Source organism: Aegilops tauschii, chromosome 6 (assembly GCF_002575655.3).
Source record: "Aegilops tauschii subsp. strangulata cultivar AL8/78 chromosome 6, Aet v6.0, whole genome shotgun sequence".
Classification (NCBI taxonomy): Eukaryota; Viridiplantae; Streptophyta; class Magnoliopsida; order Poales; family Poaceae; genus Aegilops; species Aegilops tauschii.
This window is the reverse complement of record NC_053040.3, coordinates 12,657,090-12,729,178: the sequence shown is the minus strand read 5'-3', so window position 1 is coordinate 12,729,178 and position 72,089 is coordinate 12,657,090. Positions and strand designations below refer to the sequence as shown.

Genomic DNA, 72,089 nt, shown 5'->3' with positions numbered 1-72,089 from the left:
CATTCAACTCCTTGGCCAAATCCTCCGGCCAACTGGACTGCCTTGTCTGTTGATGGCTCTTACTCATCTCAGGATGGCAGTGCGGGTGTTGGTATGATTTTGCGGCGTGACGACGGATCGATAATTTTTGCTGCCTACCGTGTTATTTTTAATTGTAACGAGGCGTTGGAGGCGGAGATTCATGCACTTATGCAGGGGATGGCCCTAGTGTTACAACATACAGAGCGACAAGTAATGGTGCAATCTGATTCTTCCGAAGCACTATCAATCCTCTCAAGTGATAGCTTGTCTCGTTCGGCTTATGGACACCTAGTAGCAGAAATCAAGTTAATGATGAATGAAAGGGAGTTTGTTCCACAGAAAATTAGTAGAGCTCAAAACAAGGTAGCAGATTGTATGATAAACTATAGCCGTACCGAGTCATGTACTGCGGTGTGGATGTGCAGATGTCCTTCATGTTGTGAGGACTTATTGCCTCTCAGTTGTAACCCTATAAGTTTGGAGTGAAACTCCCGTATGATTTCGCAAAAAAAAAAAAAAATTCAAACACCTCGTAGTAATTACTGAGAAACACGAAAAGCTGAAGGAATACAATTCCACAGCACGAACGCGTATGAGTGAAGTGCACTTCCCTCGAGCACCTGTGTAATCGTCACTCCGCCGAAATCACATTTGCTCGTTTGGTAGGGAGGCGGCAATGGCGGAGCCTGCTGGGCGGCGGCCTCGTGCTCTCGGATTGCGGCGGTGGACTGACTGTGGCGGTTCTGGGTGCGGCAGGCGCATCTGCGATGGTCCGGTCGCGGCGGAGCACGGCGGCTCGCTCGCTTGGGTTTCCTGCGGCGCAGATCTCCTTAAGCGTGCCGCCCTCCGCGCTGCGCCGACGCCTCTGTGTGGAGGCCAACATGGTCGCTGTCTCCCACGAGCTCCCCACCAATCTCGGCAGTGAAGGTACATCCTGATTTATTTGTGCATTACCGTTAGCAGAGTGGATAGGCACATGATCATTTCTGTCCACATTTTTCCGACTTGAGCCATGAATTAGTATCATGGACCGAAGATTAAAATCACACTGAAAGTCAACATGAGCTAAACTAATCTCAAAGTCAGATCACAAAATTGGATCTGAAACTGGAATTACAATACTCAAAGCCAACATGAGCTGGGATTGCCCATGTCACTACCGGACTCTGGGCCGTCGGCATAGGCCATTTCCCGTCGGCATACATCTATGCCTACGGCTGCCGTCGGCATAGCCCCGTCGACATAGATCACGTCAGCGTAGTCTTGTCAGACCGTCGGCATAGGTGCCTATGCCGACGGCTTTCCTCTGGCCGTCGGCATAGTTTAGCCGTCGGCAGTGATTTTCACCTGACGGCAACGGATGGCGCCGTCAAAAGAGCTGACGAATCTCGGGCCGCCGCGTGGCAGAGGTATCCCGACGGCAAAACCGTCGGCATAGGTGAAAAGCTATGCCGACGGCTTCCTCTGCCACGTGGCCGCCTCTGGTGAGTCCTGGCAGCAGGGATATGCCTACGGCAAAGCCGTCGGCATAGATTTTCACCTATGCCGACGACTTTGCCGTAGGCATATCTTTGCCACGTCGCAGGCCCTGGGAAGCCCTGCGCATATCTATGCCTACGGCTCTGTGCTGTTTTTTTTTTATTTTTCCTGTTTTCTCTGTTTCAATTCATTTTGACAGCATTTCAAACCAGAAAAAATAGAATTATGCAGAAATATGACAGTTCATCATCTAAACATACTCAAGTTTATCATCATCATTTAAACATACTCAAGTTCATCATCTAAAGATCATCATCGGCGAAAGTTCATGAACATAAGTAGTGCAAGAAATGAAACATCATCATGGTCATCTAAAGAAACTAACAAGTAGGAACATGAAAGGTATGGCACGTCGTTTCCTTTGCGCTTGAGTTTTGGTGATCTTTTGATGAAGGTAGATGTGGTAGTACTGCGAGACGGCAACCCAGCGCACCTCGTACTGCAACTGACGAGCTTTCTTCTTCGCAGCCGCAAGCAAGACCACGTCGGCCCTGGCCTTGTGCTCGTCAAGAACTCTATAGAGTTGCTGGAATCATGCATAAACCAGAAGAAAACAAGGCATGAGTTGAGTGATTCAATGATAAACTATGAACGGAACTGAAGACAAGTGATTCAGAAGAGAACTTACCCAAAATTTGGTGATCACGGCCTTAGCGGCCGTCCGTACTCCGCGTGGCTGGAAGCCTCGTAGTGGGCCCAGCTCGTGGCCAAAACCCGCAGCTGCGGGTCCCTGTCTGGCCGCGGGCAGAATAGGCCCGGCCAAAACTCCTTCAACAGGACAGTGATAAGGCCGTTCGGTTTGCGGCCCTTTCCGTGAAGGATCCAGTTCCTGCAAAAGAATCAAAGGATTGCCATATGTACAATAAGAAAATGTTGTCATGTGTTGAAAATATGATTGAGAGGCACTTACTCTGCCCCCGCGGGTTCAATGAGCCACTTGTGCGCCTCGATAGAAGGTGGTGTAGATACTCCGGCAGTACCACGCAGCCACCCCTGCGGAGCACCCGGTGGCAAGTCACCCCAAAACTCAGGGTCAACCTCCCCTCCACCACCCTCCTCGCCCTCCTCCTCACCCTCCTCCTCCTCGCCCTCCTCCTCCTCGTCATCAGGAACATACTCCTCCTCCTCAGACTCAGAAGGTGTGTCAGTATAGGAGGGCATCGAAGAAGACCCTCCTATTTCGGACACGGCCCGGAGTTTTTTGCCCCGGCTACCTCTCCCCCCACCTCCTCCTCCTCTAGGGGCTCTCCCCCCACCCCTCCTCCTCTAGGGTCTTATCCCCCGCCCCTCCACCTCCCTGTGAGGTGTCATCCTCGCGTAGTCGGGAGGGAACCTTGTGGGCTCGCCCACTCCGAGTAAGTCCTTTGAATTTACTGAGGAAACTGGCGCCGCTGGACTTGCCCATGATTAGCAAACCTGCATTGAGAAGAGAATAAACAATTAGTAAGGATATCAAATAAACAAGCACATAGGAAAGACATTAATAACAGAAGAGCACATTAAGCATCACTAGTACAAAACAGGGCTTTCGTCACAGGGCAATATTCACATTAGTCCCGATTCAGTCACGAACCGGGACTAATTAATGTGAGCATTGGTCCCGGTTCGTGCGGCTAAGGCATTAGTCCCCGTTCACCTGGGCCCTTTAGTCCCGGTTGGTGCCACGAACCGGGACTAAAGGGTGCGATGCCCATTAGTCCCGGTTGGTGGCACCAACCGGGACTAAAGGTTACCTTTAGTCCCGGTTGGTGCCACCAACCGGTACTAATGGGCTTTGAGGCATTAGTACCGGTTCATGGCACGAACCGGTACTAAAGGGACCATTTTCAAACTCTACCCCCCCGGACCGCCTTTTCAGTTTTAGAAAAAACAAAAGAAAATGATGGAAATGTCAAAAAAATAAAATAAAATAAGTTTCCCATGTGATATATGGTCTAGTTGTTGGGAACATTAACAAATATGAATTTCGACTTTATTTGCAAAATCTCTCTGGAATTTCTTAAAATGGGCATAACTTTTGCATACGAACTCGGATGAAAAAGTTTTTTATATGAAAAATGATCTACTCGAAAAGTTATGGGGCTTTTAAAATCAGGAGAGGCAAAAAAATTCAAAACATTTCAAATTGTGGTCAAACTGTGGTCAAACAATGGGCAAACTAATTATTCCAGAATATTAGTGTTACTAAATAATTATTTCAGTTTTTTTGAATTTTGGTCAAATCTGGTCAAACTATGGTCAAACTGTGGTCAAACTGTGGTCGAACAATGGTCAAACTAATTATTCCAGAAATTTTAGTGTTACTAAATAATTATTGTTTTTTAAAACAATAGTTTCAAACTCAAACAGTGAAATGTGTCACTTCATGCTCAAGCTAAATTCCTGAGGGTTAATAGAATTGACATCTTACTATTGTCAAGTGCAGACTTGGAAACGAGGGAGAATAGAACCCGGAAGTTAAGCGTGCTCAGGCTGGAGTAGTGAGAGGATGGGTGACCGTCCGGGAAGTTAGATGATTTGGAATGATGAGGGGTGATTAGAGATTAGAGGATAAATTGAGCAGTGATGAGGGGTGGTGATTAGAGATTAGAGGTTAAAATAATTTATAAGTTTGAAAATAAAAAAAATAAAAAAATTCGCAAAAAATTTTCAAAAAAAAAATCATCAAATTACCTTTAGTCCCGGTTGGTAACACCAACCGGGACTAAAGGTGGAGCTCCACGTGGCCGCGGCCTTTAGTCCCGGTTCGTGTAAGAACCGGGACTAAAGGAGGGAGGCATTAGTAACGACCCTTTAGTCCCGGTTCAAAAACCGGGACTAAAGGCCCTTACCAACCGGGACAAAAGCCCCCTTTTCTACTAGTGCATACAGGAAATAACATTAATAACAGAAGAGCACATTAAGCATACTATATGAATCATCACTATTGTAATCTATTTGTTGACCGGTCTCATCATCACTATCACGCATATCTTCTTCGTTGTCTGACGGAGGTGGAGGCTCTTCCTCATCGTCAGCGTCTTCATTTAACTTTTCAAGCATTATTATGTCTCTTTGATTCACAACTGCCTCACCATCAATCCATGTGTCGTCGTCGTTTGGGTCCAGGTCAACATAACCCAAGTCATCATCCTCCTTGTTTCGGACCACGTCATCATGTTGCTCTTGAAAGAAAACTCCCTCGTATGTCATGGGGTTTATGTTGTAGTAATCATACTCGTTCGGGTCCGGTAGCTTACCATGTGGCGACACCTTGAACACAACCTCCCAACCCTTTAGATACTCTTTCTGGCATGGGTAAGGCAGATAATATACTTGTGTGGCCTGGGTAGCGGCGATAAAGAGATCAGCTCCGGCATACACGGTTGATGGTTTAACTTCAACTAAACCAACAGAAGGCGTATGTCTCAGACCCTTTTTGGGGTCGAACCATCAGCATTTGAACACAGTGAGACTTAGGTGTTCGCGGCCACGTTTGAATGTAAGCTCGTATATTTTTCCTACCCTTCGTAGTAATCTACTTTGTTATCTCCTTCGGTGAAGACTCCGGTATTTATAGTTTTGGGATCAGGCCGACTGTTCTGGTGCTCCTCTGTATCGAAGCGATACCCATTCACATCATACTTTTCGCATGTCATGACGGAGGGTCAAAACCCATGGAAACCCATCTCAATTCTTCATCCATTGATTCGTTCGGATCATTTCCCTACAAGTTTAATTGAAATTATAGGGTGCATGAGTTTAATTGGTATTGCAGGGTGTAATAGGTAATAGGGAAGTGTGGAAATTTACTTTCTCCATGAACCACGCAACAAATTTTTTCCTTCCATCAGCACCCTTTCGGAGAAGAGCGAGTTCCTCCTCTTCAGTAGGAGGCAGCATTCCCGTCCACTCTTCATCAACGAATCGACTACAATAAGAAAAGCGGTATAAGAACTAGGCAAAGTGAATATAATGAATTGACTAAAAGAAGGGTGCAAAGGTATTACCTCATCCACTCATCCTCAACTTCCTTCATGTTGTGCAAGATATAGAACATGACATCCTCCCGCTCATCTCGTGGCATGGTATAAGGTGTCGAGCATCCAACCTTCCACCTTGCTCGATGAATAGAGGCAGCTTGGGTTTATACTTGGGTTCTTCTGTATTGTATCGCAACACCTTATTGTGCAGCGTGGGAACATGGTCCTGATAGTAGGCTGTGCTAAGGTCTGCCACCTCCTCTAGGATAACTGCCTCAGCTATGGAAGCTTCAATCTTAGCTTTGTTTCCACATTTCTGTCTTAGATGATTGTTTTGTCTCTCAGGGCTGTACTGCCAACGATTCTGCACAGGGCCCCCCAACAATACCTCGTTCGCGAGGTGCAAAATGAGATGTGTCATCGGAGTAAAGAAGCCTGGTGGGAAGATCTTCTCTAGCTTGCATATCAACTCCGGCGCCTTCTTATGCATTTCTTTTATCATCTCAGGACATACTTCTTTAGCACAAAGCATGCGGAAGAAATGGCTTAACTCCGCAAGCACACGCCAGACACGCTCGGGAATATAGCCCCGAACCATCACCGGCATAATCCGCTCAATCCATACATGATAGTCATGACTCTTGAGCCCGGTCACTCTGCCCGTTGAAAGATTGACCCCCTTACTTATATTCGACGCATAACCATCAGTGAACTTCGCGACGTGTTTCAGCCACTTGAATGCCTCCATCTTATGATCCTTTTTAAGTACGAAGTCAGCATCTGGCTTGAACCAAGATTTTTGACTGCTTGTGGGAGGCTGCATGTGTAGACGTGGTCTATTACAAATATTCTGTTGATCAACTCTAGCATTAACATAATCCTTTGTCTTATCAGGAATGTTGAGGATCGTGCGATAAAGGGACTCTGCAACATTCTTTTCGGTGCGCATCACGTCAATGTTGTATGGAAGTTTGAGGTCCTCAAAATAGGGAAGCTGCGTGAAGGGGGTAATGTGAGTCCAGTTGTGCGTCTCACCATATCCTTCAAAAAAAAATTCCCTTTACCTTTTCCTTTGCCCTCGCCCTTGTCTTCGCATGTGGCTTTGCCTTTGCCTTTGCCTTTGTCTTTCCCTTCGCCGGCAGGCTTAAGAGTTTTCAGCTGAGCAAGCACATCCGCACCAGAAAACGTTGGAATCTCGTTTACTTCATGGACAACTTTGCCTTTTGTGAAGTTCTTCTTGTGTTCCCTATCAGGATGGTCTGGAGGGAGGAACTGTCGATGCAGGTCAAAGGCAACATACTTGCCACCCTTCTTCAGCCAAATGAAAATCAAGGCCTGCATGCACACTGGGCAAGGCATCTTCCCACTTGTACACCATCCGCAGAACAGGGCATAGCTGGGAACGTCATGCATGCAATACTGTAGCCAAACTTTCATCAAGAAATTTCTCTGCAGATGCCGGTCATATGTCAACCTCGGGAAGTACCAAGAATGGTGCAAATCATCCACCAACGGCTGCATAAACGCACTCAAATTCTGCCCCAGATAACCAGGCCCCGGTATTATAAGCGACATGAACATGGTCTTGCGTTACATTATGGCGCCGGGAGGGAGATTGAGCGGAATAAAAAATACGGGCTAGCCCCTGTATGGATTAGACGACATACCATATGGATTGAACCCATCACCTGATATAGCAATTCTAACATTCCCAGCCTCGGCTGCTTCCTCCGGGTACTCTATATCGAATGACTTCCATGCTTCACCTTCTGATGGATGTACAATTTTTTTGGATTGTACCTTTTCCCTTCCTTGTGCCACTTCATCATTTTGGCAGACTCCTCGGTGATGAAAAGGTGCTCCAGTCTTTTTATAAAATCAAGATACCGAAGAACCTTCACAGGGATTTTTAGCTACTGCTTCTGACCATGCTCATCGACCACCTCAATATACCGAGAGGACCGCACTTCCTACAGTAGTTGTCATCCGCATACTCATGCCTAAACAAAAGGCAATTCTTTGGATAAACATGTATTTTCTCATAGTCCATGGAGAGCGCCTTCATGATTTTCTTCATAGCGCACATGGTTTTCGGTAGTTCATGGCCCTCAGGCAGGCTGTTAGCCCATACCCCCAGAAATGCTTCGAAGCAACCTCGGCTACAGCCGTACTCAGCCTTGACTGCCATCAGTTGCGAGATGGCATCCAGCACAGACAGCTTGGCACCCTCATAAAGAGGTTTCTTTGACGAGGCCAAGATATCCAGCAAGGCCTTTGCGGTTTCCTCCGGCTCCTCCGGTTCATTCGCTGAATGTGACGGAGGTGTCGGCTATGCAGAAAAGACATCATCTAGCATGTCTCTAACCCCATCGTCCTCATAACCAACGACGCGTTGTCGTATCACCTCCTCTCTACCACGGTCCCGCTGGGCAAAGTTTATCGGCATATTAAAGTTGGGCATAAATCCATGCGTGCGAAGGTGCTTAGTCATCTCACTCTTATTTCTGCGGATACGTCTCTTACATTTGGCACATGGGCATTCTGGCACCATCCTCATTGGACTATGAAATATCTCTTGCAAAAACATTTCAGTTTTCTAGACCCACTCTGTTGTTACTTGACTCCGACGGAAAAACGCACTATACATCCACTGATTATCTGCCATCTCTGCTTTATTGGAAGCCACACAACAAAATTAAGGATTCATTTACATTACTCACAGCAATATTTTATTTTTTACAGTGTTGACGAGAAACGACATTTAATCCACCTACATCTCTAATAGGTCAACATGGGTCCTAATCCCACCCGAGAATGTGTAGATTGAGTACGTTGTCCATGCTCTACCCCATTCCGAGACAAAATTTCGGCAGCACCTCCCCGCTGTTCTCCAAATACACGTCTCGGCAAAATGCCGACAGAATGTGCATCTGGAGAACAACAGGGAGGCGCCGCCGAAATCCTGTCTCGGAATGGGGTAGAGCATGAACAACGTACCCAATCTACACATCCTCGGGCTGTCCGTGGAAAGCGCTGCACAATCCGAAAGAGCTGCAGTGATAAATATGCAATTGAATGCATATTTATCGATGCAACCCTTTCGGACGGGAGACACCTAAGTTACGCAACTTGATGTGAAAATGAAATCTGATGACATGGAAAAACAGCGGGTAGGAGGTGAGGGTGGATTCGTAGCTCACCCTCTGCTGTAGAGGTAGTATTCGAACAGGCGCAGGATCACGGACCAAAAACCCAGACGACGAAGGCTCTAGAGAGATGAAATACCACAAAGCCTGTAAATTTTACCGAGTCAAAAAATTCGAGGGCATCACATCACATAAAGCATTGACACTTCAAACTATGAAAAAAATCATATTGCTAATGACATCTAGTCAAGGTTTTAGATCATCATGATACTTCAAATCCTAATTTTCATCAAGTGTCAAATTTTGTTCTTCAACTTTTTTTAGCAAGATCATCATGATAAAATAACTACTCATCAGATACCAATTTTGTCAACATCACAAAATGAAACTATAGCTATTTGACAACATCTCAAATATACCAATTTTGTTCTTCAAATTTTTTAGCGCATCTCACATAGCTATTTGACCACATCACTAACTTGACCAAAGACAAAACTAACCAATATACATCAATCCATCCATTCATCCATATTTCAATACACATGCATCTATCACATAACAAGCAGTAAAAAAATGCAAAAAAATGAAAAAAAAAGCTCACCGGCGGACGACATTGGCGCCGGTGCAGCGGGTGAGCGCGGGGCGGCGATGGAGGGGCTGGTGAGGCAGGGGCGGCCGGGGACGTGAGGGCCGGGGCCGGCCGGAGAAGCAGAGGCGCCCGGCACGTGGGCCGGCAGGAGCCGCGGCCGGCGCGCGGTCGGGGGGTGGCCGGGGCGGCGGTGGGATCGGGGGGAGGCCGGGGCGGCGGCGCGGTCGGGGGAAGCCGGGGCGACGACGGGTGGAGACGGCGGCGGGGGGCGGCAGGGGTTGGGGTGGAGTGCGGCGGCGGCAGGGGGCGGGGCAGAGTGCGGCACCGGCGAGGGGGCGGGGTGGTGTGGGCGGCGGCAGGGGGCAGGGCCGAATGCGGTGGCGGCGGCGCGGGTCGGGCTGGGGGCGCGGGATCGGGGTCGGGGAGAGATGACAGGAATGAGTGGAGGGGGCGCCCGACAGATGGATAAGGTGAACTATGCCGACGGCTAAGCCGTCGGCATAGGTGAAGACGCCACATGGCACCTATGCCGACGGCTTAGCCGTTGGCATATATTATTATTATTATTTTTATATTTTTTTATTAGCAACAAATTTTAATTTTTAAAATAAATCTACTACTATTTTATTAAAATCCAGTAGTCTAACCCAGCACAAGACCCTACCCAAGGCTGCCGACACGACCGTTTCCCCCCTCCGGTGTGGTCCACGGCCATCGGGGGCTAGCTATTCCTTCACGACTCATAATTTTATCGCGCTCCGAGTCTTCAATAATATTCATGCTGCACCGTTACCGCAGACGTCCGTGAGCAACATCCGGGGCAAACCCACTGCAAAAACCCCTCCGTTTAGACCCGACGCGTCCGTTTCCCCCTCCAGGTGCCAGTGGCGGCACCGTCCGTGAGGGGGGCCACACCCCGGAGACGCATGCCGCCTCTTTAGACATGCCACAACACCACCCGGCATGTATGAGGGCCCGGTACGACGCTCCGGTGGCATTGCTACCCCTCTCCCCCCAGAGCCCCCTTCCCGCCTAACCCCGTAGCGGTTGACCACGAGATCTAGCCCTTTGACTTCCCACGGACAAGCTTTGACCAGTAGACTTCTCCACCCGGTTGTGTCAGGTCAGCCCAGAGGGACACCTGGGAGCAACATCCGGGCCAAACCCACAGCTACATCCCCTCCGTGTAGACCCGACGCGTCCGTTTCCCCCTCCAGGTACCGGCGGCGGCGCCGTCCGTGAGGGGGGCCACACCTCGAAGACGCGTGCCACCTCTTCAGACATGCCACAACACCACCCCGCATGTTTGAGGGCCTGGTACGACGCTCCGGTGGCATTGCTACCCCCCAGAACCCCCGTCCCGCCTAACCCTGGAGCGGTTGACCACGAGATCTAGCCCTTTGACTTTCCACGGACAGACTTTGACCAGAGGACCTCTTCACCCGGTTGTGTCAGGTCAGCCCAGAGGGACACCTGCGAGCAACATCCGGGCCAAACCTACAGCTACATCCCCTCCGTGTAGACCCGACGCGTCCGTTTCCCCCTCCAGGTGCCGGCGGCGGCGCCGTCCATGAGGGGGGCCAGACCCCGGAGAAGCGTGCCGCATCTTAGGACATGCCACAACACCACCCCGCATGTATGAGGGGCCGGTGCGATGCTCCCGTGGCATTGCTACCCCCAGGGACCCCGTCCCGCCTAACTCTGGAGCGGTTGACCACGAGATGTAGCCCTTTGACTTCCCACGGACGGGATTTGACCAGTGGACCTCTCCACCCGATTGTGTCAGGTCAGCCCAGAGAGACACGTGGGAGCAACATCCGGGCCAAACCCACACCTACATCCCCTCCGTGTAGACCCGACACGTCGGTTTCCCCCGTCCAGGTACCGGCGGCGGCGCCGTCCGTGAGGGGGGCCACACCCCGGAGACGCGTGCCGCCTCTTCAGACATGCCACAACACCACCTCGCATGTTTCAGGGCCCGGTACGACGCTCCAGTGGCATTGCTACCCCCCCCAGGGCCCCCATCCCGCCTAACCCTAGAGCGGTTGACCACGAGATCTAGCCCTTTGACTTTCCACGGACGGGCTTTGACCAATGGACCTCTCCACCCGGTTGTGTCAAGTCAGCGCAGAGGGACACTTGGGAGCAACATTCGGGCCAAACCCACAGCTACATCCCCTCCGTGTAGACCCGACGCGTCCGTTTCCCCCTCCAGGTGCCGGCGGCGGCGCCGTCCGTGAGGGAGGCCACACCACGGAGACGCGTGCCGCATCTTCGGACATGCCACAACACCACCCCGCATGTATCAGGGGCCGGTGCGACGCTCCGGTGGCATTGCTACCCCCAGGGACCCCGTCCCGCCTAACCCTGGAGCGGTTGACCACGAGATCTAGCCCTTTGACTTCCCACGGACGGGCTTTGACCAGTGGACCTCTCCACCCGGTTGTGTCAGGTCAGCCCAGCGGGACACCTGGGAGCAACATCCGGGCCAAACCCACAGCTACATCCCCTCCGTGTAGACCCGACGGGTCCATTTCCCCCTCTAGGTGCCACGCCCCGGAGACGCGTGCCGGGAGTTTGCAACCGCCACAACACTTTTAGACCTGTGAGAAGCTGCGTATGCAAGATTGGCGGCATGCAAGCCCCCAGAGGCCGCCGACCAAAGTCGTAGGCATGCGAAGAGCAATCCGCGTAGAGGGAATTATACGTCTCCAACGTATCTATAATTTATGAAGCATTCATGCTATTATATTATCTGTTTTGGATGTTTATGGGCTTTATTATACACTTCTATATTATTTTTCGAACTAACCTATTAACCGGAGGCCAAGCCCAAATTGCTGTTTTCTTGCCTATTTCAGTGTTTCGAAGAAAAGGAATATCAAACGGAGTCCAAACGGAATGAAACCTTCGGGAGAGTTATTTTTGGAACGGAACTAATGTTGGAGACTTGGAGTAGACGTGAGGGAAGCAACCAGGAAGCCACGAGGCAGGGAGGCGCGCCCTACCCCCTGGGCGAGCCCCCACCCTCGTGGGCCCCTCGTGGCTCCCCTGACCGACTTCTTTCACCTATATATATCCATATACCCTAAAAACATCGGGGAACACAATAGATCGGGAGTTCCGCCGCCGCAAACCTCTGTAGCCACCAAAAACCAATCGGGACCCTGTTCTGGCACCCTGCCGGAGGGGGGATCCCTCACCGGTGGCCATCTTCATCATCCCGGCGCTCTCCATGACGAGGAAGGAGTAGTTCACCCTCGGGGCTGAGGGTATCTACCAGTAGCTATGTGTTTGATCTCTCTCTCTCTCTCTCTCTCTCTCTCTCGTGTTCTTGAGGTGGTACGGTCTTGATGTATCACGAGCTTTGCTATTATAGTTGGATCTTATGATGTTTCTCCCCCTCTAATCCCTTTGAAGTTATCTTATCGGATTGAGTCTTTAAGGATTTGAGAACACTTTATGTATGTCTTGCATGTGCTTATCTGTAGTGACAATGGGATATTCACGTGATCTACTTGATGTTTGTTTTGGTGATCAACTTGCGGGTTCAGTGACCTTGTGAACCTATGCATAGGGGTTGGCACACGTTTTTTTCTTGACTCTTCGGTAGAAACTTTGGGGCACTCTTTGAAGTACTTTGTGTTGGTTGAATAGATGAATCTGAGATTGTGTAATGCATATCGTATAATCATACCCACAGATACATGAGGTGACATTGGAGTATCTAGGTGACATTAGGGTTTTGGTTGATTTGTGTCTTAAGGTGTTATTCTAGTACGAACTCTATGATAGATCGAACGGAAAGAATAGCTTCGTGTTATTTTACTACGAACTCTTGAATAGATCGATCAGAAAGGATAACTTTGAGGTGGTTTCGTACCCTACAATAATCTCTTCGTTTGTTCTCTGCTATTAATGACTTTGGAGTAACTCTTTGTTGCATGTTGAGGGATTGTTATATGATCCAGTTATGTTATTATTGTTGAGAGAACTTGCACTAGTGAAAGTATGAACCTTAGGCCTTGTTTCCTAGTATTGCAATACCGTTTACGCTCACTTTTATCATTAGTTACCTTGCTGTTTCTATAATTTCAGATTACAAAAACCTATATCTACCATCCATATTGCACTTGTATCACCATCTCTTCGCCGAACTAGTGCACCTATACAATTTACCTTTGTATTGGGTGTGTTTGGGACAAAAGAGACTCTTTGTTATTTGGTTGCAGGGTTGTTTGAGTGAGACCATCTTCATCCTACACCTCCCACGGATTGATAAACCTTAGGTCATCCACTTGAGGGAAATTTGCTACTATCCTACAAACCTCTGCACTTGGAGGCCCAACAACGTCTACAAGGAGAAGGTTGCGTAGTAGACATCAAGCTCTTTTCTGGCGCCGTCCCCTGGGAGGTGAGTGCTTGAAGGTATTTCTTTAGATCTTGCAATCGAATCTTTTAGTTTCTTGTTTTATCACTAGTTTAATTTATAAAAGAAAACTACAAAAAAATGGAATTGAGTTTGCCTCATACGCTTCATCTTTTTAATATCTTTCGTGAGAATGATGAAAAGGAAAAATGTGCTCAAGTGCTAGAAGAAGAAGTCTATAAAATGTTTGGCACTAAATCTTTGAATGATGAGCATGATTGCAATGTTGTTAGTATGAACTCTTTGAATATCCATAGTACTAATGATGATTGCACTAGTCATGATGAAAATGTCTCTTATAAGCATGTCAATTTTTGTGGAGTGCATAGAGTTTGCAAGTACACACCAAATAGGGAAGATTGATTTTGCAAGAGCCATAAGCACTTAGAAACTAAATGGTTGCAAGAAAGGCTAGATGTGAGTGCTGAAAATTTGAATTTTCTTTACCGTACTTGTGAACTTTGCAATGAACATGGTCATTTAAATCTCCGATGCAAATTGTTTCATGATCGAATCGTGTCCAAAAATTGTGATGACTTGATTTCCCTTGCACATCATAATGAACTGAGTTTGCTTTTCGGTTATGAAGAAATGAAACATGCAACTAAGCATATTCCAGAACATATCCTTGAGAAATTCCTTGATATTGATCTAGAGGAAATTTATATGTATTGTACGGTGAATTGCTTTGAAAATCCTTATATTGCCAATTACATAAAGAAAACAAAGCAAATATAAGATGAAGAGAATACTAATGAAAGGGAAGAGACTTCCCAATATCCTCCTATTATTTCTTATGATGAATCAGGTAACGAGGAGGAGCTTTCTATTCAACCAATCTCATTAATAAGGAGCTCAAAAAAGAGGGTTAAACCCACACATGATGTGAATAAGAAAAAGAAAAGACGGAGAAGCAAAGGTAGAAAGGTATCCCTCCCAAATGATGTTTCTCCTATTACTCATTGTGATGATGATAATTGCTATACTATTGGTGCTATCCACACTATTAATGATGAGAGTGATTATGCTTATGATATGAAAAGGCCCAAGCTTGGGGATGCTATGTTTGATGAGAATGACATGTTTGAGAATATATTTGCTGCAATTAATGTTTGACCTAAGCTTGGGGATGCTACGTTTAATGAAGATGGTATTTTTAGCCTCCCAAGTTTTGATGAGCAAATTTATTATGATGATAGCATGCCTCCTATTTATGATGGTTATATTGATGAAAGTGGGTTTGGAAGAGTGTCAACTTTAGGAAGTAATGAATCCACTATTTTGGAAGAGGTTTCAATTGATTATGATGAGAACAAAGTTGCTACTTATGATGATTATTGTGATGAAACTTATGCTATAAAAAGTAGTGATGATTATATTTATAAAACTTGTCATGATTATGATTACCCTTTTTCTGAACATTACTCTTTTAATGTGGAAACAATTTATAGTATTCGAGTCTCTTATGATACTCCCACTATTCCGAACGAGAAGAATTTTGCTTATGTTGAGATTAATAAAAATTCTATGCAAGTAGATCATGAAAATAATGCTTTAGGTGCTGGTTATATTGTTGAATTCATTCATTATGCTACTAAAAATTATTATGAGGGAGGAACATATGCTTGTAGGAATTGCAATAATATCAAATTTCCTCTCTATGTGTTGAAAATCTTGAAGCTATGCTTGTTTTACCTTCCTATGCTAGTTGATTCTTGTTCCCCTAAGTTGTTTGCTCAAAAAATTCCTATGCATAGGAAGTGGGTTAGACTTAAATGTGTTATTCATATGCTTCATGATGCTCTCATTGTGTTTCAATTCTTATCTTTTAAGTGAGCATCATTGCCATCATCATGCCTAGATAGAAAGGCATTAAAGAAAAGCGCTTGTTGGGAGACGACCCAATATTTACCTTTACTGTTTTTGTGTGTTCACATGATTATGCTACTGCAGTAATCATGTTTTATAGATTTCGTTTCAATAAAGTGCCAAGTAAGACCTTTAGGATAGCTTACGGTGATAGTTGCGTTGATCCTGCTGAAAATCAGAAACTTTTGCACCCAGTAAATTAGTTTTGATAATTCACAGAAATGTGCTTTTGATCAGATTCTTTTTGCTCTGGATTGGTACACAAATTTCTCAGGTTTTCCTAATTTGGTAGAATTTTTGGAGCTACATAAGTATTCGAATGATACAGATTACTACAGACTGTTCTGTTTTTGACAGATTCTGTTTTCTATGTGTTGTTTGCTTATTTTGATGAATCTATGAGTAGTATCGGAGGGTATGAACCATAGAGAAGTTGAAATACAGTAGATATTACACCAATATGAATTTAGAATGATTTCACAACAGTAACTAAGTGGTGGTTTATTTTCTTATACTAACGGAGCTTACGAGTTTTCTCTTGAGTTTTGTGTTGTGAAGTTTTCAAGTTTTGGGTAAAGATTCGATGGACTATGGAATAAGGAGTGGAGAGAGCCTAAGCTTGGGGATGCCCAAGGCACCCCAAGGTAATATTCAAGGATAACCAAGAGCCTAAGCTTGGGGATGCCCCGGATGGCATCCCCTCTTTCATCTTCGTTCATCGGTAACTTTACTTGGAGCTATATTTTTATTCACCACATGATATGTGTTTTGCTTGGAGCGTCATTTTATTTTCTTTTGTTTTTCTTGCTGCTTGAATAAAATACCAAGATCTAAAATTCTTAAATGTTAGAGAATCTTCACATAGCTACATAATTATTTAACTACTCATTGATCTTCACTTATATCTTTTTGGAGTAGTTTTGTCATTTACTCGAGTGCTTCACTTATATCCTACGAGTAAATGGTTGAATGATTTGAATATCATAAATCTGAAATTATATATGTTTCATATGCTTATCCCATGGGGAGTAATGACTCCACATCTAAGAAGTAGAGGTGGTAAATTTATTGAAGGTTAGCAAACATTGTATTGGTCACTTGAACAATTCATGAAAGAATATTGAAGGAAGAGAGATTTCACATATAAATATACTATCTTAGACATCTTCTATGATTTTGAGCCCCATTAATTATTTTCAAACCTGAGCAAATTAGTTGAAATTGGACAAGGAAGACAACATAATGAGTTATGCTTGGGTATATTTGTATAGAAGTTATATTGTTATAGATCCTCCAACATGCGGTGCTTGCTGTTTAGAATCCTTTGCTAGCCAAATATCTATACTAAGCGGGAATACTGCTCGTGCATCCAAATTCCTTGGACCAAGTTTCTTCCATGAGTGTCCACCATATCTACCTATATGCGGTATTTACCTGCCGTTCCAAGTAAATTTTCATGTGCCAAACTCTAAACCTTCAAATAATAATCTGTTTTGTATGTTGAATCGCTCATGTAGCGACTAGTGGTTGTCAGTATCTTCCATGCTAGGTGGGTTATTCTCACAATGAGTGGACTCCGCTCATCATTCACGAGAAAAATGGCTGGTAACTGGCATGCCCAGTCCCATGATCAAAAGATCAAAATCAAATCAAAATAATTGCAAACAAAAGTCCCCCAGGATTGTTATTAGTTGGAGGCACCCGTTGTTTCGGGCAAGCCATGGATTGATGATTGCTGGTGGAGGGGGAGTAAAAACTTTACCATTCTGTTTGGGAACCCCCTATAATGTATCTAGTATGGAAGATATTGGGAACTCTTGGTTGTTATGTTGACAATGAAAGCATACCTCTCAAAATTATTTTCTTCTCTGTTTTAAAAGCTTCGAGCTCTGGCACCTCTGCAAATCCCTGCTTCCCTCTGCGAAGGGCCTATCTTTTAATTTCATGCAAGAGTCCGTAGTATTCCTTCTCATTCCAACCTACTCTTTAGTTGGCAAGCATCATGTGATGGGGAAAGATCAAAGCATATATGGCCATTCAAATATATTTGATCATGAATTATTATTGTTGATAATTATCTATATGATAAGCAAGTTGGGAGGCGAAACGTTAATCCCCTATCTTTCTCTATTTTCGATGGATGCTATTTGTTCTAAAAATATGCTTTGAGTGGTAGCAATCATGGAAGACTATATGATAGTTGAGTATGTGGGATTTGCCAAATCAAAGCTCTTACATAGACCCTTCCTGAAAATAAGATGAATTGCAATTGTTTGATGACTAGAACATAGTTTGCTAGTTTTCAAGAAAGTTTATGGTCTATGCTTTAACATTTGAGTAGCTTGTTACTTGATTGTGAGAAGTTTTATGAGATGAGTTGCTGTTATGACATATAATGATGCTAGAAAAGGTGATTGAAATTATCGTTGATCAAACTTGTGCACCTACTAGCATTCACACTTCGTAAATTATTTCTTTTATCATTTACCTACTCGAGGACGAGCATGAATTAAGCTTGGGGATGCTGATACGTCTCCAACGTATCTATAATTTATGAAGCATTCATGCGATTATATTATCTGTTTTGGATGTTTATGGGCTTTATTATACACTTCTATATTATTTTTGGGACTAACCTATTAACCGGAGGCCCTGCCCAAATCTGTTGTCTTGCCTATTTCAATGTTTCGAAGAAAAGGAATACCAAACGGAGTCCAAACGGAATGAAACCTTCGGGAGAGTTATTTTTGGAACGGAAGCAATCCAGGAGACTTGGAGTAGACGTCAGGGAAGCAACAAGGAAGCCACGAGGCAGGGAGGCGCGCCCTACCCCCCTGGGCGCGGCCCCCACCCTCGTGGGCCCCTCGTGGCTCCCCTGACCGACTTCTTTCGCCTATATATATCCATATACCCTAAAAACATCGGGGAACACAATAGATCGGGAGTTCCGCCGCCGCAAGCCTCTTTAGCCACCAAAAACCAGTCGGGACCCTGTTCCGGCACCCTGCCGGAGGGGGGATCCCTCACCGGTGGACATCTTCATCATCTCGGCGCTCTCCATGACGAGGAAGGAGTAGTTCACTCTCGGGGCTGAGGGTATGTACCAGTATCTATGTGTTTGATCTCTCTCTCTCTCTCTCTCTCTCTCTCTCTCGTGTTCTTGAGGTGGTACAATCTTGATGTATCTCGAGCTTTGCTATTACAGTTGGATCTTATGATGTTTCTCCCCCTATACTCTCTTGTAATGGATTGAGTTTTCCCTTTGAAGTTATCTTATCGAATTGAGTCTTTAAGGATTTGAGAACACTTTATGTTTGTATTGCATGTGCTTATCTGTGGTGACAACGGGATATTCACGTGATCTACTTGATGTATGTTTTGGTGATCAACTTGTGGGTTCAGTGACCTTGTGAACTTATGCATAGGGGTTGGCACACGTTTTCGTCTTGACTCTTCGGTAGAAACTTTGGGGCACTCTTTGAAGTACTTTGTGTTGGTTGAATAGATGAATCTGAGATTGTGTGATGCATATCGTATAATCATACCCACAGATACTTGAGGTGACATTGGAGTATCTAGGTGACATGAGGGTTTTGATTGATTCGTGTCTTAAGGTGTTATTCTAGTACGAACTCTATGATAGATCGAACGGAAAGAATAGCTTCGTGTTATTTTACTACGGCCTCTTGAATAGATCGATCAGAAAGGATAACTTTGAGGTGGTTTCATACCCTACAATAATCTCTTCGTTTGTTCTCCGCTATTAGTGACTTTGGAGTAACTCTTTGTTGCATGTTGAGGGATAGTTATATGATCCAGTTATGTTATTATTGTTGAGAGAACTTGCACTAGTGAAAGTATGAACCTTAGGCCTTGTTTCCTAGCATTGCAATACCGTTTACGCTCACTTTTATCATTAGTTACCTTGATGTTTTTATAATTTCAGATTACAAAAACCTATATCTACCCTCCATATTGCACTTGTATCACCATCTCTTCGCCGAACTAGTGCACCTATACAATTTACCATTGTATTGGGTGTGTTGGGGACACAAGAGACTCTTTGTTATTTGGTTGCAGGGTTGTTTGAGAGAGACCATCTTCATCCTACACCTCCCACGAATTGATAAACCTTAGGTCATCCACTTGAGGGAAATTTGCTACTGTCCTACAAACCTCTGCACTTGGAGGCCCAACAACGGCTACAAGGGGAAGGTTGCGTAGTAGACATCAGGGAAGTGTTCGGATACTACTCCATCACCAAAAATTATGAAAAATTACCATCAGTCCTATAGCACATGTGCCCACGTCGTGTAAAAACTCATGATTTTATCGTGATCCGAGTATTTAATAATTTTCACGCTGCACCGTTACCGTAGAACGTCTACTACTGTGTCATCGCCGTCCGTGAGGGGGCCACACCCCGGAGACGCGTGCCGCCTCTGCAGACATGCTACAACACCACCCCGCATGTATGAGGGCCCGGTACGATGCTCCGGTGGCATTGCTACCCCCCAGGGCCCCCGTCCCGCCTAACCCTGGAGCGGTTGACCACGACATCTAGCCCTTTGACTTCCCACGGACGGGCTTTGACCAGTGAACCTCTCCACCCGGTTGAGTCTGGTCAGCCCAGAGGGACACCTGGGAGTAACATTCGGGCCAAACCCACAGCTACATCCCCTTCGTGTAGACCCGACGCTTCTGCTCCCCCCCTCCAGGTACCGGCGGCGGCACCGTCCGTGAGGGGGGCCACGTCCCGGAGACGCGTGCCGGGCGTTTGCAACTGCCACAACACTTCAGACCTATGAGAAGCCGCGTACGCAAGATTGGCGGCATGCTAGCCCCCGGAGGCCGCCGGCCACAGTCGTAGACATGCGAAGGGCAATCCGCGTAGAGGGAAGTGTTCGGATACTTCTCCATCACCAAAAATTATGAAAAATTACCATCATTCCTATAGCACTGATGTCTACTACACAACCTTCTTCTTGTAGATGTTGTTGGGCCTCCAAGTGCAGAGGTTTGTAGGACAGTAGCAAATTTCCCTCAAGTTGATGACCTAAGGTTTATCAATCCTTGGGAGGCGTAGGATGAAGATGATCTCTCTCAAACAACCCTACAACCAAATAACAAAGAGTCTCTTGTGCCAACACACCCAATACAATGGTAAATTGTATTGGTGCACGAGTTCGGCGAAGAGATGGTGATACAAGTGTAATATGAATGATAGATATATGTATTCTTAATCTGAAAATATCAAAACAACAAGGTAACTAATGATAAAAGTGAGCACAAACGGTATTGCAATGCTAGGAAACAAGGCCTAGGGTTCATACTTTCACTAGTGCAAGTTCTCTCAACAATAATAACATAACTGGATCATATAACTATCCCTCAACATGCAACAAAGAGTCACTCCAAAGTCACTAATAGTGGAGAACAAACGAAGAGATTATGGTAGGGTACGAAACCACCTCAAAGTTATCCTTTCTGATCGATCTATTCAAGAGTCCGTAGTAAAATAACACGAAGTTATTCTTTCCGTTTGATCTATCATAGAGTTCGTACTAGAATAACACCTTAAGACACAAATCAACCAAAACCCTAATGTCACCTAGATACTCCAATGTCACCTCAAGTATCCGTGGGCATGATTATACGATATGCGTCACACAATCTCAGATTCATCTATTCAACCAACACAAAGTACTTCAAAGAGTGCCCCAAAGTTTCTACCGGAGAGTCAAGACAAAAACGTGTGCCGACCCCTATGCATAAGTTCATTGAACCCGCAAGTTGATCACCAAAACATACATCAAGTAGATCACGTGAATATCCCATTGTCACCATAGATAAGCACGACAAGACATACAGCAAGTGTTCTCAAATACTTAAAGACTCAATCCGACAAGGCAACTTCAAGGGGAAAACTCAATTCATCACAAGAGAGTAGAGGGGGAAAACATCATAAGATCCAACTATAATAGCAAAGCTCGCGATGCATCAAGATTGTGCCAAATCAAGAACACGAGAGAGAGATATCAAACACATAGCTATTGGTACATACCCTCAGCCCCGAGGGTGAACTACTCCCTCCTCGTCATGGAGAGCGTCGGGATGATGAAGATGGCCACCGGTGAGGGATCCCCCCTCCGGCAGGGTGCCGGAACAGGGTCCCAATTTGTTTTTGGTGGCTACAGAGGCTTGCGGCGGCGGAAATCCCGATCTATTGTGCTCCCCGAAGCTTTTAAGGTATATGGATATATATAGGCGAAAGAAGTCGGTCAGGGGAGCCACAAGGGGCCCATGAGGGTGGGGGGCGCGCCTCCCTGCCTCGTGGCTTCCTCGTTGCTTCCCTGACGTCTACTCCAAGTCTCCTGGATTGCTTTCGTTCCAAAACTAACTCTCCCGAAGGTTTCATTCCGTTTGGACTCCGTTTGATATTCCTTTTCTGCGAAACACTGAAATAGGCAAAAAACAGCAATATGGGCTGGGCCTCCGGTTAATACGTTAGTCCCAAAAATGATATAAAAGTGTATAGTAAAGCCCATAAACATATCCAAAACGGGTAATATAATAGCATGGAACAATCAAAAATTATAGATACGTTGGAGACGTATCAAGCATCCCCAAGCTTATTTCCTGCTCGTCCTCGAGTAGGTAAATGATAAAAACAGAATTTTTGATGTGGAATGCTACCTAGCATATTTCTCAATGTAATTTTCTTTATTGTGGCATGAATGTTTAGATCCAAATGATTCAAGATAAAAGTTCATATTGACATGAAACAATAATACTTCAAGCATACTAACAAAGCAATCCTGTCTTCTCAAAATAACATGGCTAAAGAAAGCTATCCCTACAAAATCATATAGTCTGGCTATGCTCTATCTTTATCACACAAAATATTTAAATCATGCACAACCCTGATGACAAGCCAAGCAATTGTTTCATACTTTGAGGTTCTCAAACTTTTTCAACTTTCACGCAATACATGAGCGTGAGCCATGGACATAGCACTATATGTGGAATAGAATGGTGGTTGTGGAGAAGACAAAAAAGGAGGAGATAGTCTCACATCAACTAAGCGTATCAACGGGCTATGGAGATGCCCATTAATATATATCAATGTGAGTGAGTAGGGATTTCCATGCAACGGATGCACTAGAGCTATAAGTTTATGAAAGCTTAACAAAAGAAACTAAGTGGGTGTGCATCCAACTTGCTTGCTCATGAAGACCTAGGGCATTTTGAGGAAGCCCATCATTGGGATATACAAGCCCAGTTCTATAATGAAAAATTCCCACTAGTATATGAAAGTGACAACATAGGAGACTCTCTATCATGAAGATCATGGTGCTACTTTGAAGCACAAGTGTGGTAAAAGGATAGTAGCATTGTCCCTTCTCTCTTTTTCTCTCATTTTTTTGGCCTTTCCTTTTTTTATGGCCTTTCTCTTCTTTTTTTATAGCCTTTCTCTTTTTTATGGCCTTTCTCTCTCGCTTTTTTATTTTCGTCCAGAGTCTCATCTCGACTTGTGGGGGAATCATAGTCTCCATCATCCTTTCCTCACTGGGACAATGCTCTAATAATGAAGATCATCACACTTTTATTTACTTACAACTCAAGAATACGACTCAACACTTAGAACAAAATATGACTCTTTGTGGATGCCTCCGGCGGTGTACCGGGATATGCAATGAATCAAGAGCGACATGTATGAAAGAATTATGAAGGTGGCTTTGCCACGAATACGATGTCAACTACACACTACTAGGGAAAACCTTATACACAGAATCTTAGCAGCAGCGCGGCTCAAAAATAAGCACTACTGCTAATTAACAGTAGCGTTGGTAAGCAAAACTCGCTACTGATACATATTTAGCAGTAGCGCGCGCAGCATAACCCGCGCTGCTACAAATATCGACCGACAGTACCCACCAACCTACACCCGCTACTGCTAACGCAGTAGTAGTAGCGCGCTTTTTACTCAGGTCGCTGCTGCTAATTTTGAAATTGGCCACACTGTTGGCCCCGCTTAGCAGTAGACCGTGTGGGGAAAGTGCGCCGCTGCTACACTCTTATCAGCAGCGCGTTTTACATCCCGCGCTACTGCTAAGCCGCAACACACCACCACCTTTCCCCACTCGTCCTCCCCCCATCTCCTCTCTTTCCTTTCCCCTACCTCCCACATCCTCCCTCTCTCACTCTTCTTCTTCCTCAATACTTCTCCCCCCATTACACTCCCTCTTCTACCTACCTTTCTCTCTCTTCATCACTCCTAGCTAACTACACCACCTCCATTAATGCATCTCCTTTCTCTTTCTCCTTCCCCCTCCACTAGTTGAAGTTGTCTCATCCCAAATTAGCTAGCTAGGTAGATGTAGCATTTAGTTAAGTGACCTATTTGCCCCCTAACTAGATCTATCTTTGTCAAGAAGAGCTTTGTGCACTTTTGATCTCCCTACATCATCATCTCCACCGTGTGATCGATCTCGAGATAGAGGTGATTAAAATGTCATGCTTTTGCAAAATGGTAATATGTTTATGTGTGTGTGATATGATAAGTGGGAGATATGATGGAAATTGTGTGTGTGGCATGAGTTGACGCCAAATTGTGCTTTTGAGTTGCCTATGTTTTGCCGAAATGTTGATTTATTTCCGTTTCGGCGAATTCCGGGCAAACTCTACATCTATATATGTCCTATTTTTAGGGAAGGTCATGCCGAATTATTGTATGACTTTGATGCATGCACGCATTTTTATAATCAATTTGTTTATGATTACCGTGCAGACATTCACGATCGTCAATGAAACGATGGTGGACAGGTGGTTGCGGTCGGCGGTGCAGGACATGAAAGAAAATAACCGGACAGAGGTTTTATGTCCGTGACGAAAATGCAAAGGAATAGTTTGGCTCGACCCCCATGACGATGGTCGTGTCGAAGCGCACCTGCTCATGACTGGTTTTATGGATGGCTATACTCGGTGGATAATTGAAGATGAGGATGACGATGTTGAGGACGCCGACGGGGCAGGCAATGACGACACGGGGCAAGACGAAGAGATGATCGATAATGGCGGCGGGGAAGAGGCCGGACATGGCGGCGGAGAAGGGGCCGGACATGGCGGCAGAGAGAACGTGGACTCCATGCAGCAGAGTTCGTCGGTACTAAGTTCAATCGTGCGGGACCCTCATGTTCAAGCACTGCTTCGCAAGGAGACGAGTACTGAGAGAGCTGCTTCTAGAGAGGAGGTTAAGCTGGAGCAACTGGTGGTAGACTCGAACACTCCATTGTATGATGGTTGCAATCCTGAGGTGACCCGCTTGAGTTTCACGCTCCAACTCCTGAAGACGAAGGATAAAAACAAATGGACCGACACTAGCCTCGATGAGCATCTCAAGTACCTAAAGGATGTTCTTCCCGCGGGGAATCTCTGTCCTGCTAGTGTTGATGAGGCCAAGAAGATCATGTTCCCTCTTGATCTGCCGCACGTTAGATACGATGCATGCATCAGCGACTGCATAATTTATCGGAAGGAGCATGCGGAAAAAACAAGCTGTCCGGTGTGCAATGCTTCTCGATACAAGAAGGCCAGGAAGAAATGTCCCCAGAAAGTTCTATGGTACTTACCGATCACTCACCATCTCCAGCGGTATTTCGTAGATCCCAAGGAAGCAAAGCTAATGCGCTGGCACGCGGAGAGGAAGAAGCCCGACGATGGAGATGATCCGAAGCTGAGACACGTCAAGGATGGAAGCCAGTGGAGAGCGTTGAACAGCTTCTATCGGTATTTTGAATGCGATGCAAGGAACATTGTGCTCGGCGCGTGTACCGATGGCATGAATCCGTTTGACAACCAGAACACCAACCATAGCACATCGCCCGTGATTTTATGGATGTACAACCTCCCCCCTGGTTGTGCATGAAGTCGAAGTACATTCACATGAGAATGTTGATTCAAGGGCCGAAACAACCAAGAAATAATATTAATTTGTATCTGGGGCTACTTCAAGAGGAGTTAGACACGTTATGGAAAACACCGGCCAAGACATGGGACGCCAGCAAAGGCGAGTATTTCTACATGAGATCCGCACTGATCACGACGGTGCACGACTATCTCAGTTACGGACATGTCGCAGGCCAGGTGTGCCATGGATATTGCGGATGCACGCGGTGCATGGATGATACGACGTCTCAGCAGCTAACGTCAAGGAAAGATGGCGGGTCTGGGAAAATCGTGTACATGGGGCATCGAAGATGGCTTGAACAGGACGACCTGTGGATAAACCATGGAGATCTATTCAATGGTCACGCTGAGCGTCGAGGACCTCCGTGTAAGCGGAGCGGCGCCGAAATTGATGAGCTGTTGAAAAACTGGAAGGAGTGCCCCGTGCCGGGAAAGACGATGAAAAAGGCGCCGGAGCCGCTGCTGAAGGTATGGAAGACGAGGTCTGTTTTCTAGGACTTGGAGTACTGGCACAAACTCGATACACCTCATTGCCTTGATCAAATGTATATCTGTAAGAATGTTCTTGAGAGCTTGCTCGCGACACTGATGAACATGCCGGATAAAATCAAGGATGGGACGAAGGCAAGAAAAGACTTGCAAGATTTTAATATCAGGGAAGATCTGCACATGCCGCCCCATAAAAAGTCAGACGAGACAGAGACGGAGACGGAGGCCCGGGAGAAGAAGGGCAAGAAAATAAAGAAAGAGGATTATTGCCCCCCTTCTTGCTTCACCCTAAGTCAGGCTAAGATCGATCTATTCTTTAATTGCCTTACCGGAGTCAAAGTTAGTTCCGGTTACTGTGGCAAGATAAGCAGATATCTAGACACGGACAAGAAAAGGTTCAGCGGGATGACGTACCATGACTGTCATGTGATGATGATGCAGATACTACCTGTTGCCCTTAGAGGGATAATAGACAAGCATGTCCGTGACACGCTTATTGGTCTCTGCAACTTTTTTGACGTCATCTCTCGAAAGTCGATCAGTGTGAAGCAGCTCCGAAGGCTACATGAAGAGATCGTTCTGATACTTAATGAGCTTGAGATGTACTTCCCGCCCGCGTTCTTTGACGTGATGGTGCATTTGTGTGTCCATATTGTGGATGACATAATAGTCCTGGGGCCGTCATTCCTGCACAACATGATGCCGTTTGAGAGGATGCATGGGATCATCAAAGGATTCGTTCGTAACATGTCCCGTCCGGATGGAAGCATCGTCCAGGGCTATGTGACAAAAGAGTGCATCTCTTTCTGTGAGAATTTTCTATATGGCGCAGACCAGCCGCCTGGTGTTAGTGTTGGTTTGCCCGTTAACAAGCACGATGGGAGGCTCGAAGGAGAAGGTCACTCCAATGGTCGCAGGGAACTGCAGGTGGCATACTCAAATCGACGCAACGAGTTTGACAGAGCAAACTTGGTAGTGCTACAACACCTAGACGAGGTAGATCCTTTCGTGGCACTGCACAAAGAAATTATCGCAAAGAAGTATCGTGACTGGGGGGTATGCAGGACGGACGCCGAAGTTACTAGAGAGCACAACTCCACTTTCCTGCATTGGTTCAAAGAGGATATCATTGCTAATCCCCCGGAGGAGGGCTCTAAGGACGGATTGCTCATATACGCCTTAGCACATGGCCCCTCGCCCAACCTCGTAACCCATCAGGCATACGATATCAACGGATACATGTTCTACACGGAGGCCAAAGATATGGACAGTGATAATCACAACTCAGGGGTGACGATGGAATGCATGACCGGCAGCGACAATGGTGCAACTGAAAGATTTTATGGAAGGGTCGAGGAAATCTGGGAGCTTGACTACTCTGGACTGCACAACACGACGATGTTCAGTGCTAGATGGGCTAAGAATGTCGAAAGAGAAAACCGGAATTTCACTACCATGACTATACCCAACACCAAGAGCGCTACCGTGAACGCTATCGCAAAAAACGAGCCATGGGTACACGCTAAGCACGTGACACAAGGCTTCTTCATAACCGACCCGCGCAATCCCAGCCGTGCTGTCGTGAGGAGAGGCAAAAGGAACATCATTGGAATGGATGGAGTCACCAACGAGGAAGACTACGATCAGTACGGCAACCCAATGAGGGAAGATGACGATGATGATGAAGTATACGTCAAAAGAAGAATCAATACTACATTACGTAAGAAAATCGTACTCCATGGAAAAGGAAAAGTCACAATGAGGGGCTCAATTATTCTTCAACGAACAAGAAGGGAAAGAAGCTGACTCAAAAACGAAAACGTCAACGCTGAGGAACCGTATGTTATCAGTCAAATGATGTAATATATATGTTCCTATTTTCTATACCTACTTAGCCATTATTATGCATGGGTCCAATGATGTAATATATATGTTCCTATTTTATATACATACTTAACCGTCAAATGATGCAATATATATCGCCTTCCCTTCGTTCACTGCTCTCGGAAAAGAAAAGTGAGAGAAAATAAAGGAAAAGAAAATAGAAGGAAACAAACAGGAAAACTGTTATATAGGTACTGGTTATAGCAGCAGCGCTTTTGTGAGAAAAGAGCTACAGCTAGTCAAGATAGCAGTAGCGGTTTCTAGGAAAACCGCTATAGCTACCTGTAGTAGCTATAGCGCATTTCTCGTAAACGCGCTACTGCTATTCCCACTTAACCCCCAAAATCCCCACTCCTCTCTTCGTCCCTCCTCTTTTCCCCCAAATCCCCACTCTCTCTTCCCCTGTCGCGCCGCCGGAGCCCTGCCCTCGCCGCGGCCCTGCACTCGCCCCGACTCCGACCCCGACCCCGGCGCCGGCTCCCGCCCCGGCTCCGGCCCCGGCGCTCGCCCATGGCCCCGGCCCTGACCTCGACCCCGGCTCCGGCCCCGGCGCTCGACCCCGACCCCCTCCCAACCTTGGCCGTCGTCGGGCCTGCAACCTCTGTAAGCCCCCCACCGCACCTCCTCTCTCTGGTAGCTAGGGTTCTTTGGTTAATTTACTTAGGTTTTAGTTAGGGCTGATGGTTAATTAGGTTATATATTTAGTTATGAATTTAGCTAGGTTTTTTCTTCAAGTTATATATTTTTCTTCCTTTTATATGCAAATTTGAAGTGGACATGTGATATGTGGACATGTGATGTTTTGGACATGTCATATTTGAAATTTGGACATGTCATTTGGACATGATGATTATGTGCAAGGTAAATGATCCGAGTGGCCTATGTTACACTGGAATGTTGATTCATTTTCGTTCCGGTGAATTTCAGGCGCTCGATATGTCCATTTTTTAGCAAAGGTCATGCCGAAATTTTCCATGAATTTTGGCATGATTTGTGCTAGATGGTAGGCATATCGAGTGCTGGGAGTTGCGGGCAAACAACATTCCGGCGAACATAAATTTCTTTTTTATGTCATTTCTCATTTTTTTCATAGTTTTAGAATTAAACAAGGAGACTTAATCATAGGAAACATGTCTAACAACGAAGAAACTGGGCCTTCTGACCAAGATGCAGACGAGGTGGATTATGAGGGTGAACAAGAGTACCTCGACTATTTGACTGCTAAGCAAAGTCAAGGTTTGTAGGTCGGCCTCGATGATGGTACTGACACAACACCAGCTTGCAGCCGAAAGCCCTACTTCTCCGATGAGGCCCAAGTGGGACACCCCTCTCAACCGGGCCTTGAACGAACTTAAGGGACTCCCTTTGGACCAGCGGCCGCAATATGGTCGTGTGCACGGCGCTGGAGACGGTGCCAAGAAGCAGAAAAAGAAGTTTAGTCAGGCGGACATCGACGAGAAGGTGAAGCTTGCGGTCGAGAAAAAAGTAGCTGAGGACGCGAAAAAAACAGCCGAGGAGAAAGATGAGTTGCTACAGCAGGCAGTCAATGCAGCTGTAACTGCCTACAGAAATGATTTTGCTACTAACTTGGTTCGAGCTATCATCAACTGGACAAAGGAAAATCCAGACAAGATGGTACATGATTTCCCGTTGCCCACTTTCGTCGGGAGCAACTCCGTGAACATCAACACCACCGCACCATCACTTGCTCACGCAACCGAGCCTCCTCTCGCACTCGCTCCCGCTCATAGCAGCCCGTCCTTAGTCTCTGGCGCGCTAGGTGGCCCTTCGTCTTTGGCTGAGCTCGACGCCCTCACGGTAATTACATGTCGCACCAACATATATATATAGAATATTCCATTTTCATTGCCTTTCGGATGTTTTACGCCACAGACATGTGTTTGCAGGCCGAAGAAACCCCGTGCACCATACTCTACTTGATCAAAGGCCAGAAGGTGGACGTGGGAAAGGGGGTCATAATGAACCCCTTGCAACCCACGTTCCACAACCAGCCGATCCCCGCTGGGCACTTCAGGGTTAACTTGTCCAGTGTGAAATCGGGGCACGAGGATTTGCCTCCTCCAGTACAGAATGTGGGAGAGGACGACGAGACCCCGCCGCGGATGGGAAGCTGCAAGGGTTGGGTGCTGCTATGGCCGAAGAATCTTATTCGTCTAGAGTCGGCCGAGAGCACACCAATAACTACACATCAACAAGCATGTGCACAGACCACCACCCCGCCTACGCAATTACCAGCTCCTGTAGTGCCGGGTGAGAGGGGCGGACGACGTGATGAAGGGGTGCAATAGTACTGGCTGATGTAATCGGTCCTGCAGAACAGAGAATGGATGATGAGACGGAGGTCGACCCAATGGGTTTCCTCAATACAAACGCGTATGATTGTGACATAGATATGATGAGTCAACCATATGACGAATCGGGCTATCAGCATGCTAATGATGATATGGATGATCTTCCTGGGCCGGAAGGTCGTAGCAGGGATTGCAAGAAGTCTCTCTTCATGAAATCCTCACAGGACACGCCTGAAGATGCCGCCTCAACACAGGCTCAACTAGCCGGGGGTCGTACAGTGCTTAGCCCGGCAACACTGGGGCTGGGGTTAAGGAAGGGTCTGGAAGGTGTGCCCAAGAAAAAGGAGAGGAAGAGATCGGGGAAGATAACTGCCTCCAAACAAGCCAGAGCACATCGCAGCCAGATGATGGATTCTGAAGAGCGTGTACCCGTGAAAGGTGCGGCCATGTTCCATCTCACGGGCGAGCCGATGGTACCGCCGAAACCACTGGAGGCACTATCAGGGGATCTCAGGAGACTGCACGACCATGTGCTGTCGACTTAGAAAAGCCTACTAGCCTCGAAGGATCCAGGATATCCGACATACGCGGCTCGTGTGCCTGAGGGGAAGTGCTACATCGACACACGGCCCGCGGAGGTGTTCTTCCTACGGTTTGACAATATCTTTGAGATGTTTCTGACAAGGCGGCTCGATTATACAATCGTCCGCCTTTTTGCGCTACATATGAGCTCCGTCATGAAGAGAGAAGAAGTCTCGCAAATCTGTGTGGCGGATCCGTACTACATGCACGAGTCTTTCTTGAGTCACGACGACTTTGAGCGTGAAACTGCTAGGGACTACCTCCAAAACTTCATGGTACAGAATAAGGACCAGGAAATTGTCCTCCTGCCTTATCATCCAAAGTAAGTCAATTCCGGACAACCCTTTCGTACATTTCAATCATTCCTTCTCACTCATATGGAGAATAATTTGAGGTGTCTTTTCCCCGCAACAACGGGCGCGCCGTCTTTATCGTTCTTTACCCGCGAGTCTCCCACGCCGTGTATTTCGACCCTTCCAGAGACTACGAGAAGAAGGACTACACCCACATAATGAATATTCTAGATGATGCTCTCCAAGGCTTCAGCATTAGAGGTGGCCACATGCAGATCAGGAAACAAAGGAATAAGAAGATGGGTTTCGCGCATAAAACTAACTTCTGCTGCATCCAAGTCCCAAAACCAAGCAAGAAAGATGGATTCTACATCCTCCATCTCATTTGTTTATTGTATGACTTTGATGCATGCACGCATTTTTATCCACCGAGTATAGCCATCCATAAAACCAGTCATGAGCAGGTGCGCTTCGACACGACCATCGTCATGGGGGTCGAGCCAAACTATTCCTTTGCATTTTCGACACGGACATAAAACCTCTGTCCGGTTATTTTCTTTCATGTCCTGCACCGCCGACCGCAACCACCTGTCCACCATCGTTCCATTGATGATCGTGAACGTCTGCACGGTAATAATAAACAAATTGATTATAAAAATGCGTGCATGCATCAAAGTCATACAATAATTGAAGATGGGTTTCATTGAACCCGCAAGTTGATCACCAAAACATACATCAAGTAGATCACGTGAATATCCCATTATCACCACAGATAAGCACGGCAAGACATACATCAAGTGTTCTCAAATCCTTAAAGACTCAATCCAACAAGACAACTTCAAGGGGAAAACTCAATTCATCACAAGAGAGTAGAGGGGGAGAAACATCATAAGATCCAACTATAATAGCAAAGCTCGCGATACATCAAGATCGTGCCAAATTAAGAACACGAGAGAGAGAGATCAAACACATAGCTACTGGTACATACCCTCAGCCCCGAGGGTGAACTACTCCCTCCTCGTCATGGAGAGCGCCAGGATGATGAAGATGGCCACCAGTGAGAGATCCCCCCTCCGGCAGGGTGCCGGAACAGGGTCCCGATTGGTTTTTGGTGGCTACAGGGGCTTGCGGCGGCGGAACTCCCGATCTATTGTGTTCCCCGATGTTTTTAGGGTATATGGATATATATAGGCAAAAGAAGTCGGTCCGGGGAGCCACGAGGGGCCCACGAGGGTGGGGGCGTGCCCAGGAGGGTAGGGCGCGCCTCCCTGCGTCGTGGCTTCCTCATTGCATGCTTCCCTGACGTCTACTCCAAATCTTCTGGATTGCTTTCATTCTAAAAATAACTCTCCCGAAGGTTTCATTCCGTTTGGACTCCGTTTGATATTCCTTTTCTGCGAAACACTGAAATAGGCAAAAAAACAGCAATATGGGCTGGGCCTCCGGTTAATAAGTTAGTCCCAAAAATGATATAAAAGTGTATAGTAAAGCCCATAAACATCCAAAATGGGTAATATAATAGCATGGAACAATCAAAAATTATAGATATGTTGGAGACGTATCAAGCACATGTGCTCACGTCGTGTAAAAAACTCATGATTTTATCGCGATCCGAGTATTTAATAATATTCACGCCACACCGTTACCGCAGAACGTCTACTACTGTGTCATCGCCGTCCGTGAGGGGGGCACACCCCGGAGACGCGTCCTGGCTCTTTGGACATGCCACAACACCACCCCGCATGTATGAGGGGCCGGTGCGACGCTCCGGTGGCATTGCTACCCCACAGGGCCCCCGTCCCGCCTAACCCTGGAGCGGTTGACCACGAGATCTAGCCCTTTGACTTTCCATGGACGGTCTATGACCAGTGGACCTCTCCACCCGGTTGTGTCAGGTCAGCCCATAGGGACACCTGGGAGCAATATCCGGGCCAAACCCACAGCTACATCCCCTCCGTGTAGACCCGACGCGTCCGTCTCCCGCCTCCAGGTGTCGGCGGCGGCGCCGTCCGTGAGGGGGGCACACCCCGGAGATGCGTGCCGCCTCTTCGAACATGCCACAACACCACCCGGTTGTGGTAGGTTATCCCATAGAAACACTTGGGAGCAACGTCCCCTCCGTATATATAGACTCGATGCGGCTGTTTCCGCCCTCCAGGTGCCGGCGGTGGCGCCGTCCGTGAGGGGGGCACACCGCGGACGTGAGGGGGGTCACACTCTGGAGACGGGTGCCGGGCGTTTGCAACCGCCACAAAACTTCTGTCGGCATAGCTGTTTTTGATTTTAATAAAATATAAGGACCTATATTTAAAAGAACATGACGGCACATTATTAACGTGCTCGAAAAAAATACAAACTATATATATATATATATTCATAATCTATGGAAAAAATACAAACTACATGTATATTCATATGTATGTTTATATTTACACATGCTACATGTCAGTTAATATAATAATACATAAAAAAAGCATAAAAAATATATGAAAAAAAATCTAACTATGCCGACGGCAATGCCGTCGGCATAGAGACGGCCAGGGTTTAGGCGGGCGGCGTGCCGCGGATCGCTGACGTGGCCGATATGCCGACGGCAGCCGTCGGCATATGTGCTGGACGGTGCGCCCCGGATCGGTGACGAGGCATGCGGACCTATGCCGACGGCCGCCCGTCTCGACCGTCGGCATAGCTCTGACGGCGTTAGCCGCCCGTCACGAGCGGGGTCGCCGGGCCCGCGAGTATGCCGACCGCAGCTGTCGGCGTGCTCGTAGCTAGGCCGACGGCCGTTCTGTGCCGACGGGTGCCGTCGGCTTAGCTCTGGGTAGCCCGACGGCCTGGATACGCCGACGGCCAGGACCTGGCTGTCGGCATAGCTCCGAATAGACCGACGGGGTCCGTCGGCATTCTTTTGGCCGTCGGGGTAGCACCGTGTTCCGGTAGTGTGTGGACAGTTGGAAGAGGCAGGGCAAAAATATACTTGAGACGACAGCCCGCGATGCACTAGGCTTCAATGTGTTCTTGTTTGACCTTGTTTTACGAGCAAATACAATAGATGTACTTGAGACAACAGCCCCGATGCACTAGCCTTCAATGCCCGCTTGCTTGCCCCCGGCAACCGTGCAGTAAAAGATTCAGCCTCCTTAAATCAGCTGCTGGGTCAAATATGCTCACTGTAATCAAGGAGCCATACTTGTTTGTTTACTCAGAAGAAGAAGAAAAATGGCAACTTGACACAAGGCTTGTACTATTAGCTGGAATGGATTCCCGTTAATAATCTACCCGCACTTATCACTTGTGGCTACACTCACACCTGCCATTAGCACCCACATCTCAAATACAGCCAGGAAGCAAAGCCATGGAGGCGACGGGGGTGAGCTTGGGCAAGGCCGCGCTGGGTGGCGCACTGTGCTATGCCACGTCCAAGGCTGCAGAGAAAATCGCATTGCAGCTCGGTGTGGAGCGTGATGTGAACTTCATCAGGGACGAGCTGCAGATGATGCAGTCGTTCCTGATGACGGTGATGAGGAGCAAAGCCAGAACAAGGTGCTCGCAACCTGGGTGAAACAGATTGGGGTCCTGCCCTACAATGTGGAGGACAGCCTCGTGGATTTTGGCCTCCGCTCCGAGAAAAAGCCATTTTTGGGGTGCATCCCCCGTGACCCAGGTGATCGACGCGGCATCGCCAAGGAGGTGAAGGAGCTGAGGGCTGAGGTGGAGGATGTGAGCAACAGGAACCAGCGCTATCACCTCATCAAGGAGAGCTCAGGCTCCATGCCTACCGCAGCAGAGGAGCAGGCCAGCATTGCCACCGCTGGAATGTTTGGCATCAACGAACCAATGATTGCCACCTTGGAGCATGAAAAATCATCAGAGGTGAACCTCCACCAGCTGATTACCAGCAACGATGTGGACCTTAGGGTGATCGCCATGTGGGGAACAAGCGGTGATCTCGAGAAGGCTCCCGCCATCCAGGAGGTTTATGATGACCCAAAGATATTGAAAAAGTTTGGTTTCCGTGCTTGGATTAGGTTGGTGCATCCTTTCAGCCCACAAGAGTTCCTCCGGAGCTTGGTAAGGCAATTTTACGAGAATTTCCATGATGAAGTTGGAAAGCCTGAAGAAGATACAAATATTGGGGCTGATGTTCTGGCCAAGATGGAGAAGATGGATCAAAATGAATTAGTTTGTGTGTTTAAAGCACAGTTGTTTAGCAATAGCTACCTGATCGTAATTGATGACCTATCCACGATAGTGGAGTGGCATTGCATTAAGAAGTATTTACCTGACAACAAGAAACAAAGCAGAATCATCGTTTCCACGCAGCAAGCTGAAATTGCAAGCTTGTGCACTGAGAAACTGTATCAAGTTTCGGAGTTCAAGCAGTTGTCGTGTGATCAAACTATTTATTTGTTCCACAAGAAGGTAGATATTTTTTTATCTTGATATATTATGTTATAAATTTATTTATTTTCTTTATGGATGATTGATTCTTCTTTTCATTTCATGTTTAGTTGCAGAATTCAGAGAATCTGGTCAGCATGGGCAGTGCTAGTGTGGCACTGTTTGATACCAAAGATGAAGCAAGGCTTGCCGCCGTGGAGAAAGAGAAACTGAAGGTGGGACCCTGCCAGCTAACTGAAATTCAAATATTGAATTTCATGTTTATGATTATATTTTGGTTGTATAAATGTCAGTACTTGTTCTTTTTATCTTCACACGAAAGCACACACCCCGTGTGTGTGCATCATTGAATGAGCCAATCCTGGTGACATATCTGACAAACTTTAAAGTTTGAAGGCGACAAAACTGAGAGTTGTCGAGACATGCCTCGTAGTAGCATTTATGCTAATTAAAATACACATTCTGCTCTGAAGCTGAACTATGGATATGTCTGAACTTAGATAATCTGTTGGGCATACTGCCCTCACTGAAAGTGTGTATTTGAAAATCCTCAACATTTTAAAAGATATGCAGGTAGTCTAGATGTAAAATGTGTAGAGGGCAAGTACATAAATTCTCATATATCTGTTTTTTTTTAGGATATGTGTGCATCATGTTCTGCCAAGCTAATTTGAAAATCCTCAACATTTTAAAAGATATGCAGGTAGTCTAGATGTAAAATGTGTAGAGGGCAAGTACATAAACTCAAACAAAGTTGCTACCACCAAGAAAAACACAACAATGCCCATCGATGAAATACATGGGGAAGACCAAGAACCTAACAATGCAACTGAAGAAAAAATTCATAACTCAACTGCTAGAAAGAAATTTGATCGCAGCAGGACATTAGCACTGGGTGATGAAGTGCTCTGTGGGCGACAAACAGAGAAATCTGTTGTTATCAAATTAGTTGGCCAACCAGAACACAATCAAGGCTGTAAGGTGATCTCAATTTGGGGAATGGGGGGTCTTGGAAAAACCACTCTTGTCCGAAGCATCTACCGAAGCCAACAGCTTGGTGGTTGGAAGCATGCTTGGGCCACTGCCTTGCGTCCTTTTAACCCTGAAGTACTCCTTAGGGATTTGGCTTTGCAGCTTCAGGATACTATTCAAGAAGATCCTTCCGGAGCAACAAATTCTAGAGGTAAATAAAAAGACATAACAGCGACGAATCTTCAAGAGTTGAAGCAAGAGCTAGCTCGGGTACTAAAAGTAAAAAAGTGCCTCATTGTTCTTGATGATATATCATCCACTTTCGAATGGGAGTCAGTCAAACAATGTTTAAATAATGCTGGAAGGATCATAGTCACCACAAGAGAAAAAAACATTGCCAAACATTGTTCAAGAGAGTACAAGAACATGTATTGTCTTGACGGTCTGAAGGATGATGCGGCACTTGACCTCTTCATAAAGAAGGTACCCTTTTAACTAGTATCCTTTCTTTCGTTGCATATGTGTTTGCTGCATGTTACATAAATTTATATTTGTAAGCTTGAAATTTCTATCAATTCAGAATTTAGAAGTATAAAACTACTCCCTCCGTTCAATATTATAAGATGTTCTAACTGTTTTCTGAATCGGATGTATATAGACGTGTTTTAGTGTTCTTATTCACTCATTTTAGTCCGTCTGTAGTCCATATTGAAATATCCAAAACATGTTATATGACTGAACGGAGGGAGTATTGTGTTCTTTGAAAAACAATATTCAAACTCCAATACTATGAGACATATTGAATATTGGTTCTAGAAAAATGTCCATCACTATATCTAAGAAAATATTAGATCTGGACCAGCTTGCTGAGTTCCAGGCACAGTTCATACTGGGTTCATGTGAATGGGTTGCTGTATTGGACTATGTGAGTGGAGTCTCCTGATGTTACGGCATGTTGCAGCCAAGTCGGGGTGGTGGGGTGGTGATGGTATGAGTAATTTGTCGGTGTCGTTGCCATTGATTTGGCGGAAGCTGGGATACATCAAAGCATGGGGTACTGCTCTCACGCGAGCCCCGACTGGTGGCTTGCTGAATCTTTGGGGCATCGTCTAGCTCGTAGGTTCACGGTGGCGTCAACGATGTGTAGGTGTTGTGGCTTGGGGTGACAAGGGAGCAGATCGTGACAATCTTGCTCCATGTCATCCTGGTGATGTGGCTCAGTCGGACCTAAGCATCGCTACGGATGCTAATGCTAATGCTAACATGATTCCGACGGACCTAAGCATCGAGAAAAACTCATCGTAGTCAACTCCTTGAACTTGTGAAAATACTCTTTGCCACAAGTCGAGCTTCATAGACGGTAACATTACCGTCCATGTCCGTCTTCTTCTTAAAGATCCATTTATCTCAATGGCTTGCCGATCATCGGGCAAGTTCACCAAAGTCCATGCTTTGTTCTAACACATGGATTCTATCTCGGATTTCATGGCCTCGAGCCATTCCTCGGAATATGGGCCCACCATCGCTTCTCCATAGCTCGTAGGTTCATAGTTGTCTAGCAACATGACTTCCAAGGCAGGATCACGCATTACTCTGAAGTAGTGTGCATCCTCGTCGTCCTACGAGGTTTGGTAGTGACTTGATCCGAAGTTTCATGATCACCATCATAAGCTTCCACTTCAATTGGTGTAAGTGCCACAGGAACAACTTCCTGTGCCCTGCTACATACTAGTTGAAGCGACGGTTCAATAACCTTATCAAGTCTCCACCATCCTCCCACTCAATTCTTTCGAGAGAAATTTTTCCTCGAGAAAGGACTCGTTTCTAGAAGCAATTACTTTTGCTTCCAGATCTGAAATAGGAGGTATACCCAACTGTTTTTGGGTATTCTATGAAGATGCATTTATCCGCTTTGGGTTCGAGCTTATCAGCCTGAAACTTTTTCACATAAGCATGGCAGCCCCAAACTTTTAAGAAACGACAACTTAGGTTTCTATAAACGGTGTCGTCTCAACGGAATTGCGTGGTGCCCCTTTTAAAGTGAATGCGGTTGTCTCTAATGCCTAACCCATAAACGATAGTGGTAATTTGATAAGAAACATCATGGTATGCACCATATCCAATAGGGTGCAGTTATGATGTTCGGACACACCATCACACTATGGTGTTCCAGGCGGTATTAAATGTGAAACATCTTCCACAATGTCTCAATTGTGTGCCAAACTCGTATCTCAGATACTCATCTCTATGATCATATCACAGACATTTTATCCTCTTGTCACGACGATCTTCAACTTCACTCTGAAATTACTTGAACCTTTCAATAATTCAGACTAGTGTTTCATCAAGTAAATACTCTCAGCATCTACTCAAATCATCTGTGAAGTAAGAACATAACGATATCCACTGCATGCCTCAGCACTCATTGGACTGCGTACATCAAAATGTATCACTTCCAATAAGTTGCTCTCACTGAAAACGAGGACTTTCAGTCATTTTGCCCATGTGGTATGATTTGCATGTCTCAAGTGAGTCCAAACGATCCATCTGTATGGATTTTCTTCATGCATATATACCAATAGACATGGTTCGCATGTCTCAATCTTTTCAAAAACGAGTGAGTCCAAAGATCCACCTACATGGAGCTTCTTCATGCGTTCTACACCAATATGACTCAAGTGGCAGTGCCACAAGTATGTGGTACTATCATTACTATCTTATATCTTTTGGCATGAACATGTGTATCACTACGATCGAGATTCATTTTAGGTGCAAGACCATTGAAGGTATTATTCAAATAAAAAGAGTAACCATTATTCTCCTTAAATGAATAACCGTTTTGCGGTAAACATAATCCAATCATGTTCAACGCAAACACCAAATCTCGATGGTAGAGGGAGCATGCGATGCTTGATCACATCAACCTTGGAAACACTTCCAACACATATCGTCATCTCACCTTTAGCTAGTCTCCATTTATTCCGCAGCTTTTATTTCGAGTTACTAACACTTAGCAACCGAACCGGTATCTAATACCCTGGTGCTGCTAGGAGTACTAGTAAAGTACACCTTCATATAACGTATATCCAATATACTTCTGTCGACCTTGCCTGCCTTCTCATCTACCAAGTATCTAGGGTATTACTGCTTCAGTGACCGTTCCTCTCATTACAGAAGCACTTAGTCTCGGGTTTGGGTTCAACCTTGGGATTCTTCACTAGAGCAGCAAACGACTTGCTGTTTCATGAAGTATCCCTTTTGCCCTTGCCCTTCTTAAACTAGTGGTTTTACTAACCATCAACAATTGATGCTCCTTCTTGATTTCTACTCTCGCGGTGTCAAACATCGCGAATAGCTCAAGGATCATCATAACTATCCTTGATATGTTATAGTTCATCACGAAGCTCTACTAGCTTGGTGGCAGTGACTATGGAGAACTATCACTATCTCATCTGGGAGATTAACTCCCACTCGATTCAAGCGATTGTGGCACTCAGACAATCTGAGGATACGCTCAACGATTGAGCTTTTCTCCCTTAGTTTGCAGGCTTAAGAAACTTGTCAGAGGTCTCATACCTCTTGACGTGGGCACTAGTCTGAAATCCCAATTTCAGTCTTCGGAACATCTCACATGTTCTGCGACGTTTCAAAAACGTCTTTAGTGCCACAATTCTAAACCGCACTGAACTATCACGTAGTCATCAAAACGTGTATGTCAGATGTTTCGTAACATCTACAGACGACGCTGAGGTTCAGCACACCGAGCGGTGCATTAAGGACATAAGCCTTCTGTGCAGCAATGAGGACAATCCTCAGTTTACGGACCCAGTCTGCATAATTGCTACTACCAACTTTCAACTAAATTTTCTCTAGGAACATATCTTAACCAGTAGAACTAAAGCGCAAGCTATGACATAATTTGCAAATACCTATTTGACTATGTTCATGATAATGAAGTTCATCTGATTATGAACTCCCACTCAGATAGACATCCCTCTAGTCATCTAAGTGAAACATGATCCGAGTTTAACTAGGCCGTGTCCGATCATCACGTGAGACGGACTAGTCAAGATCGGTGAACATCTCCATGTTGATCGTATCTTCTATACGATTCATGCTCGACCTTTCGGTCCTCCGTGTTCCGAGGCCATGTCTGTACATGCTAAGCTCGTCAAGTCAACCTAAGTGTATTGCGTGTGTTCCGAGGCCATGTCTGTACATGCTAGGCTCATCAACACCCGTTATATTCGAACGTTAGAATCTATCACACCCGATCATCACGTGGTGCTTCGAAACAACGAACCTTCGCAACGGTGCACAGTTAGGGTGAACACTTTCTTGAAATTATTATAAGGGATCATCTTACTTACTACCGTCGTTCTAAGCAAATAAGATGCAAAAACATGATAAACATCACATGCAATCAAATAGTGACATGATATGGCCAATATCATCATGCTCCTTTGATCTCCATCTTCGGGGCACCATGATCATCTTCGTCACCGGCATGACACCATGATCTCCATCATCATGATCTCCATCATTGTGTCTTCATGAAGTCGTCACGCCAACGATTACTTCTACTTCTATGGCTAACGCGTTTAGCAACAAAGTAAAGTAATTTACATGGCGTTATTCAATGACACGCAGGTCATGCAAAATAATAAAGACAACTCCTATGGCTCCTGCCGGTTGTCATACTCATCGACATGCAAGTCGTGATTCCTATTACAAGAATATGATCAATCTCATACATCACATATATCATTCATCACATCTACTGGCCATATCACATCACATAGCACTTGCTGCAAAAACAAGTTAGACGTCCTCTAATTGTTGTTGCAAGTTTTTACGTGGTTTGTAGGTTTCTAGCAAGAACGTTTCTTACCTACGTATGACCACAACGTGATTTGCCAATTTCTATTTACCCTTCATAAGGACCCTTTTCATCGAATCCGTTCCGACTAAAGTAGGAGAGACAGACACCCGCTAGCCACCTTATGCAACTTGTGCATGTCAGTCGGTGGAACCTGTCTCACGTAAGTGTACGTGTAAGGTCAGTCCGGGCCGCTTCATCCTACAATGCCGCCGAAACAAGAAAAGATTAGTAGCGGCAAGAAGAATTGGCAAACTCAACGCCCACAACTTCTTTGTGTTCTACTCGTGCATAGTAACTACGCATAGACCTGGCTCATGATGCCACTGTTGGGAATCGTAGCATAATTTTAAAATTTTCCTACGTTCACCAAGATGCATCTATGGAGTATACTAGCAACGAGGGGAAGGGAGTGCATCTACATACCCTTGTAGATCGCGAGCGGAAGAGTTCCAATGAACGTGGATGACGGAGTCGTACTCGCCGTGATCCAAATCACCAATGACCGAGTGCCGAACGGACGGCACCTCCGCGTTCAACACACGTACGGTGCAGCGACGTCTCCTCCTTCTTGATCCAGCAAGGGGGAAGGAGAGGTTAATGGAGATCTAGCAGCACGACGGCGTGGTGGTGGATGTAGCGGGTCTCCAGCAGGGCTTCGCCAAGCTTCTGCGAGAGAGAGAGAGGTGTTGCAGGGGAGGAGGGAGGCGCCCAAGGCTGTGTGTTGCTGCCCTCCCTCCCCCCCCCCACTATTTATAGGACCCCTGGGGGGGCGCCAGCCCTTGGGAGATCAGATCTCCAAGGGGGGCGGCGGCCAAGTGGGGGGGAAGGGGTGCCTTGCCCCCCAAGGCAAGGGGGAAGCTCCCCCCCCCCTAGGGTTCCCAACCCTAGGCGCATGGGGGGAGGCCCAATGGGGGCGCCCCAGCCCACTAAGGGCTGGTTCCCTTCCACTTTCAGCCCACGGGGCCCTCCGGGATAGGTGGCCCCACCCGGTGGACCCCCGGGACCCTTCCGGTGGTCCCGGTACAATACCGGTAACCCCCGAAACTTTCCCGGTGGCCGAAACTGGACTTCCTATATATAATTCTTCACCTCCGGACCATTCCGGAACCTCTCGTGACGTCCGGGATCTCATCCGGGACTCCGAACAACTTTCGGGTTTCCGCATACATATATCTCTACAACCCTAGCGTCACCGGACCTTAAGTGTGTAGACCCTACGGGTTCGGGAGACATGCAGACATGACCGAGACGCCTCTCCGGTCAATAACCAACAGCGGGATCTGGATACCCATGTTGGCTCCCACATGTTCCACGATGATCTCATCGGATGAACCACGGTGTCGAGGATTCATCAATCCGTATGCAATTCCCTTTGTCAAACGGTATGTTACTTGCCCGAGATTCGATCGTCGGTATCCCAATACCTTGTTCAATCTCGTTACCGGCAAGTCTCTTTACTCGTACCGCAATGCATGATCCCGTGACTAACGCCTTAGTCACATTGAGCTCATTATGATGATGCATTACCGAGTGGGCCCAGAGATACCTCTCCGTCACACGGAGTGACAAATCCCAGTCTCGATCCGTGCCAACCCAACAGACACTTTCGGAGATACCCGTAGTGCACCTTTATAGTCACCCAGTTACGTTGTGACGTTTGGCACACCCAAAGCACTCCTACAGTATCTGGGAGTTGCACGATCTCATGGTCTAAGGAAAAGATACTTGACATTGGAAAAGCTCTAGCAAACGAAACTACACGATCTTTTATGCTATCCTTAGGATTGGGTCTTGTCCATCACATCATTCTCCTAATGATGTGATCCCGTTATCAATGACATCCAATGTCCATAGTCAGGAAACCATGACTATCTGTTGATCAACGAGCTAGTCAACTAGAGGCTTACTAGGGACAGGTTGTGGTCTATGTATTCACACATGTATTACGATTTCCGGACAATACAATTATAGCATGAATAATAGACAATTACCATGAACAAATAAATATAATAATAACCATTTATTATTGCCTCTAGGGCATATTTCCAACAAAATTGCGGTGAACTGGCAGACAAAGAAAATAATTAATTGATATCAGGAAATGAACAAAGTTGCCGATATGGTGCGATAATGATCGATTGAACTTACTTCTGGAGCATTCAAGTCATGTCCGCATAGTCATCGGGATCTTTTCGTCTCGAGTTACTTCTCCCTTCTCAAGCTTAATCACTAGGAGAATAAAGTGGAAGTTGCGCATGCATGCACAACTCATCAGTTACATGACTATAATCACGCCCTTAATGTACTCGGAGGTGCGTCTATTACCGTACATCCATTGTCGGTTCATCTCTGCCTACATCATGAATAGATAAGTGACCAAATTAATAGAAGTCCATCATCACATTAAACCCAAAGTACATACATAGTTCTCATTGAACAACATATAGCTCTCCAGAGTATCTAATTAAACCATACATTGAAACTATGTAAAATATTTCAATGCAACAACAAATGCGATCATAACCGCAACCAAGGTAACAATTGATCCAAGGGCATAATGATCATAGCCTCGGTATGAATGGCATATTTTCTAATCTTTCTAATCTTCAAGCGCATTGCATCCATCTTGATCTTGCGATCATCGATGACATCCGCAACATGCAACTCCAATATCATCTTCCCCTCCTCAATTTTTTTCATTTTTCCTTCAAGTAATTGTTTTCTTCTTCAACTAAATTTAACCTCTCGACAACAGGGTCGGTTGGAATTTCCGGTTCACATACCTCCTAGATAAAAAAAACTATGTCACGTTGCTCGGCATAATTGTCATAAACACTAAATGAAACTAATAGTTATAAAAGAAAATATATATACCACATCTGAATCATAGACAGGATGAGGGCCGACGGAGGCGGATACCAAAACCATCGCACTATATGATAACAAACAATAATTAGTAAGAAAAATACACAAATATCTATCTAAATCATACAAGTAAGAACTTTTTTCTTTTAGAAAGAAGATAAGATCAAGAGGCTCACCACGGTGGTGCAGGCGACGAGATCGGCGCGAGCGATCAACGGCGGTGAGGACAGGGACGGGACAGGACGGACTCCCAAACCTAAACAAATCTCGAGGAAAATTGAGCTTGGACAAGGAGCTTCGAGAGAAGAATGCTTAAGTATGGCTCGGGCATTTCATCGAACACCTCATGTGCATAGGAGGTGAGCTAGAGCACCACAAAGCTCTCCAACGGCCAGCCAGAAAAACAGGGCAGTGGAGTGCTCTGCTCGCGGGCGAGGGGGTATATATAGGCAACTCATTGGTCCTGGTTCGTGGCTGGAACCGGGACTAAAGGACACCCTTTTGTTGGGGAACGTAGTAATTTCAAAAAATTTCCTACGCACACGCAAGATCATGGTGATGCATAGCAACGAGAGGGGAGAGTGTTGTCCACGTACTCTCGTAGACCGATAGCGGAAGCGTTATCACAACGCGGTTGATGTAGTCGTACGTCTTCACGATCCGACCGATCAAGTACCGAACGTACGACACCTCCGAGTTCTACACACGTTCAGCTCCATGACGTCCCTCGAACTCCGATCCAGCCGAGTGTTGAGGGAGAGTTTCGTCAGCACGACGGCGTGGTGACGATGATGATGTTCCACCGACGCAGGGCTTCGCCTAAGCTCCGCAACGGTATTATCGAGGTGTAATATGATGGAGGGGGGCACCGCACACGGCTAAGAGATCTCAAGAATCAATTGTTGTGTCTATGGGGTGCCCCTGCCCCCGTATATAAAGGAGCAAGGGGAAGGCAGCCGGCCAAGGGGAGAGGCGCGCCATAAGGGGGGGTCCTACTCCCACCGGGAGTAGGACTCCTCCTTTCCTTGTGGGAGTAGGAGAAGGGAAGGGGGAAGGAGAAAGAAGGAAGGGTGCGCCCCCCTTCCCTAGTCCAATTCGGACCAGACCATGGGGAGGGGTGCGGCCACCTTTCGAGGCCTTTCTCTCCTTTCCCGTATGCCCCATTAAGGCCCAATACGAATTCCCGTAACTCTCCGGTACTTCAAAAAATACCCGAATCACACGGAACCTTTCCGAAGTCCGAATATAGTCGTCCAATATATCGATTTTTACGTCTCGACCATTTCGAGACTCCTCGTCATATCCCCGATCTCATCCGGGACTCCGAACTCCTTCGGTGCATCAAAACTCAATAAAACTGTCATCGTAACGTTAAGCGTGCGGACCCTACGGGTTCGAGAACTATGTAGACATGACCGAGACACGTCTCCGGTCAATAACCAATAGCGGGACCTGGATGCCCATATTGGCTCCCACATATTCTACGAAGATCTTTATCGGTCAGACCGCATAACAACATACGTTGTTCCCTTTGTCACCGGTATGTTACTTGCCCGAGATTTGATCGTCGGTATCTCGATACCTAGTTCAATCTCGTTACCGGCAAGTCTCTTTACTCGTTCCGTAACACATCATCCCACAACTAACTCAGTAGTCACAATGCTTGCAAGGCTTATAGTGATGTGCATTACCGAGTGGGCCCAGAGATACCTCTCCAACAATTGGAGTGACAAATCCTAATCTCGAAATACGCCAACCCAACAAGTACCTTTGGAGACACCTGTAGAGCACCTTTATAATCACCCATTTACGTTGTGACGTTTGGTAGCACACAAAGTGTTCCTCCGGTAAACGGGAGTTGCATAATCTCATAGTCATAGGAACATGTATAAGTCATGAAGAAAGCAATAGCAACATACTAAACGATCGGGTGCTAAGCTAACGGAATGGGTCAAGTCAATCACGTCATTCTCCTAATGAGGTGATCCCGTTAATCAAATGACAACTCATGTCTATGGCTAGGAAACATAACATCTTTGATTAACGAGCTAGTCAAGTAGAGGCATACTAGTGACACTCTGTTTGTCTATGTATTCACACATGTATTATGTTTCCGGTTAATACAATTCTAGCATGAATAATAAACATTTATCATGATATAAGGAAATATATAATACTTTATTATTGCCTCTAGGGCATATTTCCTTCAGTCTCCCACTTGCACTAGAGTCAATAATCTAGTTCACATCGCCATGTGATTTAACATCAATAATTCACATCACCATGTGATTAACACCCATAGTTCACATCTCTATGTGACCAACACTCAAAGGGTTTACTAGAGTCAATAATCTAGTTCACATTGCTATGTGATTAACACCCAAAGAGTACTAAGGTGTGATCATGTTTTGATTGTGGGATAATTTTAGTCACCGGGTCTGTCACATTCAGATCCGTAAGTATTTTGCAAATTTCTATGTCTACAATGCTCTGCACGGAGCTACTCTAGCTAATTGCTCCCACTTTCAATATGTATCTAGACCGAGACTTAGAGTCATCTAGATTAGTGTCACTATTTGCATCAACGTAACCCTTTACGACGAACCTTTTGTCACTTCCATAATCGAGAAACATTTCCTTATTCCACTAAGGATAATTTTGACCGCTGTCCAGTGATCTACTCCTAGATCACTATTGTACTCCCTTGCCAAAATCAGTGTAGGGTATACAATAGATCTGGTACACAGCATGGCATACTTTATAGAACCTATGGCCAAGGCATAGGGAATGACTTTCATTCTCTTTCTATCTTCTGTCGTGGTCGGGTTTTGAGTCTTACTCAATTTCACACCTTGTAACACAGGCAAGAACTCTTTCTTTGACTGTTCTATTTTGAACTACTTCAAAATCTTGTTAAGGTATGTACTCATTGAAAAAAAACTTATCAAGCGTCTTGATCTATCTCTATAGATCTTGATGCTCAATATGCAAGCAGCATCACCGAGGTCTTTCTTTGAAAAACTCCTTTCAAACACTCATTTATGCTTTGCAGAATATTTCAACATTATTTCTGATCAACAATATGTCATTCACATATACTTATCAGAAATGCTGCAGTGCTCCCACTCACTTTCTTGTAAATACAGGCTTCACCGCAAGTCTGTATAAAACTATATCCTTTGATCAACTTATCAAAGCGTATATTCCAACTCCGAGATACTTGCACCAGTCCATAGATGGATCGCTGGAGCTTGCATATTTTGTTAGCACCTTTAGGATTGACAAAACCTTCTGGTTGCATCATATGCAACTCTTCTTTAATAAATCCATTAAGGAATGCAGTTTTGTTTATCCATTTGCCAAATTTCATAATCATAAAATGCGGCAATTGCTAACATGATTCGGACAGACTTAAGCATCGCTACGGGTGAGAAGGTCTCATCGTAGTCAATCCCTTGAACTTGTCGAAAACCTTTCGCAACAAGTCGAGCTTTATAGACAGTAACATTACCATCAGCGTCAGTCTTCTTCTTGAAGATCCATTTATTTTCAATGGCTTGCCGATCATTGGGCAAGTCAACCAAAGTCCATACTTTGTTCTCATACATGGATCCCATCTCAGATTTCATGGCCTCAAGCCATTTTGCGGAATCTGGGCTCACCATCGCTTCTTCATAGTTCGTAGGTTCCTCATGGTCTAGTAACATAAACTCCAGAACAGGATTACCGTACCACTCTGGTGCGGATCTTACTCTGGTTTACCTATGAGGTTCAGTAATAACTTGATCTGAAGTTCCATGATCATCATCATTAACTTCCTCACTAATTGGTGTAGGAGTCACAGGAACAGATTTCTGTGATGAACTACTTTCCAATAAGGGAGCAGGTACAGTTACCTCATCAAGTTCTACTTTCCTCCCACTCACTTCTTTCGAGAGAAACTCCTTCTCTAGAAAATTTCCGAACTTTGCAACAAAAGTTTTGCCTTCGGATCTGTGATAGAAGGTATACCCAACAGTCTCCTTTGGGTATCCTATGAAGACACATTTCTCCGATTTGGGTTCGAGCTTATCAGGTTGAAGTTTCTTCACATAAGCATCGCAGCCCCAAACTTTACGAAACGACAACTTTGGTTTCTTGCCAAACCACAGTTCATAAGGCGTCGTCTTAACGGATTTTGATGGTGCCCTATTTAACGTGAATGCAGCCGTCTCTAAAGCATAACCCCAAAACGATAGCGGTAAATCAGTAAGAGACATCATAGATCGCACCATATCTAGTAAAGTGCGATTACGACGTTCGGACACACCATTACGCTGTGGTGTTCCGGGTGGCGTGAGTTGCGAAACTATTCCGCATTGTTTCAAATGTAGACCAAACTCGTAACTCAAATATTCTCCTCCACGATCTGATCGTAGAAACTTTATTTTCTTGTTACGATGATTTTCAACTTCACTCTGAAATTCTTTGAACTTTTCAAATGTTTCAGACTTATGTTTCATTAAGTAGATATACCCATATCTGCTTAAATCATCTGTGAAGGTGAGAAAATAACGATATCCGCCACGAGCCTCAACATTCATCGGACCACATACATCTGTATGTATGATTTCCAACAAATCTGTTGCTCTCTCCATAGTTCCGGAGAACGGTGTTTTAGTCATCTTGCCCATGAGGAACGGTTCGCAAGTACCAAGTGATTCATAATCAAGTGGTTCCAAAAGTCCATCAGTATGGAGTTTCTTCATGCGCTTTACACCGATATGACCTAAACGGCAGTGCCACAAATAAGTTGCACTATCATTATCAACTCTGCATCTTTTGGTTTCAATATTATGAATATGTGTATCACTACTATCGAGATTCAACAAAAATAGACCACTCTTCAAGGGTGCATGACCATAAAAGATATTACTCATATAAATAGAACAACCATTATTCTCTGATTTAAATGAATAACCGTCTCGCATCAAACAAGATCCAGATATAATGTTCATGCTCAACGCTGGCACCAAATAACAATTATTTAGGTCTAAAACTAATCCCGAAGGTAGATGTAGAGGTAGCGTGCCGACCGCGATCACATCGACTTTGGAACCATTTCACACGCGCATCGTCACCTCGTCCTTAGCCAATCTTCGCTTAATCTGTAGCCCCTGTTTCGAGTTGCAAATATTAGCAACAAAACCAGTATCAAATACCCAGGTGCTACTGCGAGCATTAGTAAGGTATACATCAATAACATGTATATCACATATACCTTTGTTCACCTTGCCATCCTTCTTATCCGCCAAATACTTTGGGCAGTTCCGCTTCCAGTGACCAGTTTGCTTGCAGTAGAAGCACTCAGTTTCAGTCTTAGGTCCAGACTTGGGTTTCTTCTCCTGAGCAGCAACTTGTTTGCTGTTCTTCTTGAAGTTCCCTTTCTTCTTCCCTTTACCCTTTTTCTTGAAACTGGTGGTCTTATTGACCATCAACACTTGATGCTCCTTTTTGATTTCTACCTCCGCAGCCTTTAGCATTGCGAAGAGCTCGGGAATTGTCTTACTCATCCCTTGCATATTATAGTTCATCACGAAGCTCTTATAGCTTGCTGTCAATAACGCTATCATCCGGAAGATTAACTCCCAGTTGAATTAAGTGATTGTTATACCCAGACATTTTGAGTATATGCTCACTGAAAGAACTATTCTCTTCCATCTTGCAGCTGAAGAACTTATTGGAGACTTCATATCTCTCAATTCGGGCATTTGCTTGAAATATTAACTTCAACTCCTGGAACATCTTATATGGTCCATGACGTTCAAAACGTCTTTGAAGTCCCGATTCTAAGCCGTTAAGCATGGTGCACTAAACTATCAAGTAGTCATCATATTGAGCTAGCTAAACGTTCATAACGTCTGCATCTGCTCCTGCAATAGGTCTGTCACCTAGCGGTGCATCAAGGACATAATTTTTCTGCGCAGCAATGAGGATAATCCTCAGATCACGGATCCAATCCGCATCTTTGCTACTAACATCTTTCAACATAATTTTTCTCCAGGAACATATCAAAAATAAACAGGGAAGCAACAACGTGAGCTATTGATCTACAACATAATTTGCAAAATACTATCAGGACTAAGTTCATGATAAATTTAAGTTCAATTAATCATATTACTTAAGAACTCCCACTTAGATAGTCATCCCTCTAATCCTCTAAGTGATCACGTGATCCATATCAACTAAACCATGTCCGATCATCACGTGAGATGGAGTAGTTTCAATGGTGAACATCACTATGTTGATCATATCTACTATATGATTCACGCTCGACCTTTCGGTCTCCGTGTTCCGAGGCCATATCTGTTATATGCTGGGCTCGTCAAGTTTAACCTGAGTATTCCGCGTGTGCAACTGTTTTGCACCCGTTGTATTTGAACGTAGAGCCTATCACACCCGATCATCACGTGGTGTCTCAGCACGAAGAACTTTCGCAACGGTGTACTCAGGGAGAACACTTATACTTTGATAATTTAGTGAAGGATCATCTTATAATGCTACCGTCAAACAAAGCAAGATAAGATGCATAAAGGATTAACATCACATGCAATCAATATAAGTGATATGATATGGCCATCATCATCTTGTGCTTGTGATCTCCATCTCCGAAGCACCGTGCTTGTGATCTCCATCTCCGAAGCACCGTCATGATCACCATCGTCACCGGCACGACACCTTGATCTCCATCGTAGCATTGTTGTCGTCTCGCCAACTTATTGCTTTTACGACTATCGCTACCGCTTAGTGATAAAGTAAAACTATTACATGGCGATTGCATCTCATACAATAAAGCGACAACCATATGGCTCCTGCCAGTTGCCGATAACTCGGTTACAAAACATGATCATCTCATACAACACATTATATCACATCATGTCGTGACCATATCACATCACAACATGCCCTGCAAAAACATGTTAGACGTCCTCTACTTTGTTGTTGCATGTTTTACGTGGCTGCTACGGGCTTAGCAAGAACCGTTCTTACCTACGCATCAAAACCACAACGATAGGTTGTCAAGTTGGTGCTGTTTTAACCTTCGCAAGGACCGGGCGTAGCCACACTCGGTTCAACTAAAGTGAGAGAGACAGACACCCGCCGGTCACCTTTAAGCAACTAGTGCTCGCAACGGTGAAACCAGTCTCGCGTAAGCGTACGCGTAATGTCGGTCCGGGCCGCTTCATCTCACAATACCGCTGAACCAAAGTATGACATGTTGGTAAGCAGTATGACTTATATCGCCCACAACTCACTTGTGTTCTACTCGTGCATAGCATTAACGCATAAAACCAGGCTCTGATACCACTGTTGGGGAACGTAGTAATTTCAAAAAATTTCCTACGCACACGCAAGATCATGGTGATGCATAGCAACGAGAGGGGAGAGTGTTGTCCACGTACCCTCGTAGACCGATAGCGGAAGCGTTATCACAACGCGGTTGATGTAGTCGTACGTCTTCACGATCCGACCGATCAAGTACCGAACGTACGGCACCTCCGAGTTCTACACACGTTCAGCTCCATGACGTCCCTCGAACTCCGATCCAGCCGAGTGTTGAGGGAGAGTTTCGTCAGCACGACGGCGTGGTGACGATGATGATGTTCCACCGACGCAGGGCTTCGCCTAAGCTCCGCAACGGTATTATCGAGGTGTAATATGGTGGAGGGGGGCACCGCACACGGCTAAGAGATCTCAAGGATCAATTGTTGTGTCTATGGGGTGCCCCCCTGCCCCGTATATAAAGGAGCAAGGGGAAGGCAGCCGGCCAAGGGGAGAGGCGCGCCATAGGGGGGAGTCCTACTCCCACCGGGAGTAGGACTCCTCCTTTCCTTGTGGGAGTAGGAGAAGGGAAGGGGGAAGGAGAAAGAAGGAAGGGTGCGCCCCCTTCCCTAGTCCAATTCGGACCAGACCATGGGGAGGGGTGCGGCCACCTTTCGAGGCCTTTCTCTCCTTTCCCGTATGCCCCATTAAGGCCCAATACGAATTCCCGTAACTCTCCGGTACTCCGAAAAATACCCGAATCACACGGAACCTTTCCGAAGTCCGAATATAGTCGTCCAATATATCGATTTTTACGTCTCGACCATTTCGAGACTCCTCGTCATATCCCCGATCTCATCCGGGACTCCGAACTCCTTCGGTGCATCAAAACTCAATAAAACTGTCATCGTAACGTTAAGCGTGCGGACCCTACGGGTTCGAGAACTATGTAGACATGACCGAGACACGTCTCCGGTCAATAACCAATAGCGGGACCTGGATGCCCATATTGGCTCCCACATATTCTACGAAGATCTTTATCGGTCAGACCGCATAACAACATACGTTGTTCCCTTTGTCACCGGTATGTTACTTGCCCGAGATTTGATCGTCGGTATCTCGATACCTAGTTCAATCTCGTTACCGGCAAGTCTCTTTACTCGTTCCGTAACACATCATCCCACAACTAACTCAGTAGTCACAATGCTTGCAAGGCTTATAGTGATGTGCATTACCGAGTGGGCCCAGAGATACCTCTCCGACAATTGGAGTGACAAATCCTAATCTCGAAATACGCCAACCCAACAAGTACCTTTGGAGACACCTGTAGAGCACCTTTATAATCACCAATTTACGTTGTGACGTTTGGTAGCACACAAAGTGTTCCTCCGGTAAACGGGAGTTGCATAATCTCATAGTCATAGGAACATGTATAAGTCATGAAGAAAGCAATAGCAACATACTAAACGATCGGGTGCTAAGCTAACGGAATGGGTCAAGTCAATCACGTCATTCTCCTAATGAGGTGATCCCGTTAATCAAATGACAACTCATGTCTATGGCTAGGAAACATAACCATCTTTGATTAACGAGCTAGTCAAGTAGAGGCATACTAGTGACACTCTGTTTGTCTATGTATTCACACATGTATTATGTTTCCGGTTAATACAATTCTAGCATGAATAATAAACATTTATCATGATATAAGGAAATATATAATACTTTATTATTGCCTCTAGGGCATATTACCTTCACCTTTGGTCCCGGTTCATGCCACCAACCGGGACCAATGATGGTGGGCCAGGAGCGAGGCACATTGGTCCCGGTTCGTGCCTAGAACCGGGACCAAAGGGGCCAGACGAACCGGGAGCAATGCACCACGATGGCCCGGCCGGCCCCTGGCCTCACGAACCGGGACCTATGCCGCCATGGGTCCTGTTTCTGGGATGAACCGGGACTAATGGGCTGGCCCGGCCTGAACGAAAGCCTTGTTTTCTACTAGTGAAAATGGGAGTTCCAACAAAAATGTTAAACCAAACGTGGAGAGATAATTTTAATAGTACGCTTCCCTTAGGGTCTGGGCTTCGGCTTTCCAGAAATATTATCATTTAACTTCTTCAAATTATGTCCATTGCAGCTATTCAGGGACAAACAAGTTCATATTATTTCATATTCCTAAATTAGCAACAGTAATTCTTAATCCAAATATTTAACATTGTCAAATTATGTCCATTCCTGGTATTCAAGGACAATACTGAAATATTTGATTTAGCCCCAGCTATGTTGGAACAAGCAAGACATACCCTACAGAAATGTGATGGACTTCCCCTTGCAATATCAACTATCGGCGGATTCCTAGCCACTATGCCAAAAACTGATATTGAATGGAAGAAGATGAATGATAATATTAGCACTGAATTGGTGATAAATCCTGAACTTAGGGGAATAAAGACAATTCTTATGAGGAGCTATGATGGTTTACCATACCATCTCAAGGCTGCTTTCTTATACCTGTCCATATTTCCAGATGACCACAAAATTAGGTGGGGTCGCTTGGTGAGGCGTTGGATTGCAGAGGGTTACTCAAGGGATATGCATGGCATGACTGCAATTGAACTTTGTCAGAGGTACTTTGATGAGCTCATGGATAGGAGTATGATCCTGCCAGGGGACGGGATAGATCAATACAATAGGAAAAATAATTCTTGTCAACTTCATGATATGATCCGTGAAATATGCATCTCAAAGGCTAGGGAGGAAAATCTTGTTTTCACACTGGAGGAAGGATGTTGTTTGAGCGACACACAAGGTGCAATACATAATCTTGTGATAGGCAGCAACTGCAAAAGGGATAAAGATGTGTTGGAGAGCATGCTGGACTTGTCACATGTACGGTCATTGACCGTGTTCGGACAGTGGAGATCTTTTTTCATTTCTGATAGTATGAGGTTCCTCCGAGTGCTTGACTTAGAAGACACATTGGAGTTAAGAAATTGTCATCTTGATAAAATCGGGCAGCTCCGTCACCTCAAGTACCTTTCTGTACGAGGATGTAGCAGGATTTCATGCCTGCCTAATTCTTTGGGGAATTTGAGTCACCTTGAAACACTGGACGTCAGAGGTACACGTTTAAATGAGTTGCCAAAAACATTCACCAATCTTCAGCAGCTACAGCACCTTCGTGGAGATTCTCTTTTCTTTATGCCACAAGTTTTGGATGTTTGTTTGAACCGGCATGATCTATTCAATTTGTATCGCTTCTCTGGAGGGATTGCTAAACTGAAGGGTCTTTATACATTAGGTAATGTCTTTGTTTCTTGTGGCAATGGAAAGGCCACTGTAAAAAAAATCGGAGACCTTTCTCAGCTGCGTAAGCTGAAAGTGCAAGGTATCAACGAATTAGACAGCTGCGAGTTATGGTCTGCCATTGCTGGTCACAGTCAACTCCTTTCTCTATCCGTTGAAAGGCAGTCATCTGGTGTACTAGATGGATGTTTGTGTGAGGGTTTGTCACCACCAATCAGTCTGGAGAGCCTCACTCTGGATGGTGAGCTAACCAAAGCAACAGAATGGATCGGTAAGCTTCAGAATCTCTCCAAGCTGGTGCTAGAGCATAGCGAACTGAAGCAAGATGATGATGCCATACAAGCCCTTGGGTTTCTACCAAATCTTGCAGTTCTACGCCTGAACACTTGTTCGTTCGAGGGGACAAAGCTCCATTTCCAGAGCTCATCTTTCCTGAACCTAATGGTGCTGGAGCTCTATGTATTAGGAGTGAATAGCATAAAACTACCATTTTTGTTGTTAGGGTTCCAAAAAACTACCACAAATTTATTTGTGACTAATAACTACCAGAATCAGCGTTAGCTGTTTCAAAAAACCCAAATCGCCGAGGATTTAACAATTGATCGTGATTATGACAGCCGGGGCCCGCATGTAAGAGAACTAATTGTTTGACCGTTAACTAACTTGTGGGGCCCACATGTCAGTGTCTCTTCCATAGATTTATTTATAGAATAACCCCTACAACTATTTAAAAAGCAATCAGGTCCTGGAATAATTTAAAAGAAGTCAATCGGGTCCCTGGGGAGGTCGTCCTGCAGCTTGCACACCCGCACGCGGCGACCTGGTCGGGCTGCACGGGGCGGAGGACCTCCCAAGTGCTCCCTCCGGGCACTCCCCCTTCTAGGCCGTGCTGCAGGGCCGGCGGCGCGCTCCCTCCGGCCGCTCCCATGCTCGGTTGTGCCTTGGGCGAGCCGCTGGAGCAGCGGTCGCCTCCCTCTGTGCCCGGGCCGCCGCCATGCCTAGGAGCTCGGGATGCCGGGGCCAGGAGCTTGGGGCGCCGCATTCCTCAGGGCGGTGTGTCCTGCGAGCAGCCGGCGTCTCTCCCAAGTGCGTGGACGAGGGCAGGAGCGGCGCTCCTCCTAGGCACATGGACGTGGACGAGGGCGCCCGCAGCCGACGGAGCGTGGGAGGAGGTAGATGTGTGGTCTGCCTGCGGCCGGCGGCAGGTACGGGCTGGTTGGGCGGCGGACGAGGAGCACCCGGGCACGGGAGACGTAGGGAGAGAAGGAGGTGGGGCTGAGGAGCAGCCGGTGTTGAGCCCGATGATCAACGGCGGCAGGCAGCGGAGGAGCCCCTCGATCTGTTCTTCTCCTCTGTTCGCCTGGCATGGGTGACTCATTGGAATAGCTCCTTGGCTGACATGTGGGCCCACATGTCAGTTAACGGTCAATCAAACGGTCGAACAAACGGTTTGTTTAGGGGTGTGTCTGACATGTAATAAACCAGATCAATTCTAAATCACATGGCGTTTTGGGGTTTTTTGAAACAGCAGACGCCGATTTTGGTAGTTATCAGTCATAAACAAATTTATGATAGTTTTTTGGAACCCTAACATGAAAAGTGGTAGTTTTATGCTAATGCTATTCACTCATGTATCAGAGAACCTCCGGTCGGTGTTGTTTAAAGAAGGCACAATGCCTAGGCTCGAGCTGCTGCATGTTGGTGGGTGCCAAGACCTGAATGCATTCTCCGGGCTGGCAGCTAGCCCTCACAAGCCTCAAGGGAATTCGGTTGGAAGGTAGTTATCGGACTCCCGTCAGTGAAACATTTAAGAAAGAGGTGGAGAGGCAGGCAGCGGAGCATAAGAATCAAGTCAGAGTGAATGAATCTTACTGACTAAACTCTGTGTGTGTGTGTGTGTGTTTGTGTGTGTGTGTGTGTCTCACTCTCTCTGCGTGTGCGTGTGTGTGTCTGTCTCTGTGCGCGTTCGCACGCGCGTGTATCCCCAGAAAGTGTTTGTTTCCATGGGTTTGGTGTGTATGTACTCGCTCCTGAATTCTACTGTATTCAACATCCAGAGTTCGTTGTTCTCCCTGCCAAATTTAATTTTGCTCCTGTTTGTTCTCCTGTGTGACCTGACTTTTTTTACAAGCTACATATGTGACTAGACTTTTTATAAGAAGACACTGCTATAGATACACATTCTCTGTGCAACAGACGAGCTAAATTTGCAGTTTTTGTTTTGTTTTTGCCACGTCTTCTAAAACTCGAAATCTTTCTCCAACATAGAAAGTAGTTTGCCTCTTTGCTATTTCAGAAAGCAGATTACTTACCTGGTACTTTGCCTTTCTGTTATGCAGCTTCTCAAGCTCCTTCCTCTGCAGCTTCCATTAGGTGTTTCGACAACGGCTGGAGTACTGTTAGAGCACGAATAAAAGGTAAATATACCAAGTGTCTACTGCACTATATAATTGAAAACAAAAATAAATGGAAACTGACGATTACAATGACTGACGACAAAAGAACAGACAGAATGCCTTGTTCTATTTCCTCATCTGTCCCTGTGTGTACTTTGCCATCTGTCCTTGACTCCTTGTGTGTACTATACAGAAGAACGTTACATATCTTCAACACTGAAAGCCACCGCCTCGCTCCCGTATTTCCCCCAAACTTTCATATATGTTGCACTTAGTTTTAACCGATCAACTCTTGTCCTATTAGGTGCGGACTGCATAAAAGAATAAACAGCAACAGCCAAAAAACTGTCTTCCTCCTTTGTTCTTCAGATATAGAGCGAAACCTTTCGATGATACTACTACTTTAAATGCCAACTACGGGATTACTACATATAAATCTCCGCACGACGTTAACCATCAGGCTGAACACTATAGCCTAGCGTCATTCAGACAGCATATTAGCGTTATTCAGGCAGGGAAATATGGATACAGCCAACTTGTCTTGCTCTAAAAGTTTATGGCTCACTGTTCGTGCCATATGCCACTCGGAGAATTGTGACCAACTATGAAGTTATTTTGAATGTAGTAGCCAAGTTATTGCAAGAGGGAGCTTTTGACTGAACCAAACATACAAAAACAAGTGATCGAGGACGTACTAATTTTTTTTAACAAACTTACTAAGATTGATATGTGTTACTGTGTATCAGGCTGGCTGGCATCAGGTAGTATTCCAAATCCAAACGAACTGCATAAACAGAACAGAATGCGCGTAAGCCACAACCAATGCGCTATCTTCAGGGACAACATTATGGATCATCAGGTCCTGCAGGGATCACGGCGTAGCCAGGCAGAGACTGACGCTGACTCCAGACTAGCCATCGCACAAACAAGGACATTGGAAGGCAAGCAAATTTTGCCCCTACCAACAATACATCACTTCAGGTTGACATCACAACCTAAAGTCTGAATCTCTGTTCTCAAGTATGCTCATAGCATCAGTCTGGACATGTGCCCGCTCATAGCATCAGTCTGGACATGTGCCCTTTCCCAGCAAAGTAGAGGCCCAAACTTGTTATACAACCCATATGTTGACAACAAATAAAAATAAACTGCATCAACTGGGTTTGAGCAAAAATCTGATGGCGTCCATTACAGTAACACACTTATTTGACACGCGACATAAATTGTGAAACTCCTTTGGCCATGTATTTGAGACAAGAAGTTAAGCCTCTGTGCTAACTGGGAATTGATCCGTACCCCACAGCCTCTGTGTGATTTCTTCCAATGAAGCCACGCATTATATCTCTGGCTGTCCTGCAGCTATGCCTCCATTCCTTGAAGAGCAGGGGAGTTTCAAGTTAATAATTTTCATTCAGAACTTTCAGACAAAATCGAAGTAAAAGCTGGAAGGGAAAACTAGTGTTAGCACGCGTACCGTATCTAGCCTCTCATAACAGTCTGCCATATTCCATTAACATTGGACACTCGCATATACACACACTCTTTATATTTGCAATTGCCTTTTCTCCACCAATTGTAACTAGATCGGGAAATTTATTCAGTGACAATACCTCTAGTAATGGATTACTGAGCCAAATGCTGCCTGGAATGGACGTTACGCCCATGCATCCACTCAACCTGAGTGACACAAGGGATTTGAGGTTTTCTATGCACCCAGGGATACATGCAGAGTAATCCCCACATTCCTGCAATGTGAGAGTTTGGAGAGATGATGGTAACACCAATCCTCTTTGCCAGTTCATAATCGGGCATTCATTAACACTCAATTTTTCCAGATGACAAAAATTATGAAACCTTTCAGTTGGTAGTGATGTTAACCTTGTGCAAAACATAATACTTATTTTCTTGATGGCTGGTACATAATCTGGATGCAGAAAATGGTCAAGACTTGATAAACCTTGGCAGCAAAGAAAGTCCAGCTCCGTCAGGGACCGAGAAATGCCAATACTATCATCAATGTTCTTATGCACAGCTGGTATCTCATTTGAGTTTATGTTCTGTGGATGAAACCAGCTTGGGAGAGAAAGACCTGGATAATACTTGAGTGATAGAGATCTGGTACTGGTAAGGGGTTGCATAACTCGAAGCACTTCTATCGCATTCTCCTGCATGATTTGAGACCTGCTAGCACCTGACCACTCCAGCGTCAACTTGTTAAGATATTTCTTATTCTTCAGTGCTGCTTCTGTTGCATGGTCCTTGCTTAGCATTTGAGCATTACTTATTACCATATCTCCACGAAATTGGTTCAAATTTTTGATTAGTCCAATTCCTTGTGCCTTCTTATCAGCTACATCAATGCTACACCCAAGATGGTATAAAAATCCTTGTGATTCAAATCTCTGTAAATTGCTCAAGTTACCGAAATCTTGGGGTAAACTTTCTATCTTGCATGTTTTGACATCTAAAATCTGCAAATTATAGAGCCAACAGAAAGTTGAAGGAATGCTCAAAGGACGACCTTTAGAGATCTTGAGGTATCGAAGATGCTTCAGGTTACCAATGTTATTTGGTAATTCATTTGTAGAGGCACAGGAAATCACACGGATACGCAGAAGTTCAGTACACCAGTGGTGCATTACAGTACTTGTTTTATTTCCCGACTGCTTCTTGCAAATTATGGTACGCAACTTTGTGTGTCTGCATAGGCTCAACAAGTTGGAATTGTCAAAATCACTGCTAGGCTGTACATATATATGACGAACATTCTTAGGAACTTTATCAAAGTCATTCTTATATCTTATGGTGAAACAATCATGCTCTGAAACCTTTTGTGCCATGTCATGCAACAAGTCATGGATTACGTATCCACCACTAACTTTTTGAAAGAAGGACCGAATTATAAGGTCTTCAAAGTACTGACAACCAATATTTTGAATTGGATCATCGCCTTGAGATTCAACAAAACCTTCTGCCACCCAAATTTCAGCCAGGTCTGCCTTTATAAATTTGTAATCTTTGGGGTACACGGCACAAAATGAGAAGCATCGCTTCAAATAGAATGGCAAATACATGTAGCTCAGCCGAAGGGCGGGCAAAATATCGGTCGGCTCCTGTTTCAACTCCCAAAGTTCACTCTTCAGTATAGTATTCCAGTGTGAGGCTTGAAGGTTCATTCTTAACATGCGTCCAAGAGTTTTGGCAGCTAAAGGTGAACCCTTCAGTTTACCGAGTATGCTTTTACCAATGCGCTCTAACTCAGTATCATTGTTAGAACTATCAGATCCAAATGCGCATACCTTGAAGAAATCCCAGAAGACATCATCCTTTAAACCTTGTAATACAATGGGCTCCATTGTGCTCACTCCCTCGGCAACCTTTCGACATCTAGTGGTGACCAACATCATACTTCCCTCTTGGAAACTTTCTAATGGTGCACAAAACTTGTTCCAACACTGTCCATTCTCTTTTAAGGCATCATCCCACATGTCATCAAGCACAATCAAGAACCTTTTATTCTTCACATGTTCACGAAGGGCATGATGAAGAGAGTCCAAGTTATCAATCCTTACCTCCTTTCCCGAACAAGACTGGATGGCCTCTTTGGTTAACCTTTTCACATCAAAGTCATCTGAGACGCAAATCCAAATTATCTTGTCAAAGTGAGACTTCACTCTTTTATTGTTGCAAATATGTTGGGCTATAGTAGTCTTTCCAACACCACCAATTCCGACTATTGGCAAAACAGGAAGACTTGGTATTCGTGATTCTTTACTAATTTGGTTCCTTGGTGATGTGCTAGTTGATGCACTGCCTGAACTACGTGCTCTCTTGCGTTTTGAATTTATAGGTACTCTAAGAAGTCCCATCACCTGGTCTAGTTCCTTGTCACGACCATATAATTTTGCTTCATTTGGCAAAGAGCTAGTCTCAGGCCTCACTAATCTGTCAAAGTGTTGTGTAGCTTGCCGCAACCCCATTTTCTCCATCTGACTGGAAAGATGGTCTATCCTTGCTTGGACAGCATTCAGTTTGTTGAAGCTACCTTGAATGACAACATCAAAGAAGTCATTAAAAGGATATTTTCTAGCATTGGCCTCCAATTCCACTTTCATCTCATACCATCTCAGCTCATCAAGAAGTTCTTCGGCATCATACATTGCGTCCTTAAGTTTCGGAAGGAGCTCTGACACACAGTATTCATGGCTCCTCCACTCTGCTGCATCAATGAGATTGTACATTGCTGGAAGAGTATCACTAAGACGTTGTAGGCCACTCTGCAAGTATAATACATCATCCTGAAGAACCTTCTGATGTGATCCACTCCATCGGGAGCACATAGATGAAATGGCAGATTTCGCCCACTGAAACAAATTGGCACACTCATTGATGGCACTAATAACACCAACAGTCTTTGGTAAGTTCATGTTGATTGGTGAGTCTGGATATCTCTTTCTATCCTGTGAGCACAGAAGTGAACTTCATGATCAGTGTAAAAAATATGCCAACTATTATTATTAATTTAAATATATATGTTTGCAATTAAAGAAAACCCCACCCCCACAAGAAATTAGTTTCATGGATGCCCCGACAAGTTAGCTGAACAACTAGGAAATAATGCAACAAAGTTATTGTATGCATTTGCAGTTGTTTAAAGAGATACTTTATTTTTATAAGAATTCATATTTACAAAAGGGCGATAATGAGACACACACAACATAATCATGCCCATAATCAGAACATTTTCAACACATACATGCAAAAGAAAACATTTACTTCAACAAATCCAATTGGTAACACAAATCATTGAGAAATTTCACGCGAGAACAAGTTCGATTCATGAATGCAACCTTTAAAACCAATGGCCATAATAATTCCAACAAGCAGCCTTTTTCGGGGAAATTCTAACATGCATGCAGCCATTTTTTTACGGAATTCCAACATGCAGACTTTTTGTAGTGTAGCTTGCATGAGGGAGCAACATATTGAAATAACTTAATTATGTTGCTCGTGTAGAAGTTGAGCTTGATAGATCGTGTCTTGTCATTTTTTACATTGTTATTGTTTTAATTTGTCAGGAACTGTTCAGTATAATTTGCCCTTCGGAGAGGATTGTGTCATGGACCTGATCCAAATTTGCATGTTTGAAATGCTTCAAGTGCGATAATGTCCCTATCTCTTATTGGATTGGATTCTCTTTGTAAGGTTCACCAAATCAATGAGTAGCAGAGAGAGTAAGGTTTTGCTACTACTCGAAGGGATTGGGAGCACTTTACTCAGTCATTGCTATTGCTGGGTTTTCATATAAAAAATTACTCCCTCTGTTTTAAAATATAAGGAGTATTAGTGTTTTTTGGAAATTCAAACCTTTTTATATTTGACCAAATTTCTAGAGAAATATATCAACATCCATAATATTAAAATGGTATTATTAGATTCATTATGAAATACATTTTCATATTTATTTATTTAGTACTGTGGATGTCGGTATTTTTGGCTTTGAACATGGTCAAAGTTAAAGAAATTTGACTTTTCAAATAACAAATACACCTTATATTTTGGAACGTTTGGCGAGTGGGGGATGATGGACTGTGTTTTCCTTTTTATTTATAATACGGTGTTTTGGTGGGTCTTTCACTGTGTGATTCTATGTTATCTGTTAATCAATTCATACTTATATGGGGAACTTTTCTGTGCCGGCGTTTGCATGAACTATATTTGTGCTACAACATCACATGTTAACGCTTCTTTTTTTTCTAGATGGTGAAAGTGTTCGCAGGGGTTGATATGTTTTATAGGCCGGTTGCTGCCGACTGATTTGAAAAATCGTTGACCCGGTCGAAAGCATGAACCAAATCTTGAATACCTAATCAAATGGAAAAGCTCCAAATTTAAGGAGCATAGTGAATTAAAAGAATTGAATGAGAGAGCTCTTTGAGAAATTGTTGACCTGGACAAAATCACCTCAATCATTGTGAGGTCTTAAAAATTAAGGAGCATAGTATTAGGGAGCACAATGTATTTGTAGGAGCATGGTGAATTAAAAGAATTGAATGAGAAAGTTTCTTAAGAAATAGTTGACTCGGTCAAAATCGGATGACCCAATTGAAAACCTTTATTGATTGAGAGGCCTTGGAAATTACGGGGCATAGGGTATTTATTAGAAGGGTTGTGCGCGCTTTGCTGCGTCATTTCTATTGTCAGGATTTCATAAAAAAATTATTTAGTTTGACGCGTGAGGAAGATGATGTTGTGTTTTTTTATAATGCGTTGTTTTGGCGAACCTTATAGAGGTCTCATTTTATGTTATCTGCTAATCAACCTACATGTATGTGGGAAAGTTCCTTGTGCTGACGACATGTATTATATTGATGCAACATTGCGGCGTGTTGGCGATTCTATTTTGCCAGGTGATGAGAGGGTGTGGGAGACTGTGTGTTTTATAGGCTTTGTTAGGGTTTGTGTCTTGTTCAGGAAGGCGAGACGGCGGCGACTCCCTGAAGATGGAATATAGGTCTTCCCATCTAGTCCCCGTCTCGGTGATGCGTCTAGTATCATCGGTAGGCGTGTGGAGGTGTGTCTCCGGCAGATCTGTCTTTGGTGATTTGCTAGGATCTATTCGTCGTTCGTCTTCGTTCGTGTGTCTTCAGGTTGGATCCTTTTGATCTACACTCTTCATCGGCGGCGTTTGCTATTCTGATGCGTAGGTTCTATGGAGCCTTAGCATGACGACTTTCCGACTGTCTACTACAACAAGGTTTGCCCGGCTCCGGCGAGGGAGGGGCGATGAGAGCGGCGCGCCTTCGGCTCGCTTCAGTGCTTGTAGTCATCGCTAGGTGGTCTACGAATCTGGATGTAATTTTTGTTATTTTTAGTGTTCGTTGTACTACCATGATTGAAGATGAATAGGTTAGACGTTTTTCAAGCAAAAAAATAATTTTTTCCAATTAATTTGAGAAATTATTAACTCGATGAAAATCATGCATGAGCCAAATTTTCAATATTGGACAGGTCATCAAAATTGTTGACCCAATCAAAATCATGAACCAGATCTAAAATTGAACATCTTAATTGAATAAAAACTATGAACCAAATTCAAAATAACCTCAATCAAAATCGTGAACCAAATCCGAAATTAAACACCTCAATTGAATGAGAGGGCTTTAAATTAGGGAGCATAATGAATTTCTAGCTGGATATATGTGGCGGCCCGATTGATCTAGTTACCATTCACGGGTAACGCAGAAGAGAAAACGCAAATATGGCGAAGGAAATCAAGCTCACCAGGTGGCCGTTGCTCGATTGTGGTGCTGATTAATTCCAGTCCTTGATCGCTGTCCAGAGAGACGGTCGATCGACTTGAGAGAGCGGGGCGGGGAGCAATTGCTGAACCTCTCCTCTTATATGACGACTGATACAAGCAACAGTAGCTCGCACCACATCAAATGAAGCGGGAAGCGGTGATGACAGAGGCCGGCCTGCAGTCGGCATTGGCGTTTATTACAAGAAGCAGCTCGATGACAGAAGTTTGCCTCGGGCGGCCCGCCCTATTTTGGTACTACTAGTGTGTCTCATCGTAGAAAAGCTACCTACGCTCTGGTTGGACAGGTAGTGATGGTACTTTCAGGTAACTTTCCTTCTGAGCTTTGCTGACCGCTGATTTGGGAAAGTCATCTTATAAAACATTTAATTTATGTAATCAAGGGTACTGTAGTAATTGTGTCCTCAGCTTCGTCTGATTCATTCCGCACGAACGGCACACGTTCAACGGCCCATCGCCTCCGCAGAGCCAAAAATGCTAGATTTATGTAAGGCTGCTACGTATCCTACGAAATCTTCCTTTCCCCTAGCCAAACGCCCTCCCTCTGATTTTCAGTGTGAGCCTCAGCCTCCACCATGGTTTTCAATTTCAGTTTCAACAAAATTTCAGCACCAACTGAAATTCAGTGAAATTAAATTATTTCAGTTTGCATTTCAGCCAAAAGGCCAAAATATTCATTTGAATTTAATTAAATATTTGAAATTTTCAAAAAATATTTTGAAGAATATTTCATCTCCTGTGTACTACTGAATTTGCTGAAATATTTTGACCGAAACGTAATATTTCAGTGTCTACTGAAATTAATGAAATTCAGTGAATTACAGTGAAATCTCACTGAAAGTGAAAACCATGGCCTCCACTAATATCTAATTAAAAACTGCCAACTCATCTCATTGGTAAGATACGTAAAAATCTCTTCGTAGGTGTAGCATTGCTCATGCAGAGCTCCTCCCCATTCGATCCCACTCGACGTCTCCCTGCACCAGCGCGTCCAGAGGTGGAAAAGACAAAACTAGCCCTTTTGTTGTACATCGAGATTTGCTAATATAGTTGGTTCATATGATGTTTTTTCCTCTCTATCTTTGTTGTGATGAATTGAGTCTTGCTCTTTGAGGTTTCATTATGTTGGATTGAATATTGGATTTGAGATCAAATGATTTATGTCTTGCATGTGGATTCCCGTGGTGATAATGAGGTATATTATTGAGTCACTTGATATATTGTTTTGATATATGTCAAGTGGTGACAACGGCTGAAAGGCCCTTGTTGGGTCGGCCCTCCTTGGTGTTGAAGCCTGCGGTAGTGTTGGTAGTCGTAGTGCCAGGCAGATGTGATAACACTCCCCTTTTCTTGACGTCTAGCTTGTCCCCAAGCTGTTGTTCTTGGAAAACGCTGCTACACTCACCGGCTTTGGAAGAGTAGAGGAGAGGAGCGACGGTGTCTTTAGGAGAGGAGAAGAGGTGGTTTTCCATTGGAGAAGACGGAGAGGAGAGGCGGTATTGTGGACACGAGAGGGGCGGCGAACCGATGAACAATTTACCCTTCCATTAAGAAGAGACCCCACACAAATCTGTGTACTAACTCCACCATTTTTAGTACTTTCGTGCGGGTACTATCTAGTAATAGCTATTTCTCTTCCATTAGATCGAGATAAACGGATGGTTAAAAATAATGCCAACTACGCTAGAACTTATAGATGGGGTATACCTGGCGCGAGAAAAACCAACTCATCAAGAGTTGTGCCGTCGATCAGGCAACGATTGCGACCGTCATTCCCTATGATGGCCGCTGGTGGCGCCAGAGTAGGGAGAAAGGCGCTGGAGGAATGGATCAACAACGGCGTTATAACAGGAGATGGACAGATTCGATCACCTTTCATGAATTCATTTTGGTTTAGCTTATTACTAAACAAATGGGAAAACCAAAGCAAGAAAACAACAGAGATGCAAATGTTTACATTTTCTGTCATGCATTGTTACACGGATCAAGGCTCTTGGGCGAGTCAGAATAATGGTCGCTCTATGTTGCCAGCTTCTCCGGTGCTTCCGCCACCTGCAAGCTCGCAGCTCACCTAGAAAACCAGGCCACAAGCTTTAGGGTGTTGCGTGAATGCATACAAGTAGCAGTTTTGCATCTTATCCCTGCATTTGGTTTCCTCCAAATTCTCACAAAAGCTAATGAAATTGAAGGTTAAGCCTATCTTCCTGAGAGTTTGAGACCATGAATATGATATTCGGAAGGAAATTGTGTGTATATATAGATGGAGATGGGTGGAGTTGCATGCCACGGTGGGGTCTTTCTCATGCTTTGTCCGTGCTTGAGAAATTTGAAGGAGAATAAAGCATGATGGCTCACAGTTAGACTTGGTTCCTTGATTGCAAGGTCAGTATTAGCATGAGAAAATATTTCTCCTACCCAACAATTCGTGTGAGCAATAAGTAGGCACATGATACTTCTATGGGAATACTAGCACAGAATCGGGTAACTTTGCTAAGACCAAAAGCCTAACCTTAACTAAAAAGTTGACAGTGGCACAACGGAAAATGGAGTGTCTTGTTCACTCTGTCTTATTGTTAGCTTCCATATTTTAGATACATGGTCATTCTTTTTTTTCAATCCTTTTAAATTATTTTTCTCGAATACTTGCTGCTCAAGTCCGTTTTTTTTTCTCGAATACATTCATTTTTTCTTCTCAAATCCGTTTAAATTGTCTTACTGTAAAAATCAGTTTAATATCCGTTCAAAATACAATTAGGAAGAAGGTCTGGTACAATAAAAGTATATCATAATTGAAGAAAGATTCCTAACCAACAAAACTACGAGTACGTCCATATTCAAGCAAGATTCCTAACCATAACTTGCCCGGGACACACACTTTGTTTTTGAAAAAGAGAATATATTAATATCACGAAGATATCAATTACACCCGGCATCTGCACCAACAAGATATCGAAAGACATCTAGGATGTACACAACCAAGAATAAAATAAAACAAAGACCGCGTCGCAGTGAAGAAACACTCGCAACAACAACACTCTATAAACACCACCCAAGACAACACTCGGACCGCAAAAGAGACTCTCCAAAAGCAACGCCTACAAGAAGAAAACAATGCAGAAGCGTTGTCACCGCCCGACAAGGATCTTGAGTTTTAACACAGAGAAAGACCGAGATCCCAAAACAATGGCTTCAGCAAGGCCATTGCCAGGTACAACCAATGAAGGTCAGACCTCTTTCCCCCTGGAAATCAGGGCTTGGTAGTCGAGGGCACCACCAAAAAATGCTTTCCATATGTGTTGCTTGAAGTCACATGAGCTCTGGATATGGCATTGCTTCTTTGGTCTACCGGGGTCCCACAGTGATATCAATGTTTTGCAGCGCTCTCATCTATTTTCTCAACTAGCTAGTGGCAAAGCTCCGGCTTGCAACTATACCGTCAACACTACTAGAAAAAAGGCTGTTAGTGGCGCACCTACTTTTGCCATTAATGGCGCACTATAGGTGCGCCACTATTACCAAGCCTCTGGTGCGCCATTAGTATTGCAGGTAACAGTGGCGCACCTCTGGTGCGCCATTAGTATTGCAGGTAACAGATGCGCACCTTGTAGTGCGCCATTACTATTGCTACAGGTGCGCCACTGGTAACTTTTTTTTTGAAATTTTTTGATGTTTTTATTTTGAAGGCGGGAAAATAGTAGTGGCGCACCGTCTAACCCCAACCGTGCGCCATTGCTATTTTTGAATTTTGAATTTGGATCTGGATCTAGATCTGGCTCATTTTTTGGCTTGTTTTTTTGCTCGTTTTTTTGCTTGAATTTTTTTCAAATTTCGTTCTCGAGCTGGATCTGGTATGTTCTTTGTGCCGGGGAGTTCCACATGTGGCCGGAAGTAGATGAGGAGGGAGGAGAGACCGTGAGGAGGAGAGGAGGGAGGAGGAGGTCGCCGGAGAGGAGGAGGAGGACCGTGAGCAGGAGAGGAAGGAGGAGCACCGTGAGGAGGAGAGGAGGGAGGAGGAGGTCGCCGGAGGAGGAGCACCGTGAGGAGGAGAGGAGGGAGGAGGAGGTCGCCGGAGGAGGAGCACCGTGAGGAGGAGGTCACCGGAGGAGGAGCACCGTGAGGAGGAGGTCACCGGAGGAGGAGCACCGTGAGGAGGAGGTCACTGGAGGAGGAGCACCGTGAGGAGGAGGTCACTGGAGGAGGAGCACCGTGAGGAGGAGGAGGTCGCCGGAGAGGAGGAGATGGAGTGGAGGAGAGGAGGAGAAGAATGAAGGGGTAAGTGGCTGGCCGGCCCTTTTAAACTTCTGTCCCAACTTAGCAGTGGCGCACCATGCACCTGTGCACCATTGCTATTTTTTTGAATTGTGAAGGCGGGAAAATAGTAGTGGCGCACTATTCACTGACGCGCCATTGCTATTTTTTTATTTTTTGAATTTTTTTGAATTTTGAAGGCGGGAAAATAGCAGTGGCGCACCATGCACTAGTGCGCCATTGCTAATTTATTTATTTTTTGCATTTTTTTCATTTTTTTGCCTCCATATCTTAAAAGCCCCGTATCTTTTATTCTGTTAGGTTTTTGGGGATTCTAAAAATCTTCAACGGGGTTCCCCCGATTGAATTCGGATGTAACTTTTCGAGTAGATGATTTTTCATATAAAAAACTTTTTAATCCGAGTTCGTATGCAAAAGTTATGTCCATTTTACTAAATTCCAGAGAGATTTGCAAATAAAGTCGAAATTCATATTTCTAAATTTCCCAACAACTAGACCACATATCACATGGGAAACTTATTTTATTTTAATTTTTTGACATTTCCATCATTTTTTTAATTTTTTTAAACTGAAAAGGCGGTCGGGGGGTGTGTTTGTGTGTGTGAGAGGTTAGTAATGGTGCACCCTCCCTGATGCGCCATTGCTAACCCACACACACGTAGGCACACCCCCACCAGACATAGTAATGGCGCACCACACCTAGGTGCGCCACTACTATGTAGCATAGCTTCTTTGGTCTACCGGGGTCCTACAGTGATATCAATGTTTTGCAGCGCTCTCATCTATTTGCTCAGCTAGCTAGTGGCAAAGCTCCGGCTTGCAACTATACCGTCAATGGCCATGACTATACCATGGGGTACTATCTTGTCGACGGTATTTGTCCTTGGTGGTCAACATTTGTGAAGACCATTAGTGACACCAAAATCAAGAAGCACATATTTTTTGCCAAAGCACAAAAAGCTTGCCAAAAGGATATTGAGAGGGCATTTGGTGTGTTGCAAGCTCGGTTTGCAATTGTTCGAGGTCCTGCTCGCTTCAGGGATAAAAGATCACTCAGAAACATCATGGCTGCTTGTGTAATTTTACACAACATGATCGTCGAGGATGAGAGGGATTTGGACCTGGAGTACAACTATAACAATGTTGGTAGCCGTGTAAGCCCGCCAAGGATGCAGATAAGATCACTGCATTTCTCGACACCTACTGGAAGATCAAGAAGTGTGATTCACACAACCAACTCTAGCATCATCTTATTGAGCATCGGTGGCAACACTATAGAGGGAGATAGATCCCCATTTTTATTCTTTTCTATTCGTGTGAGATTTGAACAATTTAGTGTTGTAATAATTATTTGAATTTGAACATTTGTTGGAATGAAAACTATTGTTGTATTCTGAATTGCTTTTCGGAACCTTTATATATTCATATGTTGAATTTATATTACGATTTCATATGGTTCATATCATTGAAATGTGTAATTTGATTGATGCTATGCAAAATTTACGGCGCCGCGAGTGCTCTGATGGAACAGATCCCACAAACGCGTCCTGCAAAACATTTCAATTATATGAACCCGAATGAAATCCTGTGTATACGCCCTTATAAGTGTTTTGCGGGCAGCCCGGTTGCGGGATTGACTAGAGATGCTCTAAACCCTGTGTATCTGCTCTGTTGTAGAAAAAAAAAAATGCAAGAAAGCGCCGCTCTCCAGCCCTTTGCGCCTCCGTAAGCTAGCCATGTAAATTTGCATAAGCACCCCTGCACATACCTGACGCGCGAACGCCACGCTCCGATCACCATGGCGGCTACCTGCGGATAGGTACAAGCCCTACAACAGAACTGAATGTACGCCCTAACCTTCCACAAAGACGAGATCCCGGCGGCCAGATGGAAACGCTCGAAGGTCAATGCAGTATCACAAATCCTTCCCTCTTCCCTTGCCTTGTTGTGCCCTGTTAGTACTGTTTCAAAACCAGATCGCATTGCTTCAGGCGCAAGAGAATTGTTGAGTAAAACAATGATCCGTTTATATATACAGGGATTCTTGTTAACTTGATGTAAACAAGGATTTCTGTGGTACACATACTGCTGGTTCAAAATCATTGTTCGAAATTTCTGTGATACATCAGACTAGCAGCATTTGAGTTATATTACATCATGTACTAGTATGTAAGGAACACCTCAATTGCCTCAGACTAGCAGCATTTGAGTTATATTTCTGACATTTTCATTCACAACTCTGAAGCTACACATACAAGCAACAAACAATAATTGCATTGTACAAGCTCACAATTCACATTCAGCAGCACAGTGTGCAAGTACTACAGGCGTACATCACACGAGAACAAGCAAAATTCAGAGATGTGGTTGTCGTTGCTCTGCAAGGGGCACCTGGTTGTACTTCGCTGCCGACGCAAGTACGCAGCAGAACGTCGCCATCAGGTGGACGGGCAGAGTGTAAGTGGAAGGTGCGGAGGTTAATGTCATCGGTGGCCTCGGCGGCTTGGGTCGGCAGCGAGGTGTCGTGTATTGAACAGAGTGTACCAGGAGCACCATATTATATTATGGCCTCATAAACCTGGACATGTTCTGTTATTTTTATCATCCAGGAGAAATTTGTGCACAAGAGTACTCAGACTGTGAACTCACCTGTCGATTCTGTTGTATAAGCAGTGTTCAGTATGAATCACATAAGGAACAACTCAGCTTACAACTCCACATCAACCTCGGGTCCTCGACAATGGCATTCAAAAAAAAAAATGTAAGACGCTCTTTTGTTGAGAGGAAACTGAGAGCTTTCAAAGGAGTTTACATTGTTATTACAAAAAGGCTTTTGTCCCGCTTTATATATAAAGCGCCGATCATCAAGCATCCAGCACAAACACACGCCACCGCAACACACGCACACACCCAGAGCAGGATACATAGGTGCTGAGCGCAGCAACACCACCCCTAGCATTACCACGACGAGGAGATGAAGCTACATATGACAGACCATGAGCTCCAAGGCGGCACCTTCACGAAGGGCACAACACCGGAGCGCCGCCATCGCCCGATCTGAGGATCAGAGTTTCCCTTGAAGCCGCATGACGCACAATGAGAGCCACGACGACGCCTTCAAGAAGGAAACGATCTTCGCCGCCGCCGCTCCGTCCGAAGATAGAACAGGTTTTCACCTCGGCCAACACCCACCGCCACCGAACCCCACACCCCGGCCACCATGCCGCCCACACGACTATGGTGACCAGGCAGCACCAAGGCACGGGCTCCGCCCAAGAGCACCGTGCCGCC

The 72,089-nt window shown here is 45.1% G+C and overlaps 1 protein-coding gene and 1 pseudogene across 1 annotated transcript; one reads left to right on the top strand and one right to left on the bottom strand.

The window, feature by feature from the left end:
* Positions 1-34,439: 34,439 nt before the first annotated feature.
* On the top strand, positions 34,440-56,687 carry LOC109785048 (putative disease resistance protein At1g58400; annotated as a pseudogene).
* Positions 56,688-57,940: 1,253 nt separating this feature from the next.
* LOC109785047 (putative disease resistance protein RGA4) lies at positions 57,941-61,635 on the bottom strand. The gene is made up of 3 exons (XM_073500590.1): positions 58,819-61,635; positions 58,505-58,581; positions 57,941-57,992 (listed from the first exon to the last, which is right to left on the bottom strand). The coding sequence occupies exons 1-3, from the start codon at positions 61,633-61,635 to the stop codon at positions 57,941-57,943; spliced, it is 2,946 nt and encodes a 981-aa protein (XP_073356691.1).
* Positions 61,636-72,089: the final 10,454 nt, after the last annotated feature.

Excerpts from the sequence above, each read along its gene's own strand:
- LOC109785047 (XM_073500590.1), bottom strand. The coding sequence starts at position 61,635 with ATGAACTTACCAAAGACTGTTGGTGTTATTAGTGCCATCAATGAGTGT. Across the intron at positions 58,582-58,818 it reads TCAGTAATCCATTACTAGAG|GAATGGAGGCATAGCTGCAG; the intron begins GTATTGTCACTG and ends CTGCTCTTCAAG. Across the intron at positions 57,993-58,504 it reads AATCACACAGAGGCTGTGGG|TTCGTTTGGATTTGGAATAC; the intron begins GTACGGATCAAT and ends CTGTTTATGCAG.